Source organism: Vicugna pacos, chromosome 18 (genome assembly GCF_048564905.1).
Source record: "Vicugna pacos chromosome 18, VicPac4, whole genome shotgun sequence".
Lineage (NCBI taxonomy): Eukaryota > Metazoa > Chordata > Mammalia > Artiodactyla > Camelidae > Vicugna > Vicugna pacos.
The window spans coordinates 43189207-43258696 of NC_133004.1; the positions used below are offsets into that span (position 1 = coordinate 43189207).

A 69490-nucleotide genomic window follows, 5' to 3' on the forward strand; every position below is an offset into this window, starting at 1 on the left:
TGACTGTACTAAATGCCACTGAACTGTACATTTTTAAAAAGAATACATCTAATATTTTACATGGAGGTCCTGGGGGTTGAACCCAGGACCTTGTGCATCCACCCCTGAATTGTACATTTTAAAATGGTTAATTGTATGTAGGGAGGGTATAGCTCAGTGGTAGAGTGCATGCTTAGCTTGCACAAGGTCCTGGGTTCAATCCCCATGCCTCCATTAGGTTAACTGTATGTGATGTGAATTTCACCTCAATACACATCCTGTTCACACTAAAGTTGAGGTGAGACAGGATACCCAGGGACCTAGAAGTAGGGTGTGCCAAAAGGTGACTCAGGGAGATGGATTCTCCACGCACCTGCCTCTCAGAGGCTGTGATTTCCCCTTCCTTCGGTGGCGCATCTAGAAAACTGATGACAGAACCACCCACCCACGTCGCTGAGCACCCTCCCCAGGGAGCACGATCAGGCAGCTGACTAATTGCAGGGTGGCCTCCGAAGGCTGTGACCCTCTGAGACATGTCACCTAGCAGGTTTTCCAAGCGATGCTGCAGGAGGCCCCAGCAGGACCAACCTGGCCACGGGTGGGGAAGGACAGCCTTCTTGACAAGGCGAGAAAGAAGTGGAGAGCCACAAGCAGCTAAACCATCCCAGCCGAGGTGCCCAAGCAAATCCTGGTCCACCCATGTGCACAGCAGCGCGATTCACAAGAGCCAAAGGTGGGAACATCTCGAGTGTCTGTCATCCATCAGTGGGGGATGGATGAACAGATGGTGGGAGATCTGTGCGATGAAACACTGCTCAGCCACAGGAAGGAATGAAGCAGTGACATGCTGCAATATCGATGAAGCCTTAAAACATGACCCTCTGTGAAAGACGCCAAACATGGAAGACCACATAATTCGCAATTCCGTTTGTACAAGGTATCGAGGATAAATAAATTCACAGAAGCAGAAAGCAAAGTGGTGGTTGCCAGGGACAGGTGGGGGACACGTAGTGGATGAGAAGGGGCTGCTACGGGTATGTGCTTTCCTTTGGGGACGAAAATGTTCGGAAACTAGCTAGAGGTGGTGCTTGCACAACACTGCAGACGTACTGACTGCCACTGAACTTACACTTCAACGTTGTTAATCTAAAAAACTTACAGACTTTTTTTGGTAAAATCTACATCACGTAAAATGTACCAGTTTAGCCATCTTTAAGTGTGCAGTTCAGTGGCATTAAGTACGTTTACACTGTTGTGCGGCCATCACCACCACCGTCCATATCCAAAACTCTTTCATCTTCCCAGACTGAAACTCTTTCCCCATTAAACACTAACTCCCTGTTCCTCCTCCCTGAGCCTTTGTCAGACACCCTTCCATTTTCTGTCTCGAGGAATCTGACTCCTCTGGGGACCTCAACTAAGTGGAATCATACGGTATTTGCCCTTTTGTGATTAAAATGGTTAATTTTATGCTATGTGAATTTCACATCAATTGAAATAAAAAAAGAAAGAAGGAAGGGAGGAAGGAAAAAGAGAGACAGAAAGAAAGAAATAAAAAAAGAAAGAAGGAAAGATGGGAAGAAAGGAAGAAAGAAGGAAGGGAGGAAAGGAGGAAGGGAGGAAGGGAGGGAGGAAGAAAGGCAATCAACCCATCTTAAGCCACCTCTTCAACATGACTGTTTCAGCCAAGAACTGGATCTGGGTCAAACTGACCCAGCCTGTTCTGAATCTACTTTCTACCCTCCACCGTCATCCCCAGGGATGAGACTGACTTGGCAGGAGGTCAAAATAAAATGTGTACAAGGCAGTTGCAGCCTTAGGGGGCCTGGAGATGCTGGTAGGAGAAAATGCTGTCCTGAGTCTCAGACGACGGCTTCGTGAACAACTCTCAAGTTTAAGTGCGGGAGAAAAGCAGTTCACTAAGTGTTCCAGAGCCGACAGCCCATTCCTGCTAATGGAAAGACCTGCATCCGCTTCCTGGATTTCGCGAAGCGGGTAAAAACCCAGGAGGGAAAGAGGCCACGCCATCGCCAGTTGCACCCCGTCCATTTGTGTGCTGAGCGTAACTTCGGGTTAATTATTGATGACCGGGCTTGAAATGAAGTGCTAAAAAGACTGGCTGCCTCTTCTAATTGCCGGGTTTCTGAGCAGAAGCTTCAGCCCGGAGGGATGTTGTGATTAGAATAAAAGGAAATTAAAAAAAAAAAAAGCAAAGTGTGCTTTAGCCTAGTCCAAAAGAACAGCCAGAGAGGCTTAAAAGGAAAAATTAATTATTAATAATCAGAATCTGGAAAGAGAAGGGGAAGACAGAGGAAGGTGGCTTCTCTGAAAGTCCTCCCGCTGTCTGGTCCTCACTTGAATCTCCCAGAACCAGAAACCATGGGGAGCTGCCCACGGATTCATCTGCCAGACGTGGAGCTGATGTGGTTGTGGATTCTGAAGCTGAAACAGTATAAGCCTGTCTTCTGGTGGGACATCCCAGGTCGGGAGTCTAACGTAGAGGGGGCTTGGCCATGCAATCAAACTGAACTTTGGCTTTGGTTTTCCAAAAACAGCGCGTGGGATCCCATCTGTTTGATTTCTAGCCGTTTCTCTCCTACAAGCACATCATCTAACATTTCCACGCCTGCTTCTTACTTGGGCGAGGAGTACCCAGCCCTTGGATCATTCACACCCCACAAGGTCAGGAAGGAAGAAAAAAAACAGAAAGGGAAAAGGAACCACCTTCCAAAGTAGCCCCATTCTGCTCCTTATGGAAAGTTTGATAGGAGGAGACATTACAATGATAGCAGTTGGAATGCAATTTGAATGTTACCTGTTTATTTATGTCTCACCCTCATCCCCAGCCATCACTGACAACTAACAGTTGACTTATTTATCAGTTTCAATCCTAGGAATTCTTCCTTGGGAGCAAGAAATGGTGTGTGAGGACGCGGTGACAAGTTCCGTGGCGAGGACACAGCTTGTAGCTCAAAGGCTGGAGGAGCTTTTTCATTTGGGTCCCACCAGGCGGGTCTGAGCTCCTATGACTTCTGAGGCACGTGTTACTCCCTCACGTTGCATTCCATGCACCTCAGCAAGAATTATCCACGAAGGTGTGGAATTTAATAACAGACACGGTTAATTATAGATATTGCATTTGTCTGTCCTGGAGGATTGAAAACAAAGTGTCTCCCAGAAAACACAAGACAAGGAGTAATGAAGAGACTCAAATTATGACTTTTCCTCTGCCAGGAACGTACCTCCCTATTTCCTTCCCTGGTCAGCTTGACACCCTGAGGACAGTTGTCCAATGATGTAATTGTCTACCCCGTGGTGTAGTGAGCACCCCATCACATGAAGCATTCAAGCAGAAATAAGAGAAACCACATCTGACCTCTGTGGGTTCCAAAGTCCCTTCCAGCTCTTCAGACTGTGTGGGTTTTCCAGTTAACAGAACTGAGGGTCATTCCCGGATCACAAAGGCTACTCATCAGCCAACATGCCACCAGGTGAATCGTGGAGGGAAATAGTGGAGGACTCACTATGGAAACTCACCACTGTGTCCGAGGATCAGAGAGGACCCCTCCACTACCTCCCTCTAGAGAATCGATGTATAAGGGAGCGTGACAAACGTTACCACCTCATCACATTCTGCTGATGCTGCCATCGGAAATGGAATCACCTAGGTGGGAAATAGCATTTACTGTGTTCCTACTGGGTGCCACACACTTTCCTTGTCAGAGCTCAAGTGAGCCTGAGGACTTTAAATGTGTGTTATTATTCCCGTGGATTTTTTTTTTTTTTTGGCAGCGGGGAGTAGTTAGATTTATTTACTTTTAGAGGAGGTACTGGGGATTGAACCCAGGACCTTGTGTAAGCTAAGCATGTGCTTTACCACTTGCGCTAAACCCTCCCCTTCCCGTGGGTTTTAGAGCTAGGCAAGCCCTTGGAGTGGATGGGGCGGCTCAGAGAGGTGATTCGTTGCCCCCGTCACACAGCTTAGGATCCACGTCCTGGCCCCTTCAGGAGGCCCCTTTCCTGCAAAAGAGAGCAGCTCAGGAATTTGCTAGAAAGCAGGAAAAGCCTGGATGAGATCTGAAATCTGACATGACTGATTTGCAGTGTGCCCCACTGAACTCAGCAGTACACCCCAAAAGTCAGTGTTCCTGTGGAATTATTCAGAAAAGTAGCTTCATCCCAGCAAACTTAGGTTTCCCTGCCGTTTTAACCCCTGAGTAATAAGCTGAATACAACAGGTCATTCACGCATGATGATAAATGATTCTTAAAATTAATAAATAAATTCAAACTTACCAGCAATGCAATTAGCAAAAAGGAAGAAAAAAGAGAGACAGAGAGAGAGAGAGATTTACCTGTGCTGGAGAAGGCTCATAAAACCCTATAGGAAGAGTAAATTGACCATATCTTTAAAAAGCTTTTCAAACGTACACACACTGTCACCCCATAATTCTCCTTCTAGGAATTTATCCTATAAAGTACAATTGCTGATCAAAGCATCATCTATAATGGAAAAATTTAAAAACAAAAAGCCTAGGAGACCAATCAACAGTAGGGCTACAGTTCGGTAAACCGTTTCACAAATCCATACAGCAGAATACTGATCAGTCATAAAGAGACCCTAATAATATAGAAAAATGCTTGTGATAGAATGTTGTTTAAAAGGCAGGCTAACGTAGAGACAGATTCATAGCGACAAAAAGTAGAATGACGTTTGTCTGGGGCCGGAAGGAAGGGAGAATGATGAGTTACTATTTAATGGGTACAAGTTTCAGTTTGGGAAGATGAAAAAGATCTGGAGATGGATGGTGGTGATGGTGATGCAAAAATGAGAATGTCCTTAATGCCACTCAACTGAACACTCAAAAATGGTTAAAACGGGGGTGGGTATACCTCAGTGGTAGAGCGTGTGCTTAGCATGCGTGAGGTCCTGGGTTCAATCCCCAGCACCTCTGTTTAAAAAAAAAACAAAAACCTAATTACCTCCCACAAAAACCAACAACAAAAATAGTTAAAATAGTAGATTTCAGGTTATGTGTATTTTACCACCGTAAAAAAGCAGGATAAAAATTGCATGTATGGTATGATCTTACCCTCATAAACAGAAAAAAGTATAAAATATTACCAACAAAAGAGACCAAAATACTAATATTGGTTGCCTTTTGATAAGAGATGGATGAATTTAATTTTTATGTCTGTGTTTTTCTGTATTTTCTTTGTATTCTGTTATGTGGATGTATATTGTAACATTCAGGAAAAGAGAAACTTGAATTTTTCAATGCAGCCTAATTGAACAAAAGAAGAATTCGTTTCTAATGAAGCTTTTCTCCATAATTTGCTCACAAACATAGCAACCTAGCCTCTGCATTCTTTTTCAGAGACGAGAAATTGTTCTATAAAATAGTTTTGGGGAGGGTATAGCTCAGTGGTAGAGTGCATGCCTAGCATGCATGAGGTCTGGGGTTCAATCCCCAGTCCCTCCATTAAAGTAATATAAACAAACCTAATTACTTCCCCCCAAAATATTTTTAATTTAAAAAAAAGTTAAAAAAATTTTAAAGCATTTCAGAAGAAAAAAATTACTGAAAGTAGAGTCCACGTGTGTTCATAGCGTCTTGACTGGCACTGTGTTTTGACTTGGCCTGTTCTGACTCACTTTAATTCCCCATGAACCAGAAGACACAGCCACAGCGCAGCTACAATTTTGCCTTTGCTAATAACTTAGTTTATGAGTGTTATAAATATAACTGATTTGTAAGGGAGAGAGCACATTCTTGGCAAAAACCAAATGTCTCTTAAGATGGGCTTAATTAAAACAAAATACTCTCTAAATAGAATACCTCATCAGAATGCATGAAAATTTTAGAAGTCGAACATGACAAAGTAGGTTTAAAGACATAAGATTATTTAAAGAAAACATTGTTCTTTGTAAGAGTCCCAAAATATGTCTAAGGGTGCACGAAAAGTCAAGGCTGCGGAACAAAGACTCTGCGTTTGAAATTTTAATATGCACATTAAACCCCCAAGAAATATGACCGTAATCTGGATGAGATTAGACAAAACCAGGAAGGTGATAAAATAGCAGAAGGAAGTGCCTTTCAACAGAAGAATTTGAGGCTTTGGAGAACGTAGCTCTAAATATGACAGGGGCAAGCTGCCGTTTTCAAGGCAAAACTTCATGGTTCAAAGACAAAGGGCATTTTTAAAAGATATTTCCATTTTCCCACTTTGAAAAGGCTTTTTTCATTTGCTCCGTTGACTCTGAAATTTTACTACAGTTCCCAAAGTGATCTTGGCCACATACCGTGTAAGCAACAAGGAAGGAGGTCCTCTCAATTTGCATTTCGGAAACAGCTACAACCTGAAATTATGCCTCATGGAGTCTCATATTCCAAAGGATCAGTTAAAAACAACCTCTGAAGGTTTGAAAAACACAGCCTTTAAAATACACTTGCCAGAAAGCAAGCATCCTATTTTAAGTTCCAAGTTTTATCTGTTCTGTCTGCCGATGCTTAAAAGGTGAATTTGGGGGAGATGCTGGGTTGACGAGTCCAGTGGAGTAGATGTTTGTTTATCAAGAAGGATCCCAAATGCCTGTGTCTGCTCCCCTGGGCGTCATGCACCCAGCATCCCCGGCCACGTCTTCTTTCTCACTGTTGACGCACCTAAGAGCCATTGCATGGTTGAAAATCACACAGGACTAAATTATATTTAATTTTTCCATGCTGAATTCAATGACTAACTCAAGAATATATCATTTTTTACCTTTCGATCTGGAATTTTCAGAGCCTGAAGGGTTTTAAAGTAATTTTTCATGAATGCATGGACTCAGAGTACTTACATGTTTCCCAAGTAAAGAACCTACTTTCTGTTTCCAAAAATATCAAATGCTCTGAACACTATCACATTCTTTGTCTTTTTTTTTTTTTTCGAGGCAGGATTGGAGTGGGCTGGGATAAAATAAGGTGAAGTACCTCCTTATAGTGAGTTACATTTCTCTACACTATGAATCTTTTAATGTTGTGATTAACCTCTCCAGACTTTAATTAGAAATGACTGGGAGTCATTACGTGGGTAAGGATTAGGTAAGGTGATTGGGCCATGTTTGCAATTTAAAAAGATGTGTGTGGGAGAAAGGAGGCTGGGAGGGTCAAGGCATGAGGCAGAAAGACAAGTTTACAATTTGATTCAAGTCAAAAACAAGGGCCCAAACTAAGATGGTGGCCACGGAGATGGACAGGGAGAAGTGGCCAGATTCAGATATATAAGAAGATAGAATTGGCAAGACAGCATCTTTATCCTTGTTCTAGTTACCACTGCTGTGTAACAACACAGCCCACAACCTAGAGGCAGAGAACAACCCTTCTATGATGTTGATGGATTCTGTGGGTGGAAGTCATTTAGTGTCATTTATGTCACACTAGTTATGAGTCATCACTTTGCCCAGATTCGGGGGGGGGCTTACACTCCATCTCTTGATATCATGACAAGGTCCTAGAACATTAGGGACAGGGGCTATTGGTGTGGCCACTTTGTTAAATACAATCTGCCAATCGCCAACCTTCTTCTCTGCAATGACCGAGGGCCACCCCATGTGATCCCCGCGATGACCAAGAGACAGGTGCTATCCCTCATCACAGAGGAGGAAACTAAGGCGTAGGGAGGCTGAGTGGCTTGTCCAAGTGTTTTAGGCCAGTGAATGAACGCTCTGAAGTCCATTTTCCTACCCATTTTCTGCTTGTAAGTGACCACCGGGGGTTGATGATGGGAAAGAAGAAATCCGGGAGAGCAGGCTGGATGATGAAGGACAGGGCGGTGGTAGGAGACCTCGAGATGAGACCAGGGCTGGAACTCCACTGGGATGCCCAGGACAGAGCCAAATGTCTGGACCAGACGTGCACAGAGAACCAGAATGGGGCTCTCAGCTGGGAGAGGGTGTGGAGGGGGAGGGAGAGGGGGAGGAAGCAGCTGAGGACTGATTTTCCTGGAGGGGCTGGAGAACAAGGCACTGGGTAGGGACAGGCAATTGGGTTGGAAGTGAGGAAGGGGCCAGGAAGCCCGGAGTTGATGGAAGTTAGGCTGGTGAAGGACCCACCCAGAATGAAGGCTGTCATCGTACAGCCACAGTCTGACCCCCAAAAATCTATCATCTGAAAATATCGTGCTGCATGAAAGAAGCCAGGCACATAAGGCCACATGTGATACGGCTCCATCTGTCTGTGAAATGTCCAGAGTGGGCAGATCCACGGGGACAGGAAGCAGGGGCTCCGAGGAGGAGGGCATGAGCAGGGGTTTCCTTCTGGGGTGATGGAAATGTCTGCAGCGGGGGGCAGGGGATAGCTTAGTGGTAGAGCATGTGCTTGGTATGTGCAAGGTCCTGGGTTCAATCCCCTGTACTTCTATTTAAAAATAAACAAACAAATAAACCTAGTTACCTCCCTGCTCCCCTAAAAAGATGTCTGTAAGTGGATAGTAGTGATGATTGTACAAACATTCTGAACGTACTAACGGGCCACTAATGGTAATTTTTACGTCACATTTTACAACAATTAAAAAAAAAACTATCCTCACATATCCCTAAAGGGAAAAATGGATAAACTGGACCTCATTAAAATGAAAAGCATTTGCTCTGCAAAAGACTCTGATAAGTGAAAGAAAAGGCAAATCACAGACTTGGAGAAATTATTTACAAATCACTTGGCCAACAAAAGACTTGAATCAAGGATACATAAGGAGAAATACATGTCGTTTACTGCACAGGAACCATACCACAATAAAGGTGCCTTTGAAAACGAAAACATCAAGAGAATCTTTCCATGCCGATAAATATTCATTTAAAAGAAAAAAAAAGAATATACAAAGAACTTTCAAAACTCAACGATTGAAAAATAAGAAGCGCCACAGGACCACTTGTATGTAGTGGGAAGAGAGGGGAGGAGACGTGCTGTCCCACAGCTCCTTAGTCTGAGATCTGTGCGATTACCTGACTGATGTCTGTGTGGGCCCCCACCAGAGCCCAGAAAATCAGGGACAGAGCCTGGCTTTGCTCACCCTGGGCCATATGTCTGGCCCGCGACCCAGCACACAGTAGAAGCAAAATAAATATGAATGAATGAATGAGTGGGAGCAGGCCTGGACCAGCACCAGCTGAGAGCAGGCGCCTGCTCAGTGATGACCAAATGGACCTACAACCTCCGAAGCACGACAACAGGAGAGCTTGACACAGCCAACAACAGCGACAGGCAAAGAGCGCATGCACGTATCCATCCATCCATCCATTCAGAATATTTGCTGAGCACCTACTAGGCACTAGGCTCTGTTTTCAAGCATGTGAAATACATCGACAGTCAAAGCAGACAACAATCTCTGCCCTCATGGAATGTAACTTTACGCAATATGAAAAGACAAGGTATTATTCTCAATACCCAACAAGCGGAAGCAGCCCAGGTATCCACACACGGATGAATGGATAAACAGAACGTGGTCCAGCCATACAACAGAATGCTATTCGGCCTTAGAGAGGGGGGAAGGTCTGACACTTGCGACCACGGGGAGGAAATTTGAGGACCCGATGCTAAGTGAAATAAGCCAGACACAAAAGGACAAATACAATATGACTCTACTTATATAAGGTACCTGGAGGGGTCAGATTCATAGAAACAGGAAGTGGAAGGGTGGGGGCCGGAGGCTGGGGGCGGGAGAGGGGGACTGAGTGTTTCAGTTTGGGAAGATGAAGTGAGTTCTGGAGGTGGACGGTGTGACGGCTGCACAACAATGTGAGTGAACTTAATGCCACTGAACTGTGTGCTTACAACTGGTCAAAATGGCCAGTTTTATGTGAGGTACATTTTAACCATAATATAAAACATTATAGTAATAAGGGCTGTGGAAAGGGAATGTGTGAAGGAGATTACCATTTTAACGAGGGCAGTCGGGGTCCCATTCATACCACTGGTTATACTCAGTTGACAAGAGGATTTTTCCCTGCTCTTTAGAGACAGAATGATGGTACAGGTTACTGAGGAAGAGGATATTTGTGCCAAGAAGATCACTTAATTTCCATCCTTCTGTTATCTGGAATAAAGGGAGATGAGGATTCTGGATATTCCAGAGCTGGGTCTTCTATTGCTGAAACATTTTTCCAAACCTTTCTGTTGGAAATAAGTATAAATTGGGAAATCATACCGCTGACCTGCCTTGATAAATACATTAGACTGAGATAAGGTCTTTAGTCTTTTTTTCAAAGGAGCAAAGACTTGAAGGGGGTGAGGGAGTGGGCCATGTGAGGGGAGGAGGGGAGAAGCAGCTCAAAGAAGGAGGCTTTGGGGAAGGGCAGCCATGGCTGGAGTCCAGGAGACAGGAGGCAGGAGAGGAGGTCGAGAAAGAACAGGGCACAGATGACACAGGGCCTGGAGGCACCGTTGGGACCTTGACTTTTAATCTAAATCAGAAGGAGAGGAAGAAGCTTTTGTGCAAAACATCAGATCAATTTCCACAAAGCCGCCAAGAAAAGATCCCAAAAATTCTGTTTCCGGGGCTGGTTTGTAGCTTGACACCCGGAGCTGTTTTTCCCAGCTGCTTAATTCACACCAGAATCAGAGGCTCCTGGAAGAAAACTGGGGGAGAGGAGGGTCACAGGCTGTTAAGAAAACTTGATTAAAACATAACAGACCAAAAAAAAAAAAAAGTAACAGGCCGTGAGTCCACATGACTAATACCTCAGTTTAAAGCATGAGCTCAGGTAAACCTGAGAGTTGTCTTGGCGTCTAAGGTGCTGAACAGCTATAGGCTTCAGGACAGTTAATCTCAAACATAAACGGAACATAAGACACAACAGGAACTCTCCTGGCTTCCAAGTGAACGCTTTCTTTGCCGTTCTAAAGGCTCCCACGTGCAACTGAATTGTTACGCAGATGTTAAAAACTGCAAGGGAGGTCTCTACCAACCACTGTGAAAAGCTGTCCAGGATAAATTATGGAATGGAAAAAAAAGAGCAGTTTTAAAACAGTTTGCATTCATCTCATTTTGGTTTAAAAAAAGTATTTACATGTACAAGTTTATAGTACACACAAAAGAAAAAACATCCTCAAATGTCAGTTAATATGGTTGCACCTGGACTAGCATGACAGAGAGCTTTCATATTCTGTGTTATATATTTCTTTCTGACAGAGGGTAATTACGCTTATTTTATTTTTTAAATTTTTATTCATTTATTTATTTAATGGAGGGACTGGGGATTGAAGCCAGGACTCTGTGCATGCTGAGCATGCACTCTACCACTAGGCTATATCCTCGCCCCCTGTAGTCGATATTTCTGATGTGCTGGAATTTTAAAATAATGAACATGCATTACCTCTGTAATCAGAAAAGGCAATAAAGATTTTTTAATGGGATATCTAGAATACATAAATGCCTCTTAAAATTCAACAGTAAAACAACAAGTTTCTACTGTAGAGCACAGGGAACTATATTCAATACCTTGTAGTAAACTATAAAGGAAAAGAATATGAAAAGGAATATATGTATGTATATGCATGACTGAAACATTATACTGCACAGCAGAAACTGACACAACATTGTAAACTGAGTATACTTCAATTAAAAAAAGAAAAAAATCAACAGTAAAAAAAATTCTATGCAATAAAAATAAATAAAAAATCTAATTTAAAAATGGGCAAAAGACATGCACAGATATTTTGCCAAAGAGAATGTACAGATGACAAATAAGCACATGAAAAGATGTTCAACATCATTAACCACAGGGAAGTGCAAATTAAGACCACAATGAGCTATCACTATGCATATATCAGAATGTCTAAAATTAAAAATAGTGACAACACCAAATGCTGGTGATGATGTGGAGAAACTGGATCACACACACATACTGCTGGTGGGAATGGAAATGATTTAGCCACTCTGCAAAACAGTCTGGTGGTTTCTTACAGAACTAAATATGCACTTGCCATATGATAGAGCAATTGCGCTCTTGGGCATTTATCCCAGAGGAATGGAAATCTATGTTTATACAAAACCTGTGCATGAATGTTCTTAGCAGCTCTGTTTGTAGTAGCTCAACGTAGAAACAACAAAAGTGTCCTAGAACAGGTGAATGGTTACACGAACTGTGATGTATCTGTACCATGGAATACCACGCATCAATACAGGAATGAATGATTAATAAAATGCTACAACTTGAATGAATCTCTAGGGAATTACGCTGAGTTTAAAAAGCCAGTTTCAAAAAGACACATACTCTATGATTTCATTATAGAGACAGAAAACAGATTAGGACTACTGGGAGCCAGAGTTAGGGAGAGGGGCAGGAAGAAGGGTAAGCGTGTCTAAAAAGAGGTAACGCGAGGAACACTTGTGGTGATGGAACAGTTCTGTGTCTTAGTTGTGATGGTGTTTACATGAATCTACATATGTGATAAGATTGCATACAGGCACACACACATATAGGTGCACACACACAAATCAGTGAAACTAGTGAAATCTGAATATATATATATATACTATCTATATGTTACTATAGTTATGCAAGAAGTTACCACTGGGCAAAACTGAATGAAGGGTATAGCAGACCTCCCTACATATTTTTGGTAACTTCCTGTAAATCTATAACTATTATTATTATTTTTTGAGTTTCATGGCTTTATTAACACAAGTACAATGTGCACGAGCTGTCTGTTCATTCTCTTCGCTGCGGAGCCTGGCATTGGGACTGGTGATTCCGATGGCCAGCTGGGCTGCTCTCTCCACAATGGCTTTGCGGTTCTTGGAGGAGACGTTGTGAGCGATCTCAGCACAGGAAGATTTGTTGCACATCAGCAGCACTTCGAGCTCCTTGACGTTGTGGACCAGGAACTTGCGGAAGCCACTGGGCAGCATGTGCTCTGTTTTTTTGTTGCTCCCGTAGCCGATGCCGGGCGTCAGAATCTGGCCCTTGAACCTCCTGCGCACCCTGTTGTCAATGCTTCTGGGTTTCCGCCAGTTCCGCTTAATTTTGACATATCGGTCTGACTGGTGCTGGATGAACTTCTTGGTCCTCTTTTTGACGATCTTGGGCTTCACGAGGGGTCTGAGGGCGGCCATGATGCTGACTAGGAGATGGCTGCCACCTCCGTATGTAGCACCGAGGAAGAGAGGGGGACCACAACTATTATATTTTATAGTTAAAAATTATATGGGGGCTGATATAAAGTTGCTCTGAATTAACAAAATCTACTTTAATCAAAAAATTTAAAACATTTCTAAGGGAGTGTATAGCTCAGTGGTAGAGCGCAAGCTTAGCATGCCCAAGGTCCTGGGTTCAATCCCCAGTACCTCCATTAAAATAAATAGAAAATTTTAAACATTTCTTCTGTTTTCATTTAACATCTATTTTATTGGGATGGATTCTTTGGGACTTTAATAAATTAAACATATCTTTTAACTTGTTATGCCAAAAAAATTTCCATCCTCCAATCTGACAGATTTTTATTAGATAACTCAGGGCATCTGTATTTACCACCATCTCATAAAGAACAGTCTACAAACCACCTGTAATGCATGAAAAGATGCAGACTCCCGGAGCCCGTCCAGCCTCCTGAAGCAGGCTATGCTGGGACAGGATCTAGCCATCTGCACTTACATTAAGTTTTTCCAGTGATTCTTCTGACCAGTTGACCTCAGGCGCCACTGGTACAGTTTATGCAACTGAAGTCAGAGAAAGCTCCGGATAAAACAAATATCCTGCATGGTTTAGAGTAAACTACGAGGAGAGGACCAAAGTGGCAATGGCCTTTTATAATTTTCTGACATCGAAAAGAGCACAACGTCTTCCAAGTGTTAAATACAAAAATGAATCCTTGGAGAACGAAATTCTCCAAAGGGTAATAATTTTCAAACTCCATATCTAGGAATGCCACTGAAATTCATTTTCATTCATTGAACTTCATGTCTGACAACTGGTCTACCAAGTAAAGAAGAAAATGCTGCAAGACGGCTGCAGGGGTGGGCACTGGGGCTGTTATCTGCTACTGCAGCATGGTCCCAAAGGCCAACATGGGCCACCAGGCTGGCTAAAAACAACCCAAAAGTGCATCAGCTAATGAATGGGAAGACAAATTGTAGTATGTCCATGCAATAGAATATTATTCAGCCATAAAAAAGAATGAAATACTGATAAGTACTACAATGTGTATAAACCTTGAAAACATTATGGTAAGTGAAAAAAGCCAATCACAATAGGTCACGTATTACATGATTCCATTTATAGGAAATATCCAGTGTAAGTAAATCCATGGAAAAAGAATGCAGATTGGTGGCTGCCAGTGGGGAGCGGGGAATGGGAACTACTGCCTAATGTGTATAACCTTCCTTCTGGGAAGATAAAAATGTTTTGGAACTAGGTAGAGGTGGTGTTTGCACAACACGGTTGATGTTCTAAATGCCACTGACTTGTTTACTTTAAAATGGTTAATTTATGTTATGTAAAATTTCACCTCAATAAAAACAAATTTTAACAGCAAGGTGAGGGAAGACAATTTGGTAAGCAAATTAATCTGAGTATCATGATCAACTGAAAAGATGCCTTGTAGGCAGGGGAGAAAAATTTGTTTCAGGAAGGCATATGCTTATGCCTCAGTCCTCCCAAGCCAAAACTAAACACATGCCTTTAGCCCTAAATAATTCTATCAGGCATTAAAGCTCTGCTTAAGTTAATTTTTTTCAACTTTTTCTAGTTTTATTTGAAACACAAAATGGAAATAGTGACTGACCAGACAGTTTATTAAAAGTTGAGTTCTGTTAGCTAAGGGAGCTGGTCAAATCAAGAAAGCTGAGGAACTCAAACTCTAGCAAGCAGAAAGCAAGGACACTAAAAACTTGGCCAAAAACACAAATGCCATTTTAAGTAGTTTTGGGGTCTCCCAGCAGGACTCAAAGTTACTGTCCAAATAAATTCAGTAGACTTTCTTCAAGACCATTTACAAGTTGTGTGTGACCTTCAGCACCACAGTTGGCCACGACTGGGAAGGGGTGGGGCTGGGCCACTCGCACAGGTAGCCCACCATGAAAACCCACACACTTAGGCTGGTAAGCACCCAGACCTTGTTGGTTGACTGACTACATAACCTTTTTATTTTTTTACTTTTTACATATTTCTAACAGAATTTACTTACTTCATATACTTCTGATTCTCACCCTTAAACCTTCCCCTCATAGTATTTTTTTCTTTCTTTCTGTCTTTCTTTCTTTCTTTTTTTTTTTTTTTTTTTTGCTTTTTCGGGGGGGAGGTTTGCATGTGTGTGTTTATTTTATTTTTTTAAATTGAAGTATAGTCAATTTATGTTGTGTTAATTTCTGGTGTACAGCATATGATTCATTAACACATATATCTTCCTTTTCATTTTTTTTTCATTATAGGCCATTCCAAGGTATTGAATATAGTTCCCTGTGCTGTAGAGTAGGACCTTATTGTTTATCTACTTTAAATACAGTAGCATGTATCTGCAAATCCTGAACTCCTAATTTATCCTCCACCCTCCCCTGGTTACCATGAGTTGGTTTTCTTTGTCTGTAAGTCTGTCTCCATTTTGTAAATAAGTTCGTTTATGTCCCCTCATAGTATTTTCTCTTTAACCACCAATGATCTTGCCAGTAGTAACCAGATCTGAACATTAACCATAAAACAACAATTCCAGGTGCCCCCAATGTATACGCATACTTTTTAGGACACATCTACACATGGGATTAGCAACTGTGAGACTGAAAATTAGTTTTTAATCTAATTTTAACCTGTCTGCTAGTAGAAAGTTTAAAAAGTCTTAACACTATTAGAACAAGCTATTCTTGGGGGGCAGGTATAGCTCAGTGGTAGAGCACATGCTTAGTGTGCACAAGGTCCTGGGTTCAGTCCCCAGCACCTCCATTAAATAGGTAACTAAATAAATTTAATTACCTCCCCCAGGAAAAAAAAAGAACTAGCTATTCCTTTAAAATTATGATTTCCTAGTATTTACATGAATTTGAGCTCTCAAGGAGACAGTGACTCTGCTCCCAATTGTACCTGCTGTTTGTTGGGTGTCTGCCATGTGCTAAGCACGGAACACAAGTGCTTTGCATGCTTTAGTCCCAAGATCGTCCACCATAGCCCTAATGACATGGACATTATTAACATTACCTTATGATGAAGGCAGATGAGGGTCAGAGGTTATGTGCCCTCTGCCGGGGTCATGCAAGAGTAAGTGGTGGAGGCAGGATTCAAATCCCGGTCTTAATGACCCCCGTAGTCTTCCTGCAGAAGCCCCTGCCCATAGACGGTTCTGCAGGGCTAATGATACCCACTGGCTAATAATGTGTGTGTGAACTTTTCTTTTCTAATTGTGACAAAATATATAAAACATAAAATTTACCATTTTAACCAGTTTTAAATGTACAGTTTAGGGGCATGAAGTACACTCACCTTATTGTGCAGCCAACACACCGTTCATCTCCAGAACGTTTTCGTCTTCCCAAACTGAAATTCTGCTATTAAACAACAACCCCCCCATCCCACATCCCCAGCCCTGGCCCCCACCCTTCCGCCTTCTCCCTCTATGAATCTGACCACAGTCGGTACCACATCTCAGTGGAATCCAGCCATAAGTGTTCTTTTGTGTCTGGCTTATTTCACTCAGCATAATTATTTTTAAGGGTGTGTTCGTGTTTTAAGTTAGAAGACAACTTCAGGCATTTCCTAAAAGGAAAATACACTGTTTATCTGTAACCTTTGAAGACAAAGCCTGCCTCTGGGCTTGTTGTCACTGGGGTGAGGGAGCCTGGCACCTGTACCCCTAAAATATGGGGAGAGCCCCAAGACTAGGTGATTCTCAAAGATGGAGAAATGGATCAGATTCACTGGGCTAAGCCAGCAGATGTACAGGGTTGACCCCCAAAAGGTTAGTGGACTCTTTCTTTAACTTAAATTTTTGGGGATCCCTTGCTGGGTCAGGTATGTGCTGTTTATCATTGACAAAGGTAAGCTTTCCAGTTTTAAAAAAGAAAAGAAGGGACTCCTGGTTCTAGAAAGAGATTCACTATTCATTGACATCCATAGCGATTCTCGGTTTTTCTTCTTTCCTTCTCACCCCAGAGAGGATCCTTGAACAGAAGCAGCGCCTGCCTTCCCCAAATTCAAGCCATTTAACAAGCAGCTATTTTTACTAATCTTTTGGATTAGTCTTTCTAACTGCCAGAGAAACGGCGCCTTAAAAAGGAAATGTTTCTGCCTTCGAGCTCATACCCAGTTGAAAATAGTCATGATCAGCTCAAAAAATAATGCTGCATCAGTCCCCAAAAGATTTACCTCAAAACTGGTCCAGCCACCTAAAAATAACCTCTAAACAAATAGCAAAACCTGGACAAGGCCCCGGGGAAGAAGTAGAGCCAACAGATCCGTCAGAAGTGAGGCTGAAGGACTGGCGAGCTCTTGGCTTAGTTTGATCTGGTGCAAAGATCAAAGGCTGACCCAGGACACTAAGGACAATGGCACCAAAAGCAAAAACAGGCACGTGGGCCACGTCCAACCCAAGAGCTTCTGCACATCAAGGGGAGCCACCCACCAAATGAAAAGGCAGCCGACGAAATGGGAGAAAATATCATTTGCAAATCATCCACCTAATAAGGAGTTAATATTCAAAAGATATAAAGATCTCACAGGGGGAGGGTACAGCTCAGGGGTAGGGCGGGTGCTTAGCATGCATGAGGTCCTGGGTTCAATCCCCAGCACCTTCATTAAGAAAAGAACTCACGCAACTCAGCAAAATAAAAAACAGTCTGATGTAAAACTGGGCAGAAGAACTGAATACACATTTTCCCAAAGAAGACATACAAATGACCAACAAGTACATAAAAGGTGACAAGCATCACTAATTACTGGGGAAATGCAAATCAAAACCACAATGTGATATCACCTCACATCTGTTAGAATGGCTGTTATAAAAAAGACAAGAGAGAGCAAGTGTTGGCCAGGACGTGGAGAAAAGGGAACCCTGGTACACTGTTGGTGGGAATGTAAATTGGTGCAGCCGCTGCAGAAAACAGTACAGAGATTTCTCCAAAGGATTTAAAATAGAACTGCTCTATGACCCAGCGATCCCACTTCTGGGTATATATCCAAAGGACATGTAAACAGGATATTTAAAAAGAGATATTTTCACTCCCATGTTTATGGGAGCATTATTCATACTGGGCAAGATATGGAAACAACCTAAGTGTCCATCAACAGAAGAATGGATAAAGAAAAGATGGTATATATACAATGGAATATTACTCAGCCATAAAAAAAGAATGAAATAATGCCATTTGCAGCAACATGGATGGACCTAAAGGTTATCACACTAAGTGAAGTAGGTCAGAAAGAGAAAGACAAATATCATATGATATCATTAATACGTGGAATCTAAAACACAGTCAAACTCATAGAAACAGAAAGTAGAAGTGGTTGCCAGGGGCTGGGGGGTGAGGAAGACAGGGAGAGGCTGGTGAAAGGGTATAGACTTTCAGCTGAAAGATGAATAAGGTCTGAGGATCTAATGTAAACACGGTGACCATAGTTGATAACACTGGCTTGTATAAATGAAATTTTCTAAGAGAGTAGAACTTAAATGTTCTCATTTTTATAACATATGTATTTGACACACGTATACATGGTGAAAGGATTGTTAATTAACTAGATGGGAGTAATTCTTTCACAGTATATCCATATATCAAATCATCACCATGTACGCTTTAATTATCTTACAATTTTATCTATCAAACATACCTCAATAAATCTGAAAAAAAAGGCTGATACAGAGATTTATTTCTATGATTGTGAAAGTGCAAGAATGTTTTAAAGGTTTGTGTAGAAAAGCACTAAAATACATGAGTGTTAGTGTGCAGAAATCTCCCCTCGACAGAATTTTTCAGTGGGAGGGGCTGGGAAATGCATGTCATTAGGCGGGACAGTTCTTACTGGGCAGGACCTACCTAGTTGTTGCAGGACATTTAGCTTCTCCAGCTCTCAACCCATAAATGCCGGCCGCACTTCCCAGTTGTTGAGTCAATCAACAAACACCCACATTTTAAAATGGCCCTTGGGGGTCAGCGTGGCCCCTCCCGACCCCTCGCTAAGAACCACTGAGTACACTGAGTATGGCATGTCCATCTGGAACTCAGCCTTCCCTGACTCCCATCTCATTCAGCCTCTTCATTTCTCCCCTTTACCTGGCTCTAGCATAGAATGAGTGGTTATACTTCAGTAGCTTTATTGAGACATAATTTACATACGATACAATTCATCCATTTAAGGTATACAATTCGATGGCTTTTGGTGTATTCACAGAATTGTGCAACCATCACCAGAATCAACTTTAGAAATTTCATGACCCCAAAAAGAGATTCCACACCCCTCTGCCGTCATCCTCTTAGTCCTCCCATCCCCCTCAGCCCTTGGCAATCATCAGTCTACTCTGTCTCTATAGATTTGCTTGTTCTGGACACAATCTATAAGTGGAATCCTACAATATGGGGCTTTATGTGGTTGGCTTCCTTCACCGAGCATAATTTTCAAGGTTCATGTAGGTTATAGCATGTATCAATTCTTCATTCCTTTTTTATGAGCGGAGGTAATTAGGTTTACTTATTTATTTCAGTGGAGGTGCTGGGGGTTGAACCCAGGACCTTGTGCAGGCTAAGCACATGCTCTACCACTGAGCTACACCCTCCCCACAATACTTCGTTCTTTCTTACTGCCAAATAATACTCTATTGCATAGATAGCCCATGATTTCTTTATCCATTCATCAGCTGACGAACACTGGAGCTGTTTCCGCTTTTTGGCTGTTCTGAATAATGATACTGTGAACATTCATTACTGAGCAAGAAGGGAAGCCTGGAGCCACTGGGTGCTTCATCTAGTGGATCTCTCAAGACCCCAGAAACTTTGTGATTTCTCCTTTAAAAATTTTAAAGTTCTTATGGTGGTAAAATACAGAACATAAAATGAACCACGATTAAGTGGACAGTTCAGGGCGTTAAGTACAGTCACCTGGGTGTGCAACCATCACCCCACTACCTCCAGAGCTTGTTCATCCCTCAGACTGAAACTCTGCTCCCATTAAATAACAACGCCCACTCCCTCGGCCCCGTCTTCTTGTTCCTGCTCCCTCGAGTTCTTCTCTGTCTTCACAGTAACTACAGTGAAATCTTTCATGTGATGAGCACTCTGGGTTAGGGGGATTACCAGGAAGTAGGGGAATCTCCAGAAATCAGAGTCAGAGCCGGCAGCTCAGAAGGGAAAGGAGAGCAGGCTGGGTCCCAAGAAGCCTGGAAGGAAGTGGGGAAAGGAGCCAGGCTGCAATCAGCGGGGCTGGGTGCTCCCGGGGGCGAGGCGGGCTGCAGGGGCCGGGGCGCGGGAGTCACCGCCGTCCGAGACACTATCATCCTCACTCCAGGTGTTCCCAGGAAACTTCCGTCCAGTTTGGTAGCAATATACCCACTTCACAGCAAGTTCAATTAGGGCGGCTTTTCCTCATTTGTCATCTTAAGTCACTGGGGTTTTGCTTACATTAGAACTTATAATAAATTATTTCAAGCAGCAAAGCAAAATCTGACTCTAGTTTCTTGTTCTCAGTTGGTTTTTACAGTTTGTTTGTTTTAAACAATTGGGTCACAGTGATAAGGGTCTTTCTTGGACAAAGAACTGAGGAGGGCAAGACCGTCAGCCACAAAGGGGAGAGCATAGGAGCCACTGGACAAGGAGATGGGTACTGGCCAGGGCACCAGACTTTCAGCCTGGCTGCCTTTACAGGGCAGAAATAATGAATGGTTGGAGGCATCTGCAACTGGAGGCCTTCGGATCTTACAAGCTGGAAGGACAAGCGGTTAAAGGGATGCTCAGGTCTCTGCCCACGACAGGGGGCAGGACCAGCAGGCAGAATCCGGCTCCTCCAGCGCAGAAACTGCATCTCAAACTGGAATGTTGCAGACTACAATTCCAGGTGCAGGCCTGGCCGGCATGCGGCAGGGGCTTAGCGAACCTTCATGAACCAGTTAGCCGGGACTGAGAGGGGCTCCTGGGATGGGGCATCCATCCAAGGAGATGGCAGTGCAGTAAGCAGGGGTCTGAGAGCCTTTCAGCAGCTTCCAGGATCCCTCCCGGCCCCCGGGAGACTTCTCAGCAGCCACAGGCAGTCTGGCTTGAGCATCACTTCTCTCCAAGCCCTGATGCACCAGAGCAACTCCTGTCTCACTTACCTGTTCACCCCTAGAGCCTGACACACAGTTGCAATGAAATGAACACATTCGATTCTTACAGTAAATCCTGGAAAATCAAAATTACTATCATCAAAGAGTTCAAGCCCTGGCCTGCTGGTTTCGGTCTGCTGTATGAAATTCTCAGTCACCCGTTGGGCCAATAAGCCAAATTCTGTTGTCTCCTCCAGTCATTGGAAGGATGTGAGTGTGTTTCCCTAATGAGATGCCCTCGCCGCTCTCACGAGCCCCACGGAGCCCAGCATGTAATTCAAGCAGACTGAGGGCATGATTACTAACACTTGACCTTTCATTGTTCACCCAAATCCAGCCAATCGGACTCCTTTTGCTGCGTAATTTCGAAGAGCACACCATGTTATCAGAATGAAGAGCCTTACGGTAAGTATTCTGACGTTCTGTTGTGAAACAGGAGAAGGAATGTCCTCGCAGTCCATCCCCTGGGACGCCGCCAGCCTGGTGAGACACATTACATCACGGAAGGGATAATTTCCAAACCCTAGTTTTAGAGGTGATGAGAGGGAGGCCAAGTCTGGTCTGGAGCTGGAAGGAGCCCCAGGGTTCCTCTGTGAGCCCGAAGGTCATGGGCAACGTCTTCCAAGCCCCGCCTCAATGCCTCACGCTGTCCTCTCTCATGTTTTGGGTCCCCACATGGTTCTACAGGAGGAGGTACAGGATGTTCTCAGGAACCATCTCAAGTCCAGTGAACTGCCCCGTTACCAGAGCCAAGGGCGAGCTTGAAGCCTGAGGTTGCACTTCCTTTGGCATGCACTGAACACTCCCCTCCCACAGTCACAGGCAGGGTGACAGCTTGCCAGGAGATGATATTTTCCCAAGGGGACAAGATTGAAAGAGACTTTAAATTCAATGGCTGTTGGACAATAAAATGCTTAGAATTCAACAAAGAGAGGATAAGGGGTCTTCGTTTTAAAATAGTTTCACTCTAATTCAAAAAGATATGTGCACCCCAATGTTCACAATGGCATTATTTACAATAGCCAAGACATGGAAGCAACCCAGGTATCCACTGACAGATGACTGGATAAAGAAGATGTGGTTTACATATGTGATGAAATACTACTCAGCCATAAAAAAGAGTAAATTAATGCCACTTGTAGCAACATGGATGCACCTAGAGACAATCATACTAAGTGAAGTAAGTCAGATAGAGAAAGATAAACATCATATGTGGAATCTAAAAAAATGATACAAATGAACTTATTTACAAAACAGAAATGGACTCACCGACATAGAAAACAAACTTATGGTTACCAAAGGGGAAAGGAGGTGAGGGAAGGATAAATTAGGAATCTGGGATTAGCAGATACACACTACTATTTATAAAACAGATAGAAACAAGGACCTACTGTATAGCACAGGGAACTATATTCAATACCTTGTAATAACCTATAATGGAAAAGAATCTGAAAGATGTTTTTATATATAATATATATACAACTGAATCACTTTGCTGTACACTTGAAACTAACACAACATTGTAAATCAACTATACTTCAATTAAAAATTTTTAAATTAAAATAAAAGTAAATAAATTAAAATAAAACATAGTTTTAAATATCCAAAATCATGTAAAATAAAGACAAAAAGAGGATGCCACTCTCTCTGACAGAAGGCCTTCCATGCACATGGCCCTTGTTCAACTTTCCCGTCTTTCATTCAGAGAGAACCATGACAGGCCTCTCGGCAAAGGTGTATCTTCTGTGTCAACTTGATGGGGCCCAGGGACTCCCAGAAAGCTGGAAAGACATTATTTCTGGGTGTGTCTGTGAGGACATTTCCAGAAGGGATTAGCATTGGAATCTGTGGACTGAGTAGAGATGGACCCAAACCAACGTGGGCTGGCATGGTCCAATCTTTTGAGGGTCTGTCTGGATAGAACAAGAGGAGAGGAAGGACAAATTCTCTCCCCTCTTGAGCTGGGCCATCCATCTTGTCCTGACCTCGGACATCAGAGCTCCTGCTTCTGGTCTTGGGATGTTACACCACCCGCTTCCCCGGTCCTGCAGCTTACGGACGGCGTGCTGTGGTACATCTCAGTCTCCATAATTGTGTGAGCAGGTTCCCGTAATAAATCTCTTCTGTATCCCTGTGTATCCTACTGGCTCTGTTCCCCTGGAGAACCCTGACTGATACACTCGTGAATAAGATAAAAAGTAAGAGACTAAGACAATCCCTTTTTGTAGAGCAAACGCTGACAGGAAACCATGTGCAAACTTGTGATCTTTCTTCCCCTCACTTCCAGAGAATGGGGTTTTTGTCTCACATTGATGGGTGTTCAAAGTGAAAAATACCTCACACCCTACTATATTAAAGATCTTCGTATCTCGAAGAAGCCAAATTGTCACATGTCTGTCTGTAACGGGCTGTCCCACAGAACCTTCTGTGATGATGGAAAGGTGGCCAGTGGGAACTGAATTTCAGAGTCTATTTATTTTACTTAAAATTTAAGAAGTCACATGTGGTCGTAGTTACTCTTTTGGCTAGTACAGGTATAATGTCCATAACTTTAGATTAATTAAAGATCTTTTTTTTTGGCCTTGGACCACAGGTGGAAAAGTCTGAGGCTGACATGGCCAGTGCAGCCTGAGATTTGGAAAAATTCAAGTATGAAGCGGAAAGTACGACTTTCATCCTTGAAGACCCCCATCCACACCGAAAAGTTAACGGCGTCATCCTCTCCAGACAAAACTTTGATTATTTGATGTAACACTTCTTATTTTCATGAGCAGAAGGTCAACTGTCAAATACCAGTACTTTTATAACAGCTGAGACTTCCCATTTCCCACTCATGCGCCTTGTACCTCCAGCCTTTGGCTTCATAACTTAAAGGAGGAACCAATCTGGATGGCTGGGCCCTGCAGGACAGGGGGCTTGGTTTGACTCACCTGCTGCCTCCAGCACCTGCTGGATGTCTGGTATACAGTAGGCACCCAATCAGCTTGCTGGATGTTGAATGACTATCTCAAAAGGAAGTGACAAGGAAAAGGACAAAACAGTATGAGGAACCAACCGTGTTCATCAACCATTTAAATCATGGCTCTGTGAGTTACTAGCTATGCCTGTCTGGCCTCCGTGTCTTGGGCAGTCAGATAAGAACCGTTCTCCTGGAGATCAAGAGAACCTCCCTGCCTCTTCGCGGTGCAGGCGGGGGTGGGAGGTCCAAGAATGGATGTTATGAGCTGTCAAAAAGGCCTGTTGTCTTATGGGGGACATAATGTTTCTAGCAGTCTGCACATTATTGTTAGTTTCTCTTTAATAGAACCTCCTTAAAATACCTTAAAAGAACAGTAAATTGGGGGGCAAACCATGTGCCTAAAGTTATGAGCTTTATACAATAAAGACATGTATATGAGAAACTCATGCCAGGTTTTGGAATCTTGCAAAATATATTGGAGGAGCTTTGAATATTACGTGTCTGAATCAAGCAGGAGAGAGGGAGCAACATCCTAGGAATTTTTCCCTCAAGAGACCAAAACGGAAATATCTCACAAAGAGGAAGCCTGGAGTTTATTCAAACAAACTGCTTTCATTTTAGTCAGTTCTGAGTGGGACTCAGAACATTTCCAAGAAATTAAATCACTTGTAAGCTATTTATATATATTCTATTATCACAATTTATCATCTTTTAAAATTCCAATACATCTTTTACCAAAATGCACCTGAAAGAGCAATCATTCACTGACATCACAGAACAACAGGAGTTCCTAGTATTTTAACAGGTTCTGATGTTTTAAAAATCATTCCACTACGAGCCACCAACGAAATCTAAAGTTGTGATGTCTGGAGTGAGAAAACGACTCGTTCACATGGCAAATTTCCCTTTAAGGGATCCCAAGAGGCTCTCCCACAAGGAACGGGCTCAGGCTGGACCAGCACAGACCCAGATCCTTCTGAAGGGGCCCGTCAGGGCTCCGCCGCTCTGGGCAGAAGCGAACCCTCCAACAAAACCACCGTTCTCATGGACACTGTGTGAAAATGTGGTTTCACACAGGAAGTGGCTCTCCCAGATAAAAACAGAACCACCAAACCCGTTTTTCCTAGCACGTGCATCCTTTTGTTCCCAAACATCAGCTACGGGTATGAGTTAAAGAGTCACAGTCGCATTGCTCTCCCCGAGCTGAGCCAACCACAGTGAACTGAACCAACGCCAGCATTTTTACGTTCCTTTTTGCTTAAGAATTTGGATAAACAAAATAGCTGGGAAAAAACCAAGACCTTTCCTGACAAGACACACCCTAAGTGAACACGTGGCTCCCTCTCCTGGCAAAAGCAGGCCTCACATGCCTGCTTCACTCCCCATCCGTCCATTTCCCCCCAGGTTAGGCGGCCACATTAAGTTACCCTGAATTACTAAAATTACTAAACACACACAGGCCGGCAGTAGCGTCCCATCCACTCATTCTCAGAGGGAGGTGAGAATGTTCCCTTGAAATTTGCCCAGAGTAATAAAGACCACTTAATAAAGTAGCTACTTGACCTTCTCACTCTACATTTGATCATCTGCCAACTTAAAACAGTGTGCATCTGTCCCCATAGCTTCAAAAATAAGCATTGCCGATGGACCTAGAGATCATCGTTTTTAAGTGAAGTTAGACAGAGAAAGACAAGTTATTGTATGATATCACTTATATGTGGACGCTAAAAAAAGATAGATACAAATTCTATTCACAAACCAAAAACAGACTCACAGACATAGAGAACAAACTATGGTAAGTTACCAAAGGGGAAAGGGTGAGGAGGGAGGGATAAACCAGGGGTTAGGGATTAACAGACACACGTTACTATATATAAAATAAATAAACAACAAGGACCTGCTGTACAGCACAGGGGAACTATATCCAATTTCTTGTAATAACCTATAATGGAAAAGAATCTGAAAAGAAAAAATATATATACTTATGTATATGTATAACTGAATCACTTTGCTGTACACCTGAAACTAATACTGTAAATCAACTACACTTCAATAAAAAATCTAAAAAATAGTAATAAAGCATTGCCTTCAAAAAAATGCCTTGTACTGATGGACAGATTTTGTAAAAGAAAAAGCAGGTTTCTTCAGTCATGCCAAGACCCCTATCAAACTGTTTCAACTCAGAAAAAGTTTTTTCCCCACTGGAAGAAAAGAGGGCTCTGCAGAGGCAAGCCCCACCACCTCCTCCTCACCTGGGAGGCCCCTTGGCCTGAACGATTCTCATCCAGGAGGAACTAGGCGCTTTCATGCCTTGTTCTGGGTCCCGCTTCCTCCTCCCACCAAACTCAATCGAGAATCACCACCGGTCATGGATGTGAATCAGGAAGGGCAGGGCTCACACAGCATCAAGCTCACCTCTGAAAGCTGAGTCCGAGTATTTTACCACTTTTGTGTCAAAGGACAAATGTGTTGCTCCCTGGAGGAAGCTGACAGAAAAATTAAGTCATTTTTGACTTAATTTTGTAATATGCACCATATTAAATGATATCAACATTAAAAAGCAAAATGAGGGGTGGGTAGAGCGTAAGCTTAGCATGCATGAAATCTTGGGTTCAATTCTCAGTACCTTCATTAAAAAACAAACAAACAAGGCTGAATCTGACCTTCCAGGATCCTTTCGAGAGACAGTGGGGCAGACAGAGGCAATAAAGAGGAGAATGTTACACGTCCAACCCAAATCACAGGATTTACACAGAACCAAATTGTCTGGTTAAAATATTCTCGTTGAGAATCCCCAGTAGAGGAAAGAAAGGAGAAGCTGATTTTAACTGGAACTCCAAATGTTCAAATGCTTTTAAATTCACGTATTTGCCAAACCTTGACTTGATACATTGGAGGACGACACGTGAACATTAACGATGAGCCCTGCCGGCCACTCATCTGGATGCAGGGACACAGAATCGGGCCCCACCTACTCTCCCAGAGGCATCTCACAGCTGGAAAAAGCGTTTCCCTTACTGCTGCAGCCTCAGTTTCTAAGTGAATTCAAACGTGTGTATACTCGAACTTGCCCCAAAGAGAACAAAGTACCTGCACTGAAATAAAGCGACTGCCCTCTTTTCTTGGGTCACCCTCGCACAACAGCAGGTCTGAGTCCTTATCTAGCCTTGGGAGGGAGGCGGAAGTGACAAGGAACAGTGCTAAGTCCTAGCCAGGATATTCCCTGAGATTTCCTACAAAAGAACTAGACTTTTTGAGGCATCTGAGAACTCAGTTAAAGAGGCAGCTATGCAATGGTGATGGTGTTAACTTGATGTGACCTTGACTGGGCTAAGGGATGCCCAGATAGCCGGCAAAACATGAATTCTGGGTGTGTGAGAGTATTTCCAGAAGAGATTATTAGCACTTGAATTGGTAGACTGAGTCAAGATCACCCTCATCAACGCAGGTGGGCTTTATCCAAAACGTGGGGGGCCGGGACCAAACGAAAAGGACAAAGGGAGATTTTTTTCTCTTTGCTTGAGCTGAAAAATCCGTCTTCTCCCCTTGGACATTGGTGCTGCTGGTTCTCAGGCCTTTGGGCTAAGTTGGACTAAATTAAACTCTAGGCTTTCCTGAGTCTCCAGCTTGCAGATGGCAGATGGTGGGACTTCTCGACTCCACAGTTGCGGGAGCCAGTTCCCATAATAAACCTCCTCATGGATCTGGATCTCTACATACTACTGGTTCTCTTTCTCTGGAGAACTAACCCAGCAACTTCAGTCAAAGGAGTACAGACATGCAGCTTTCTCCAAGTCATCTCAGGTAAGCGGCAGAGGCAGGCGGCTTGTAATCTTAAATGTAACAGAAGACAGGCTTTAAGAGTTAGGAAACAGAGCCGAATTCCAACCCTGAAACAAATTACTTATTTGTTTCTGATAGAATCAGAACGCTTAGTAGGTAGACAGAGAAGGGAAAACAGGTTAAGTCTGCTCCCTTGAAAAAAAACTAAAAGCATTGAAAAACTAAAAGCATTGAGTTAATCGGAGAATTCCACTCTGTAATATTGTGGTGGCACACAGCTATCCTAGGAAAATGCCTTATATTGTGATGTACCTAAACAATTTTAAAAATTAACTGTAACAAATCTACTCAAACTATAGCCTACACCAGACACTAATGCAACATTATAAATTTTAAAATGTTATATGACAATAATACCTCAATAAAATTTTTTAATGAAAAAAATAAACGTAACCAGAGCAAAACTGCAGCAACACCTGCTCCTGCTCCTTCAACAGCCTGCTGACCAGAGGAAAACAGCGCTCAAGGATGCCTCAGACCCAGTAGAACACGCTAGAAAGATGAGGTCCGCATCTGACCTAGTGGGGCTGCCACACACCCTCCCAACTCAATCCATTTTCCTTAAAACGTCTCGATTCGCCTTGACAAAGGAAGAGCATTTGTTTCAGGAAAAAGAAAACTTTATCCAGGGAAGATGACCTTTCCCAAGCAGGCAGCCCCTTTGCAAACAATCTCTTCTGATCAGCTTTCAGCCATGCAAATATACAGCTCAATGGATAATTTGCAGTTTGAAGTGCAAATGGAAGTAAACAGATGCTTTTTTGATCCAATTCATCCAACTTTCCATAATATTGGAAAAAAAGATGTAACATTTTGGAAGCAAGGGAGAGCCCAGTAGAAGCAACCATCCTGTTACGTCTTACATAGGCCTCTAATTTCAAATGGTTATCCTGAATGTAGGTGTCATCACTCGCATGGATGGAGTGTGTTTCGAAGCTTCTGGCACTGGCTGGTGTTGAGAGCAGTTTCCAGCTTTGAGTTCATATACATGCTTCAGGAGATCCCTTAACTCTAATTCTTCTCCTTGGAAGGTTTTAAAAGAACTTTTAAATTATCCATGGGAGAGCGTAGAGAGAATCTTACAGCACATTGCTCGTTCTGTGTGAAATCAGTCAATGGTCTCTACATGCATTTTAGAATACACACACCAAGTTCCAAAATATGTCTTGCTTCCTAGTTATAAAATCAATAGTCATGTAAGAATGATCGATTGAAATGCAAGGTTTTCTTAATTTCTTACTCTCTATAGGCTTGCAACTTCATAACCACTTCAAGGTCTCAACATTCATTCCAATGTTATAAAAAAAAATTATGACTTCCAAATGTGAATAACCAAGTCCAAGATTTTGTGCTATACACTGTTCCTAAATTTAAAGTGATCGTGCTGTTCAATCCTTAAGAGCAGAAACCATAAAGGCAAAAAAGAAAATGCATATAAATGTAAGAACTTTTAAAACAAGCTTCCCTTAGTTTTCACTGCCAAAGGGATACAGCTTAAAATATCTCAAATGAGTGATCCCTTTTATAATTCAATCATGGAAATGTAATTTATTCAAAAGAATATTTATACAAAAGAATATCTAAATGCTTCAAAATACTAAATGCTTCAAAAATTAACATGTTTATAGAAGGCCTTCTTTGGCAGTCATGAAACCTGATATGGTAGGCACATTCACCATCACCTCTTTACCCCAGAACTTTCCACAGGAGACGCCATTTTCAGACAGAACTGGAACTAATATAGCAAAAAAGGGAAAAAATTCAGCATAGTATTTGTGTTAAAAATTAATGTAAAGAAGCCAGAAAGAGAAAGAAAAATACCACATGATGTCATTTATATGCGGAACCTAAAAAAAGAAAAGAAAAAGACGAACTTATTTACAAAACAGAAACAGACTCATATAGAAAACAAACTTCTGGTTACCAGGGGGAAAAGGGGGTAGGAAGGGATAAATTGGGAATTCAAGGTGTGCAGATACTAATGTATATAAGGTGAACAAGTTCATACTGTATAGCACAGGGAAATACATTCAACATCTTGTAGTAACTTTTGGTGAAAAAGAACATGAAAATGAATGTATGTGTGTTTATGTATGACTGAAGCATTATGCTGTACACCAGAAAATTGACACAACATTGTAAACTGTATTTCAATTAAAAAATACAAATGTACCCCAAAATTGTATAAACCATTTAAGAATCTGTAGTAAAAAATTAATGTAAAGAAAACTTGCTATGATCTTTTCCACAAAACTTTTAGAAAAAACCCACGTTATTCTGATACAACTATATGAAAACACTTCAAATTAGTTTAGCATTTGATGTTAAATAGGAATTCTGTATTCTTTGCAATTGGTTGAAAATTTACATACTTGCAATTTACAAAACAAAGGAAACAGAACAGTTGATGAGTCATGGGAAGTTCCATCCCAAAGAAGCAGACTGAGTTTAAAACAAAAAAAGGTGGTGGTGGGGAGCAGAGAAGGTGTTGACAAAACTGTTCCCATTCTAAAACAGCGAGATGTGTCATCTCACTTCTCAACCCATCAGTGACCCCCAAACTGAACGTCCACTAACCAGGGCTTTAATCGGTCAATCAAGATGGTGTCCTTTCAGACCGGCTGGAGATGGTTTTTTCACAAGGCCTCTTGCGTTGGGGCCTCTGTGAGCACCCTGCAAGGATCACAGTACAGCATCTCATTACAGCCCGGGAAGAGAGTGCGTTGACTTCCAACCTAACTTTACGTTCTGCTTCCACTCTTCTGAGTCAGTTACAGGAAGTCAGCATCAGTAATAAAGACAAGGTGAACCCAGACTACACACATAAAATAAGACATTTATTATGCTAAAGAACAGGTTTTATTTTTCATTTCCCCAAAACACTAAAATAATACACGGCATAGTGATTTAGCACACAATAGAAACTGATAGATGCAATCAATCATTCCGAAAATGGTTAGGTCTTCCTTTGGGACTCCTTAAAAACTTATGCCCTTAAGTACCTTTTATCAAAGTTATGAACACACAACAAAAGGACTTATCTCAGAAAAATCCTAGGGTAAGAGATACCTCAACTCCTAGAAATGGGAGACTTCCTGTATGGGAAATACTTGATTTGCCTGTAACTGAGCACAGCAGGTAGTCTCAAGCTCATTTTTACTTTGTGTAACAGTCCCAGGGTTCCTAACTTGAGAAAAGGTGATCTAAAGGTCAGGTTAATATTGCAACTTTCACCGTAGGGCCTCCATTTAAATTGCATTTCAAGTGGAAGGAAAGAGATGTGAGAAAAGAAATCAAATTTTGCCGACCAAAATTATTCTACAAAATGCAGAAGTGGTAACAGCTTACCATCAACTCAGCCTGGCTTAGAGCAAGTACACAGGGGTTGATTTTACAAGCATCTGCTTCCATGAGCTGGTCAAAGACAGTCTGGAGAGGCAGGATCTGGGACAGTAGCCCTTTAGAATGGGTGCTGAAGGTATATTCAAAACTTTCCATTAAATCTTTAGGTTCTAGTCTGATATTTATATAGGATCTAGTAATATTCTCCTTGAAACAGTTTCCCAATCTTGAATGCCTTCCAAGCACAATTTAAAACTCAAAACTCAAAAATTTACTTCTGTTATCAACCAGCTTTCCATGAGTTTAAATTCCACTTACTTTTAAGTCTGTCTGGTCCTACAAACCAAAGCAGGAGCTTCATGCCTGCACCATTTGCATCCAGACTTAATGCAAAAGAAATCATTCTAGGACAACTTTTAAAATTAGTCTATTTTTGTTGTTCTGCCTGTACCTTAACTATGGCACAACATGTCTGCTAATTCAAAAGCTTGTCAAGCCAGTGATGCCAGTGTTACCTGCAGATCATCAGAGGTACTTTTCATACGTGAAAGCACTTTCTTGTATTCTACTGTTTGCTCTGAAAACACAGGCTTTGAATGGCCAGGGAAAACACATTTTGTCTCATCATTCAAGACTATTTGGGGATGGGCGTGCAGCAGCATAGACAGGACGGAACGCAGGCAAGATGGTTCCAATTCAGAGTCTAGCCTCTCCAGAAAAGCGCCTGGCAGTTCATTCTCAGAAATCCCCATTTCTGACTGCTTCTGATAGCACGCTGGTCCTGAATCCCAAGGTGCTCCTTTGTGGTCCCGCCCTCTGTGGCTGTCGGTGGCCCTGGGCCCTCCTCCCAGCCAGTCCCTCCCCTGAACTTCCCTGCCACCACAGAGCACCCCAGCAAAATGCTCTTCTGCAGAAGCAAAGGGCAGATCCACAGTCTTGCTCTGAGCAGCTGCTGCAGCTGAATTTCTTCGTACTGATTCTTGCAAAAGTGGAAGTGTGCTGTTACCATTGTGAAGCAAGAGGCTGACCTCACTCAGATCATTTTTCATTTCCGATGATAACTCCTCATTGTGTGAATTTCCACTTACATCAACTGCAGGCTTATTCATCCAGGAAGTTACATCCGATGGGCAAGGGCTCTCCTTCCACTTTCTCTTCAGTCCATACAACAGCTGGTCTGCGTTGTCGCCCGCTCCCTTCTCTTGTGCGAGGCGGGCGGTCAGAGTCCCTCTTCTGTCCCTCATGCTGTGTGTTCTCTGATGCCCTGAGCCCGAGGACACGCCTGTCAGTCCACAGGAAGCCTTCAATGGATCTCAATATGCACCTGGAAAAGATTGTCAAGTTAAAGTGTTATAATGAAGATAGGGTCTTAAGAGAGTCCACGCACACCAGGTACTTCCCAACAAATACGAAGACCTCTTTAACAGTTTCCAGCACCAAGGAGTCCTACGTTTTGATAGAAAACAGGTTACCAACCTTCCAATCAGAAATCATAACAAAAAGAAAAATACTTTATTAATGCAGTGTTTCCTAAAAATGCTTTAAAATTATAAAGACATGCATTCTGAGGCTCTGCACTTTTCATGGCAACACAGTTATTTGTGCAGGTTCAAGAAAAATCGGTCTTCCCTTTAACCAGGATAAATTGGATGACTCAACTAGGCACCCAAGGCCTTGCTGGAAGTGTCCCACTTGAGAATGATTCTCAGTGACTCAGGCAGGAGGAATCACTTTAAAGGTTGAATCAAGGGCGACTTTCCTCATGGATCTGATGCCCACAAAGCCCTCCCAGGAAAACCAGCCTGGAGGGCTCCTGGCATCCAAGGTTCCAGCCTCAGAGTGGGACAGAAGATCAGGGCTCATTAGGGATCTCAGCAAATTCTGGAGCCTCCATAAGGGAACAACTCACCCAAATTTCTTTGTACTGGATGTAAAAACGTGGCCGAGAAAGCTGCTTGGGCTTAGCTCCCCACTCTCAGACTAGCAAATAGAGGCTCTGAAAAGCTCGATCTGAGAGTCCACAAGAAAACTTCTGGACAGACGCTGATCTGCAACCTCACCAGCTGTTCAAGAGTAAACTGGTCCATCCGGTCAGCACCTGCAAACCTACTGAGCTCAGCCTTTTTTCTGTGACTGAGAATAATCTTTCTGTGACATTATGCTCCAAATGGGAAGATGGCAGGATAAACTGTGAAAGGCTTTGAGATAGACAAAAACCCAACATTCTTGGGTGAGCTGTCCAGCACATCCTTTGTGTTTCCCAATTCTGCAGGCTCCACACCTTTGTCTTTGCTGTTTTACAAGTCTAGGTTGTAGAAAACTTAAGAGGAAGGCAAGTGATTTCCTGTTCAAAGATACGGAAATTAATTTTGTCCAGAGGAATACAACTGATAACTGCCCTGTGGATACTGACCAGTTTTTTATCTGTACGTAAATTCACTTTAGCCTTCCTAATCACATGTGTTTTGTCTAAATTCTTCTTCAAACTGATGACTTTAAAAAGTCTCTGACACCTGTTCCTTTAAAAAAAAAAAAGCACACCCCAGAACATCGATGAACGGAAATTTTAAAAATACGTAAATTGTACTCAGCAACTTTTCTAAGAGGCTAGCCTAAGGAACAATACTCTAACTAATATGCAGTAACTCTTTTTGTAGGAGGAGGATGGAAATAAGAATATGGGCAAAAGACAGCTGACAGCTCATCTCCCACTGTAAGACAAACACAAAGCCAAAAACTGAAAAGTCAAGAAGCAACGATCCAAGTGCGCAATTTCGAAACTGAGAAGTAAACACAAGTGGACCAGCCGTAGCTGCAAGCGGTTGGCTAGATGGAGAAACGGGAGGCAGGAAACTGCTGTTTTTCTTAACGAATTTTGTGGAACCAGGAAGACTCATCAGGTTCTATGACTGTATAAGCCTAAGTTTTTTAAAATTTAAAGAGAGTACACTGGGAAGAAAATAAAGCAAATAAGTATTATTGGAGGCTGAAGAGAAAGCAAAGAGGGCTAAGGGATGGGGCCGTGGAGCCAACCAGGAGCCGACAGTGCGAGGTAAGGAGCTTGGTCTTCACTCGGCAGGTGATGGAGAGCCACTGAGCAATTTTTAGCCTGGAAATGATGGCTAGATTTGCATTTTAGACTAATTCCTCTGGCTGCAGTATGGTGGCTCGACTGGAAAGGAATCACACTAAACACACCAATCGGAAGGCTATTCCGATAGCGCAGGGAGAACAAGAAGTCAGCCTGTGAGAGTGAAGAGCAGGGAGAAACTGAAGTATCTTCTTAAAGCTGGTGACTGACTAGATGGAGAAAAGGCTGAGATGCCCCGTAGGTTTCCTGCCTTTCAATTCTCGGTAACTTGAAGGCATTATTAACTGAAGCCAGGGAGGAGCAGCAGGTCTGGAGGGAGGTTAAGGCACTCGGATTGGACATGGAGAGTCTGCCAGCAGGGCTCTGGCAAGCAAATGGATTAGTAGTCTTTAGCTCAAGAGAGATGTCAGAGCTGGTCACCTGGATTCAGAAGTCACCAGCTTTTGGGAGGCAGATGAAACGGTGGCCCTGGTATAACACGTCAAGAAAGAAGACAAAGATGGCAAGGTACAGAAGGCCAGGTTCCCCAAGATCTAAAGATTAGACGGGCGAGGAGCTCCCCAGAGCCATCAAGGAGGAAGATTCAAAGCACCTCGGGAAAATTCAGGGTCGTAGATGCCAACTGCATTGAGTGCTTCAAAAGGAGGGTGGTTAGATATGTTTCTTGCACAACTAAGTTAGCTACAAGTAAACTCTGAAGAACTCTTCACACAGTCAGTGGTCATTAAAATGGGGTGACCCCACCCCAAGGAGCATGGGAAAAAATACCAGAACATCTTTGCCTAGTTCATTTTTATCTTGTCCCACTTTTAATTTTTCTGTTTTGTAATATATGCCATATTTTGGTAGAGCAAAATCCAGTTTATAAACAAGTGTATATATATACATGTATATATCTGTGGAGCATGCGTGAAACTTTTTATCTGTACAAGTGTGACCATTACTCTATATAAACCACTGACACAAATATATTTGAGCAGTATAAAGCAATATGCAAACATAAGGTGTAATTTTTTTAAATTGAGGTATAACTGACATATTTTAGAGTTTCAGGTATACAACACAGTGATTCAATTTTTGTACCTGTTGCAAAATGATCACCACAGTTACATCAGCATCCATTATCCAGAAATCGAAATAAACGCTTTCAAAGTTCACCAAGTCAAATCTAATTAACATCTCTTGACAATTCTCTCAAACTAACTTTCCAAAGCATATTATTTTAAACCTTACACCTATTTTACTGATCTGAAATGTACTAGGAATGAACATTTTCCTAAAATGGAAGTATTTGTAAATATATTTTACATACATACCAGAACAGGTTTTCTTAAAAATAATTCTTAAGAAAAACAGGTCACTTAATATGGGCCAATTCTCAGGAAAATTAGTTTCTAACCACTTTTATTATATCCTTGTACAAGGACTTAGCACCATTCAGAAACATAAAGTATTGCCAGAATTGTGTTAAAATATTTTAAATAAGGTATCATTAATGTAACCACACGTTCAATAATAATAATCATGTATTTAATAATGAGAGAATAAATTATATACTAAAGATCTTCTAGTTCTTTGGTAAATTCAGTAATAAACTATGTATTTAATTCTCTTGACAAACATATTTCAGGAGGCTGGTGAAATATTTTGGCTACGAGCCCTCAACTAAGTTGACTCTTCTGATATTAGACTGTTACACACATAACTTATATTTTGAGAGCCAGAAATAACCTTCAAATAATTTCTAAACATGCAGTCATTTGGGAACTATGTTTTGTGGTTTATTCTCATTACAGAGTAGCAAATGAAGTATGCATAATTATGTAATTAACTGGCCTTGGCCCTAGCTCTCTCATCATCTCCCACCCCTCAGCCCCCATATTAAGTCTACAAAGTAATAAGCATAAATTATGGCAAATCAACTTATCCACCAAAAATGAGATCCCCCCCCCCAACCCCAACCTAAGGAGGGAAGTCTATTTTGCAGTTCAAGAGAGTATGACTTAGGAAAAATCAAGTGCAGGACTGGGCGTAAATTCCTGAACTTAATCCCTACTGCCAGAGCGGGTGATGTGTGCAGGGAAATGAGGTTGTCTGGGCAAGTCCCCGATCCTGGGCAGACAGGAGTCCTCGCCAGCTGGGGGTGGCTGACCCGCCTGCTGCATGACAATAGCCTGACCCAGTTAGGCAGCTGCTGCCCTCTTGGACTGCAGTCACCTTACCTTCCCCAACCTGAGCTATTCATGGCCTCAGGGACGTGATGGTCTGGATACCACTGCTCTGGAAACTAAAAATATCCTGGCCTCTATGCTGCTGAAAGCCAGCTGGCAAGGCTATATTCCCAAAGGGGGCCGGGGTAGGGGTGACACAGCTGAACGAGCAGAGGCTGCCCAGCCAGGGTGGATGATGATGGGCTTGGAGTGGGGTCCTGCCTGTGATGACCCACAAACGTGCTCCAAGGACACCTGGCTTCCCCGCTTTTTTTTTTTTGAAGTATAGTTGATTTATACTATCATATTAACTTCAGGTGTACAGCATAGTGATTCGGTACCTTTACGGATTACAATGCATTAAAAGCTACTACAAGACAACGGCTCTAATTCCCTGTGCTGTACAATATATCCTTGTTGCTTATCTACTTTATACATTGCATCTGGCAATCCCATAGCCCTAATTTGCACCCTCTTTGGGACTGCTAGTCTGTTTTCTCTCTCTCTGAGTCTGTTTCTGTTCTGCACATACACTCATCTGTATTATTTCTTAGCTTCCACACAGAAGTGACAGCACACATTCACAGGTTTCAGATGTGAACATCACTGGACCTTACCATCGCTGAGCTCACAGCTAAAACAATGAGACTGAGGAGGTGGCTGAAAAAAATTCCTCAGGTTGCTACACAGCTTAGAGGGTGAGAAATAGGCAAGACTCAGTCACCTCTGCATTGAACTGAGTCATAACCACAGGAAACACACCAAACGTACTAAGTTCCCGTTGCCAACCACTCAGTGCGCCCGCATCACACCCGCGCTCTAAGCCAGCTGTGCACTTCTGGCAGGCCACCACCCTGACCCCTCCCTCAGCTCACTGACAGGTGAGGAGGGCGGGCCTAGCTAGGCTGTATCCTCTTTCCTTGGGAGGCTGTGAGGACTCAGTGTGTGGCCGCACCTGCTGTGTTCTCTGACCAGCGTCCCAGGGCATCCAACAAACAGCTTATTATCATGATCATCAAGAGTGTTTTAGGGAACCAGTGACAAAACGCTGCTGAGGGGTTTGTAACAAAGAGGACAGAGAAGTGACCACTGGATGGCAACACGGAAGTGGCCTAAAGACAGACCAGCACCTCTTGGGGATGAGGGACAGAGGCTGAGGCCTGGAAGTGGATGGGAGCACCCAGGGGCACCATGGCACTGCCAGAAGAAGCGCACAGGCCAACAAGCTCAGTGGAGGGCATGTTGGCGATAACTCTAAAACCACTACAAATGAGTATAACCTTTCCTCTGGGACTCTACACCTATGATTTTTGGCTGCAGATTCAGTCAGCATGTGTTCACTGAGCCCCCATCCTAAGCCAGGCACTGATCTAGGCGCTGGTATCAGGACCAAGCAGACAAAAAGGGCTCTGTCTTCTTGAAGCTCACTTTCCAGTGAACATCCGTACAAGAATAGAGATCTCATATACACAAGAGTTTCCAGGGCAGTTCTGGTTTGAAGAGAGGTCGGTTTAGATCAATATCATACACCCTTACACCAGGATAAACTGACGCTTTACACTTAAAAGTAAAACATGACGTAATAGCACCAGAATAAATTACAGGTGAATTCCTTATACGCTTAGTTAGAGTTGGGAAGGCCTTTCTAACCATGACAAAACCCAGAAGTCAGAAAAGACTGTTAAATCTGATTACATAAAAGTAAACTTCAGTATGGCCAAAAACAAACAAAAAAAAAGCTCACCATAAGTAAAGTAAAAATTACACTAACTGGAAAAAAGTTTCAACTCTCAGCACAGACTCTTACCTAACAGATACAAAGCTCCAAGAAACCTACCAACAACCCATGTGAAAAATGGGTGAAGAACATGGATAGTTCACCAAAAAAGAGATGCAAATAGCCTCTCTCTCACACTACCTCGCCCTTTAAGGCAGGCAAGCCTGTTGGCTCAAACAGCACCCACAAAGCAACCACCTCCCATGGCCTCCCCCGCTGCCACTGGACCACCAGCGCTTCTCTCCTGTTGCTCTAAGGGTGTCCCTGCTCCCTCACCACTCTTACAGTCAAGTAAGAGTGACCTTGTTGAAATGGCTAAATGCAGAGTTACCATATGACACAGCAATTTCACCCCTAGGTATACAACCAAGAGAAATGAAAGCATATGTCCACACAAAACCTATACAGGCACACGTCGCTTTACTGTGTTTCACAGATAATTATGCCTTTTACAGACTGAAGGTTTATGGCAACCCTGAGTTGAGCAAGTATATTAGTGCCATTTTTCCAACAGCATTTGCTCACTTCTTGCTTCTGTGTCACATTTTGGTAATTCTTGCAATATTCACTTTTTCATTATTATTATACTTAGTATGGTGACCTGTGATCAGTGATCTTTGATGTTACTATTCCAAAAATAATTATGACTCACTGGAGGCTCAGATAATGATTAGTATTTCTTAGGAATAAGGCATTTTTAAATTAAGGCACATACATTTCTTAGACATAATGCTATTGCACACTTAGGAGACTACAGTGCAACATAAATGTAACTTTCATATGCATTGGGAAACGAAAAATTTGTTGACTCCCTTCACTGCGACACCCGCCTTATTGCTGTGGTCTGGAACCAAACCCGCAGAACCTTAGGTGTGCCTGTCTGTGGATGTGCGTAGCATTACTCAGAACGGCCAAAAAGTAAGAACAACCCAAATGTCCGAATGATGGACATAAAAGAAAAGACTAAGGAAATTACAAATGGGAAGAGACTAAGGCACGGCAACTAAATGCATTCTGGGGTCCCAGGACAGAAAAAATACACTGGTGGAAAAAAACTGGTGAAATCCAAATTGTATTGTACCAATGTTAATTTCTTAGCTTTGATAATTACAACCTGGTCAGGTAAGATGTTAACACTAGAGGAAGCTGGGTGGAGGGTCTATGGGAACTCTCTGCACTATTTTTGCAACCTTCCTGTAAGTCAAATTACTTCAAAGTAAAAACTGAGCAACAAACCAAAAAGTGATCCATTCTCGCTGGGATTTATTTAAAATACTCCAGTGTTGGGTGGTTAGATGGACGCTGAGCAGGAGTTGGGGGGGTGGATAAAACAAGATTAGCAAAGAGTTAATTCTTATGAAAAAGGGGTGATGGATACATGGGGTTCATCATACTACAGTTGGCCCTCCACATCCAAGAGTTCCCCATCTGAGGATTCAACTAAGAGGGAATCGAAATATTTGGGAAAAAAATTTCCAGAAAGTTCCAAAAAGCAAAACTTGAATTTGCTGCATACTGGCAACTATTTACATAGCACTTACATTGTATTTACATAGCATTTACGTGTGCTGGGTATTTAAAGTAACCTAGTGATGATTTAAAGTACAAGGAAGTGCGCAAGTTACATGCAAACATGACACAATTTTATATAAGGGGCTTGAGCATCCATGGATTTTGATATCCGTGGGGGTCCTGGAACCAACCCCTTGTGGATACCAAGGGACAACTGTACTCTATTTTTGTATATATTTGAATACTCAAATAATAAAAGTTTTTTAAAAAATGATCCTTTATAAAAGCAAATCAGATGAGGGCACATCTCACTGAAATATTTCCCATTTCACTCAGAGTAAGCCAAAGTCTTTAAAAATGTACAAACCTCTAGCCCCTGTCCTCTCCCCTCCCCCAATTTGTTATTGTGATCATATAAAAACAAAATTAAGACTAGGCACTTAGTGTATGTATGTGTCTATGTGACTGAAGTATTTGCTGTACACCAAGAATTGACACAACATTATAAACTGACTGTACTTCAATAAAAATACATTAAAAAAAAAAGAAAGACTAGGCACTTAGAAACTTTTATGGCAACTTAACATTGCCACGACATTCAAGAACACGATCACTTTTCTAGTACTTTTTAAAAAACTACAGTAAAATATACATAAAATTTACCATCCATCACCACCACCCATCTCCAGAACTTTTTCATCATCCCAAATTGAAACTGTATCTCCATTAAACAGTCCCTGGCAAACACCTTCTACGTTCTGTCTCAATGAATAATGTCCTCAAAATATATCTGAGTTGTAGGAGGTATCAGAACTTTATTCCTTTCCAAAGCTGAATATTCCACTGTATGTGTATTCTGTTTACCCTGGTCTGTTGATGGACATTTGGGTTGTGTCTACCTTTTGGCTATTGTCAATATCAGTATGGACATTGGAATATGAGTGCCCGAGTCCCTGTTTTCACATCTCTGGGATAGATACCAAATTGGAATTGCTAAATCATATCATGATTCTACGATTCTATGCTTAATTTTTTGCAGATCTGTCAAATGGGTTTCTATAGCAGCTGCACCATTTAACATTCTCACCAACAGTGCACAAGGGTTCAAGTTTTTCCATATCCATGCCATTTCCCTGCCTCCCCATAACAGGAATCCTAATGGGTGTGAAGTGGTAACTCACTGTGGTTTTGATTTGCAGTTCCCTAACTTTCCCCCCAGCACTGTATTTTACTGCCTCCCTGGCAGAGAAGGGTGTCCTGGGGCAGTGAGGGCTGGGTAAGGGGAATGCTTCTCAACCTGTGTAGCTGGGCTCAGATTTGGAGCTGGAGTGGTTACTGGAGGATCTTGGAGACTGAGCCTGGCTTGAGGGTCCCTGGGTCTGGTTGGGGATTCTATGAGAAATAAGTGGTCACTCATCCTTCAGGCCTGAGTGTCCCTGGAGTGGGACAGAGAGAGTTGGGAGGGGCTGTGAGAGTCTCAGGGAGAGATGACCAGGTGGGTATGAAAGCCCAGAGGCAGGGGGAAACTCTGTCTGCATCCTGCAGGACTGGTATGGCGTGGGCATGGAGCCTGGTCACCAGGGCCCCTCCTCCTCTGGTCATCCCATGGGGCCAGGAGGCTCTTATGTGTCTCAGGTCCTCACCATAGTTGGTGGCTTAGCTGCCCACAAACATGTTTCAAATGCCCATCCTTTCAGGGTTTACTGGTCATTTCTGTATCTTCTTTGGAGAAATGTCTATTCAAGTCCTTTGCCAATTTTTGGACTGGATTTTTTGTTGTCGTTGAGCTGTAAGAGTTCTTTATATATTTTGGGTATTAATCCTTGTCAGATAATATGGTTTGCAAATACAGTTGGCCCTTGAACAACTCAGGTTAGGGGCATCAACCTTCTGAGCAGCTGAAAATCTGAGTATAACTTTACAGTTAGCCCTCCCTAGACATGGTTCCTCCATCTCTGTGGTTTCACACCTGAGGATTCAACCAACCACAGATATGTAATATTAGTATTAACACTGAGGAAAAAAATCTGCGCACTTCAAACCCCTGTTCTTCAAGGGTCAACCATACTTCCTCTCATTCTGTGAGTTGCCTTTTTTACTCTTGATAGTGTCCTCTAATGCACAGAAGTCTAATATTCACAAAGTCCAACTGATCTTTTTCTTTTGTTGCCCGTTCTTTTGGCAAGAAATCACTGACAAATCCAGTATCATGAAGATGTCCCCCTATGTTCTATTGTAAAAGTTTCATAGTTTTGGTTCTTACATTTAAAAGCAATTCATTTTCACTGGATCTTACAAACCTATCGGGAGGTACTCTGGTCTGAATGTCTGTAACCCCCTGAAAATTCATATGCTGAAACCCTAGCCTCCAAAGATGATGGTTTTAGGAAGCGAATGAAACTAATATTCTTAAGAAAGAGATCCCCAGCCCCTTCTGCCACGTGAGGACACAGCAAGAAGACACCAGCTGTGAACCAGGAGGGCCCTCATTAGAGCCTGACCATGCTACTGCCTTGATCTTGGACTTCTCAGCCCACAGAACTGTGAGAAATAAATGTCTGTTGTTTGTAAGCCATCTAGTCTGTCTCCACAGATCATTTAAGGAGTGATGCCCAGGGTGTCTCGTGAGTTGGCGCTGTTCCTTGGTCCTAGAATGCTTCTCCCCCATCTAGGTATTGACAAGCATACTTATGAAAAAAAATTTTTAATGGGATAATACCACTTAGATGGTTTTTAAGCTTTTTTTTTCACTTTACACACGTTGGATATCTTTTAACATTAGTACATTGAGACCTAACTCATACACTTTAGTATCTACTCGAACCATTATATTGAAAATTATTTGTAAGACTTTAAAAACTTGAGTCAAAGATACAGGTGTTCACTGTACTATTTTTTCAAATTTTATATAGGTTTAAAAATTTTCAAAACCGATTTCAACCTACTTATAAAGTTTGAAATGTTTTAAAGTTTATGAAAACCCATGATTAATGCATTCCCCTGAAAAACAGAGATTCCATTGTATTTTTTCCCCCTACATGTTTAGAATTTCCCATCTCAAAGTATATAGCTGTTCAATATCCCAGAAGCCAGACATTTTTTTCTTTTTTCAGAATAAACTCCAAAGTTTAACTGAGCTCATGCTTTTGACTTTGCCTCTTAAGTTTTTTCAAAGCTTATAAGCTTTTATGAATAGTGTATAAACTCCTCCAACTTTCTTCCAGGAGTTTGATGTAGATCAAGCAACAAAATAAAACTCACTTCAAACAACAGTCAACCCTGGGAACAGGGTCTTGTGATCTTTACTACTTTTTGAAATTGTCTGGACAAAAGATCATTTCAATTGGTCAAAGCCAATATCCTTTCAAAGTCTATACGACAGCACGTGAGCCTCTCAGGCCCAATCTCCTGCTGCCTCCTTCCTCACTGACCAGCCTCCCACTGTTCTGGGACACACTGGGCTGGTACCAGCTGTAAGGCTTCTCTACGTGAAACCACTCTTCTAACCCAGACATCTCCTTGGCTAAAGGCCTCATCTCCTCCAAGTTTTTCCAATCAATGACGCCCACTCTGACTGCTCTTTTCAGAATAGCACCCAGCTTTCTGAGCCCTCCCTGCATTGCCGAACTTTTTACCTGATTGGATGAAGTGAATATAAATTTTCAAGTGATGAGTGAACATTAAGACATACGGAGCTATGGATTTACAAAGTCATTCAGAGATAGGAGACTAGGAAAGAACAGTTAGAAACAAAACAGGGAGAGGGGCCGCAGTGGGGAAGTCAAGAAAGGTTCTTGGCCTGGTCAGCACAGGGTGGTGTGGCTGGTGGCACAGAAAGCCAAGGACACAGCCTGGTTTGACAACTATCCTCCATCTTCACGATGCCATCTTCTCTAACTGTTCTTTTTTAGGCCCTCTCTTTTAATAGTTACAAGAATCTAGGTGACCTAGGGCTAAGACACTTGATTCTTTGTTGTTGTAGGCATAACTTGATCAATTACAGCAGGTACTCAGTACAAGTTTTTATTTTCCTTTTACTACACATAGTATTTGGTATTCTTTTTTTTTAACTGCCCTGTATTTCAGATTATATAAAAATAAGATGCTAATGGCTCTAGGAGATTAAGGCTTGACTGCAAACAGTATTTTAAAATCGTAACCCTTCTCAGTTTACAAAGCCCTTTTGCATCTATTTTCTCATTTAGTCACCTTTCAAACTGAGGAGGAGGTATCAACCTCCTAAAATGCCTGGCTATCCTAAGGACAAATGATTTGGGGGTCTTGAGTAAACATCTGGAAAGCAGAATCCTTTATTCCTTATTACTCACAAAACAGACTCCAAGAGAGGATGGAACAGAGTGTTCGGAGTAAGCAGGTGCCAATGGGTCGGGCTGTCCCCTCACTCTGATTCTACTCCCTGCTGCACATCCCTTTACCAGAGGCCAGAATAATTACACCTTCAAATCAGGTACATTAGTGATTTTCCACCAATGAACAGAAACTCTCAACCTGCAGGGGCATATAAAGTGGCAGATGTAAATATCACAGTAAAGAGACACCCTTCCTCCCGCTCCATCCCTCTCAGCATGTGACATGGCTGCTGCTGCTGCCCTTGATCCAAGCCCAAGATCAAACCTAAAATCCTTACGCAGTTCTTTGACAGCCCTCCCTGCAAGATGCTTGACAACCACCTTGTCTGTGTCCCCTCACCCCCCCAATCACCCCTGAACTGATCAAAGAAGCCCGTACTCTACCGCCAGAGCCTTTAGCTCCTACGATTCTCTCAAGTTGTGCTGTACCTGGACAATTACTTGACATCAAGTCCACCAAGTCACCGGTTACAGGCTTGAGACTCGTGTATCCAGTGCTCACACCATTCTTATCATAGAGTCAATTTCCTGTCTCCAAAATGCCCTTACCCTCAATCATTACAGAGCAAATTCCTTGTTATGAAATTTGTATTTGAATAACCTTTGCAGAGATAACCTTACTGCCTTACAAACAACTGAGAGATCTGGAAACCCTAATCATCACATAGGGAAGGAGCCCTTCACTCCTCACTGATATGAAGCAAACAAGTCTTCAGCACTCTTGCAGTGAAGTGAGCAGGTGATCGATCACAAAAGACCTTTCTGAAATGAGAACCCAGGTATGAGAACATACCAGCATTCAGAAGCCAAGAAACAGCACTCAAGGTGGCAAGAACAGCAAGTGCAAATGCCCAGGGGCAGGAAAGAGCTCAGTGCACACAAACAGTAGACAGGACAATGTGAGAAATAACAAGCCAGGAGCAAGCCAGGCAAGAGGTTAGAAAGGCGGACAGAAGTCAGATGTGCAGGATAAAAACATGTGAACTGCACTCCATACACAACGGGAAGCAGTTTGGTTTTTGGCTTTTGTGAGAAACAACATGATCTGATTTCTATTTTTAAAAGACTTCTCTAACAGCCCTGTGGAGAATAGGTGGAAACTACTCCAACAGTCCAGGTAAGTGATTATAACAGCTTGGATTAGAGAAGTGGTCTCAATTAGGTTAAGTGGACACATGAGAAAGGTGATTTTTTTTTTAGTAGTATAAAACTGAGTATTTTCAACATCATGTACTAGATTTTTCTCTTATAGTCATTCTTATGATTTTATAGATGACTGCAAATTATAAATTTTAACTCTGTAACAAACATTTTCAAAGTAGAAACTGGGGGTCAAATATGGCCTGCAGACATATTTTGTTTTGCCCGCAAAGTTTACTTTTGTTGATTTGACATTTAAAAATGAGGATTTCCAATTTCTCATGGAAATCACTAGATATGGCAAACAATAGTCAGGCAGCAGTAAGTGGTTAGAGCACAGGCCTAACCACTGGTCTACCCCAGTCCCCACTCCCAGCACCCTTTACTCATTGATACCACCTACTGGAAAAGACATCACCGTTTTCTACTCCTTTAGTCTGGTACCACTTAAGGATGCTACAGCCCTTGTTCACAGAACAGTATCTCAATTTGGACCTTGAAATAGAGGGGCATTTTATCATAACTCACCTTAACACAATGTTGTTCAACAGCTGGTTAAGTTTTATGTGGCCTGCCATCACCAGTGAGAGGCACCCAAAACCTGACGGTCCAGGCATCTGAACAATTATATTCTAATACAACCAAATCGGGGGAAAAAAGGAAAACACCTGCTGGGTCTCAATACTGCATGATTCAATCGCTCAGGTTTCCTCATTTTGCACACCAGGGAAGCAACACAAGTACTGTCAGACTGTAAGCTCTCGGAGGGCAGGAACTCGTCCATTCATCATAGAGCCTGCGCCCAGCACATAACAAGCACTCTGTAATGTGTAAGAAGAATCCAAGGGGCACTTAGCCATCTATGACACACTCGGAAAGTAATAATTCTCAATCTGACGACTATCCATTCCAGTAGAAAAAGGCGTCTGGAATTTGAGGTATGTAGAAATGTCAGTAATTTACAGCCAAGTTGTTCTCCAAGGTGCTTGGCGGGTGGGGTACTATTTCACACCTGAATTGTTTCGGACCTCTGGACCTTTGCCTCTCTACTTCTTCCACCTCGTTTTCCCTCATCTTCACCCCCACTCCTTTCATCCCCCGGCCAGGATAAATAAGAAACATCTATTAGAACACTGGTTAATGTTAATTAATCTAAGTTTCAAGGGAAATTTTCTTCAAAGCTTCGTAAAGTTTGGGGACTAGAAAAGTCAACCACAAACCCTACTTACACCCAACCAGGCTCAACAATTTTTAATTTTCTGGGCAAAATTTCCTCTTCAGGGCGAGGGCCTTTCGAGCAGGTGGCAGCACCCACCAGCCTCGCCCCGGAACCCACGCCCCAGCTGTAGGCCCTCACCCGAGGCAAGCCCCTTCACTCCTCCTACCCCGCCTCGTCTGCGGAACAGGGTAACAATAGCCTCAGAGGGTTTTTCTCCCGTGGGGTTGCGGGAGAAACGCAGGGCGTTTGGCATACATTCAGCATCCAGCTTGGCAGCAAATTCACCGTCCTGGGCGAGGTGGGCCGGGCGTTCAGGGAGGGTCAGAGGAGAGGGGCCGGGCGGGCGCGGCTCACCCACCTGCAGGCGGACGTTTAGCATCATGGAAGCCACGATGTAGAGGTAGGGGAAGTTGATGCGCAACCGCCAGGCCAGGTCGAAGAAGATAAGCAGCGTGCGGGTCAGCCCCTTGCAGAAGACCCCATAGGAGCGGGCGGCGGCCGAGCGCGAGAGCCGGACAGCCAGGCCCGACAGAGCCGCCGCCATATAGACCGGCGCCCGCCGCGCACCGACCGGCTGCGGACTCCGGCCGCCCGGCGCTCCGAAGCCCGCCCGCCCTCTCGGCGCCGCGTCGCCCCCGGGCCTCCGCCCCGGCCGCTGGCCCGCGCTGAGGGAGCGAAGGAGGCGGCGGCGAGGCCGGCGGGCGGGCGGGCCGCGGGGAGGGGAGTCCGCGCGTCACGCTAGAGGAAGCGCCTCCGCTAGCCGCCGCCTAGCCCCAAGCCCGGCCGCACGGCCTGACGTCACAATGCCCGCGCCGCGCTTGCGTGCCCGGGCCTCGCCCTCCGGCCCCGCCCAGGCCCCGCCCCCAGTCACCTTCCCAGGTGATATGCGCATGCGTGGACTAGGTGGCGCGGAGAGGCCTGCTGATGCGCTGTCTCCGTCTGCCCCCTAATGGTAAGCGAGAAGATTAAAAACAAAGGGAGGGGGTGAAAGGTGGGATTTCGTTGGAGGGTCCAGCAATAACGCAAAAGTACTTAATGCTGCTAAACTTTAAAATTATTAGAATAGCAAGTTTTGTGTTTTGTGTGACTTACCACAATTAAAAAAGAAACAAAGGGAAGCTCCTTGGGGCCAATAGGCAGAACTTTCTCCTCATGTGGATTACAGTGTCGACTTACATATAGTGTAATCTTTTAATAATTATATGAATTAAAGCCTCTGATATAAAAAGTAAAAATATTGCAACTTCCAAAACGTCTATTGTTCTGGGGTTTTGAGGGGATTTTTTAAACTTTATTTATTTATGTTTTTTACAATATCATTATTTGAATTAAAGTATAGTTGATGTACAATATTATGTTTGAGGGGATTTTTTTTGATAGTGATTTTTTACATTCTTACTTAAGCATATAGATTTTTATTAAAGGTTTGCGTGGCGTTAAGATAGACACCTCGTTTCTCGTTTCAAATAAAGTATTTCATGTTATTACTTCTGCCTCCCCAAGACAAAGTTTGGAAACGTGGTACAGGTGTAAAATTTTTTAATTGGTTAAATGAAAAGCAAGTCTTAAGTCCTTTAAAAGAGAGAAAGTAGAAAGGAACAGGGTAAGAATGGATTTAAATGTATTTAAACTTAAAAACCCTTTGCCTCAAAATGGATTTGTGATATTCATTTTAAAAATTCTCTATCCTGAAATGAATTCATAGTCACAATCTTTTTAAAAAAAATCTTCATTTTATCTGCCTATAATGCAAAGGGGAAGATTATAAACTACATAAAACATTTCTAGTATTGTTATTATGACTGATTTATTTAGTGTTATCATTTTTCTTTATATGTCTACTGTATAAAAAGAATTGTACTTTTTTTTTAAAGATTTTTATTAGTGAAGTAAAAAAAAAGTAGTGAAAGATTGTACACTGCTGAGAATTGGGAGCAGGCCAATCCGAGAGGAAAAATGGCCAAGAACTGTACTTTCTGATATTCTGTAACACTATATTTACTACCCACTGCGTTTCAGGCTTTGGGCCAAGAAATAGATATTTGAAGGTTTTTAGTTTTTGGCTGGTTTTATTATTGAAATATTTTTTCAAATAATGTGCACAACCTTTAACTTCCCCTACTTTTCCAGCATTACATTTTGCTGCATATATCATTGACGTTAAAAAAATCTCACTTTTTTGTGATCCACGTTTTCCTTTCAGTGCTTTCAGAGGATTCCTTTCAGATCCTCAAAGTGCTATCTTTGAGGCCTGGAGAACACATGCTGCTGAATTACCGCTGTTTTTCAAACCGTGCCCTCCCAAAGCAGAATGAACACTTCCTTACACAGTATTTAGGAAAATAGAATTTAAACACTAGGGGTCTTCAATGGAAAATTTGCCAAAAGACACAAAATCACTCTGACAATGTGAGAACAGGTTTGGAGATCAGCTAAATTTATTCTCAGGCCTTTGAAGATTTTCACGGGTGGGGAATTGGCAAGCCTGTTTATTAGAGCTATGTTGAAAGACCAGATGGGCTTTGGCTATGTGAGATATGTATGTATCTCCTCCCTGGTTACTCATTCTTTGTCTCTAAATGCCATTGAGGTGTGGAGGCATTTTTAACAAGCTCTTTGGTTGCCATAAACAATGGCAAACAAAATTACCATAAAGCTTAACTGAGCAAGGTAAGAAGCCTGTTGTAGTTAGACATAGTAAGAGGTCAAAGAGAACATACAGAAACACTGAAGAGATTTGAGGTTTACCGTGTATTGAGGTTAACCAGTTCTGCGCTACAGAGGAGGCTGGTAAATTAGTCTAGCCTCGTGACTTTGCATTTAACTCAGCCCCAATTTTCTGGCATCCCTGGGAAGACATTCTGCTAATTTTAATTTGAGAAACAGACAGAACTAATTATAAGTCAGTGTGAAAAATATTTTCATCGAGGTACAAAAAAATTATGAGAGGAGGAAAGAGAAAAGAGTTAGGGGCAAACAGGAAACTAATTTTATTTATTAACAACTGATCATCAGGATCCGGGTGGTTTGCCTATGATCTTCCCTCCTGCCGTCAGGGCAGCGTCTCGGGTGAGGGAAGAGTAAAGCCTCTTTTCTTCTCAGCACGACCTGGTGAGAAAAGCACCAGCAAGCCTGGTTCCGGGTCCAGCACCTTCTCGAGGCTCTGTGACCTGGTTCTGTAAAATGAGGGTAAGGACATCTATCCTACAGTATAGTTGTGAGAAATGGATGCGATCAGGGATGCACAGCACCTGGCACATCCTCACCAGGTAGAGGACACCCAAAAAGCAGTAGCTATTTGCATACTCAGAGCCTTTGAGTCCTTCAGATGCACGTTCGGTGGATCCATTAATAATCATTATAATTAATAATGTTCAACTCTGGTTCACAGGCACCCCGAGGAGAGGATGGACACAGATGATCCCAAATGGTGGTCAGAAGTCATTTCTAGTCCTTTGCTCACTCCCATGGAGACCTGGAAAGGTGGGATAGATTTCAACACGGGAGGGAGCTGAGCTGCCGTTTTGAGAAAATGTGTTTCCAGCTTCCTGCTAAAGCGTTCTTTCCAGGCACGTGACATTTATTTCAACAGATCGAGGGCAACATGAGTTGTTGAATCAGTACTAGCATGGAGCATTCTTAAGTGGAACAAGTAAGGGGGACAAAAGTATTCATAGAATGTCACTGTTTAGACATATTAAACAAACTTATGGTTACTGGGGGGGTAGAGGTGGGAAGGGATAAATTGGGAGTTTGAGACTTGCAAATATTAACTACTATATATAAAATAGATGAAAAATAAGTTTCTTCTGTATAGCACAGAGAACTATATTCAATATCTTGTAGTAACCTACAATGAAAAAGAATATGAAAAGGAGTATATGTATGTATATGTAGGACTGAAACATTATGCTGCACGCCAGAAATTGACATAACATTGTAAATTGAATATACTTCAACTAAAATAAAAGAATACCACTGCTTAGTAAAGAAAGAAGGAGGAGTACATACACCGGTACATGTAAATATACATATATTCTAAAATATATACCTATTTACGAGGAGAGGCCTCTTGTTTATTCTTTAGATAAAAGGACAAACCATAAATTTGTTTTAAAGTGGGTTAAAACACTTTAGTGAGAGGGAGGGACCAGGGCCAAGGACATGGAGATAAAAGCTATATTTCTCTGAATATGCTTTGTGTTGTAGAATGTGTGTTTGGAACCATGTGAGTATTTTACACAGTTATAACACAAAATTAAAAAGAAAAACTTTTAAACCTTCAAAACCAAAAGCAAAATGAAACAGATGAACCTGTGTATCCAGTTGGTGGCATCACACACAGAGAGAAGCTGTTCCCTGAAGCGTCATAACTGCAATTTGACTGTACACAAAAAATAAAAAAGTGAGATAAACTCCTAAACTGTTTTCAATAATCATGTTGTTAGTGGTGACTTTGCTATTGCTATTCTGAAATGTGTATGTATGTATTGTAATATGTTACTGTTATTGAGAACAGGGAGTTCTGGTGTGGGAGAAAGGATTTGCCCATGTAAGTTTGGTGAGTTTAAATAAAATACTATAATTATGAATTTAAGTTGAAGGTATGGTATGAATTCCTATGTATTTATCTTAAAAATGTGAGTGTGTATGTAACCAAGCAGGATCCTATGGGGCCTTCCCAGCACAGACCCCTCACATATCCACTACCTGCCTCCTGTTTGTGGAAAAGCTTTAGCCTCCAAGACCTTCCCCAAGTTCCAAAGAGCAAATTGAATCAGAGAAGTGAGGAAATGCAGAAGCAAAGAAAAATAGTCAAGCAAGATAAAAGAGTCAAGGACCTTTAATTCCTCTTCAAGGGCAGTAGATAATATCTTGAACCATATCTTTGAGCCGTTTTGCAGATACTGAAATCCCCACCAGGTGGAAGAAGTTAACTGCATGCTGACCACAAGCACATAGACCCAAGACTGGTTGAAACCCGAGGTTGGTAATGTTGACTCCCGATTACCTCTCCTTCAACCAGTCTGGGGCACGCAGTGTACAAAATGAGCCTGAAATTTCCTGTCACACCAGACAGCAAGGGAATTCTCAGAGATGCTAGGGTTGTGCCAGAAAGACTCGGGAGCCAACTTAAAGAGGTTCTCACTGGTCAAAAATGGGACCATTTGAGCGCCATATGGGATAATAACGACAATGGAATGAAACATACCAAATATGGGCAAATCCGTGAGTTCATCATGGTATCTGTATTCGCCTCCTAGCGCTGCTGTATTCAGTTAATACGAGGCAGCTTAAAACGAGAGAAATTTATTCTCACAGTTTGGAGGCTGTGAGTGTAAAATCAAGGTGTTGTCTGGGCCACATTCCCTCTAAGGCTCCAGGGGACAACCAATCCTTCCTTGCCTTCTCCAGCTTCTAGAGGTTGCCGGGAATCCTGGCCTCCCTGGGTTTGTAGCTGCATCACTCCGGTCTCTGCCTCTGTCGTCACACGGCCAGCTTTCCCGTGTGCGTCCTCTCCTGTTCTTATAAGGACACTCACCAGTCATGGGATGTAGGGCCCTCCCTGCTCTAATGAGGCCTCATCTTTCATTACATCTACCAAGACCCTGTTGCCAAACAGGTTCCCATACTTAGGTTCTGGGTGGATCTGGAGTTTGGGGAACATTATTCAACCCAGCCCAGGACTCAATGACAAAACAAAACAAAACAAAAACCAGTCTCACTGGTCACCTTAGGAAAATGCTTGGAGACAAACTTTTCTGTAAACCAGTAAATAAAAGGGAAGGGCTGAAGCATTCACCCTGCTTTACCTGTACTCACCGTACTTCAGGATGAGCGAGTAGTCCATAAGGGTAGTTGATAAGGTTACTCTTAATAGGGGGGTCCAGCTAACAAGGAAAGCAGGAATGCTAGAATTAGAACAGCACCATTTTGCAGCCTTTAGTGAGTGAATAATCTAAAGCAATGATCACTGGTGACTGCTAACATCACAAAAAGGAAAAACTAGACATGTGACTCCTGATGAAATATTGTTGGGAAAAAAAATGTGAACCTGAATCCAGATTCAGAGGAACATGTTAACCATCTACAACAACGTGGTCCAGATTGTGACATTAAAAAAAAGAGAAAAAGTAGTGGAGAACCAATAAATTAAAAGATACTTAACACAACATTGTAAATTGACTATACTTCAAAAAAAAAAGATACTTTAGAGATTTATGTATGGACTTGGTTTCAAAAATAGTCACCTCTAAGAGAAAGGAAGGAGAGGGAAGAGGGAAAATTTGATGATTTCCTTGAATAAGGAATTATTTTTTAAGGTGTAAAATGGTTAAGTTTGTAAAAAGTTTATCCATTAGAAATGCCTGTTCAAATATTTACAGATTCAATGTATGATATAAGGAATTTGCTTCCAAATAATGAGCATGGAGGAGAGTGGTTATCGATGGCTCAAAATTACCCGTAAATTGCTAACTGTTAAATCAAGTGATGCAGATGTGGAGATTTGCTCTGTGACTCTGCCTTGCTGTTGCATACATTAAAAAAATTCCATATTTTTGTTTTAAAAAATTATTTTTGAGATAGAGAAATTTGGCTGTGAATTAGGTATTTCTGATGATAAAAACTATTGTGTTAGGTGTGCTAATGTAATTAGAGCTACTTTATTGAGTTTTTATCTTGGAGAGTCACACTGAGGTAATTATAAACACAATTATATGCTGAAAGGAATTTGCTTTAAGGTCCTCACTGCACTGTCAGCAGTGGGGAGATAGAGGAAACAAGACTGGCTTATAGTGGTGATTGAAGCTGGGTATTAGGTACCTACGAGTTTGTTATGGTCTTCTATTTTTCTATATATTTGAAAATACCTTTAACAAAGAGTTTAAATAAAAATAAAACCCAAAGACAATAAATAAAACATTTCTCTTAAGCCACAAAGTATCAAAAGTTTTCCTTAGCTTAGTAATGTGGTTTTTGTTGTTAGCAATATCCATTAACATTAATGATGTTCATGACACGTAGCAGATGGACAATAGATATTTTTTGCCTGAATAATCATTCCAAGAATGTGTCAGAACGAAATGCATGACATTCCAAAAGTCAGGGTCACCTAAGTCAACTCAGGTTACTTTCCTTGATGTTAACCGTTGTGAAATAAATTACAAAATCTAATTGTTAGCGTCCATGAAATGCTGAAATTTTATACAGCTTCAGAAAAGCTAGGTATAATGTAAATGACAAATTAACTTCTAGGAATTGATATGGAGTCCTCTATAGTCTCATTTCAAATTTTTATTTTTGACAAAAGGAAGTGTCCCTGTGATGCCTTTTTTTAATGCAGGTTGCTTGAAGACAAAAAAAGGAGACATTGAATAACCTATTCGTGTTTCTCTCTGCTTGATAATTTAGTTCTCTCCCACTGTGGTACTGTGAATGTGTGCTCGTAGGGCCTCCCTAGCTCCACAGGGTGACGTGGAAGTGGTCACAGTCAGGCTACAAAACACTGCTTGCTGTTTATTGTTCTTTTAAGCCTTTAAGTTTGGGAGTCATTTATTACCCAGCAATAGATGATTAATAATGTCAAGGATACAGGTCTTAAAAGATGCCAGAATCCCTGCATGGGCTGGACCACTAAGGGCTCAGACCTTTTAGGAAAGAAGTTTTGAGCAAAGTAACTAAAAAAAAAAAATTTTTTTTTGATGCTAGCCAAAAGCAAGAGGATCTCAGAAAAGGTAGTGAAAAAGGGAAGTGATAAATGCCAGCTACAGGCTGGTGACTGTGGAATGGAGACTGGGGCTGGCATCTACCTGCATTTCCTTGCATTCTGTGTCATATTATTATTTTTAAATGTTTGTATCTCTTTCCTCTTCCTTTTTCTCATTGTTATATACAAAGTGAGTTGGTGCCAGTTAAACTTCCATTTGGTCCACAGGATGCAAAAAAATGAGATGGGATTGAAAGGAAGAGGACACTCCCCAAAGGTACTGGATTTGGAGTTCTTGCAGAACTCGGACCTGAGGACAGGGAGTGTGTTCAGGGTTGAGTGTGAGATTATGGTGGGTACATTGTTGGGGGTGAGAGTATTTAAAAATGTAAAATATGGGGGGAAGGTTATAGCTCAGTGGTAGAGTACCTGCTCAGCATGTACAAGGTCCTGGGTTTAATTCCCAGTACCTCCATTGAATGAATGAATGAATGAATGAGTAAACAAACAAACAAACAAACCTAATTACCTACCCCCCCCAAGAAAAAAACAACAAAAATTTTTAAATTTAAAAACAAAAATTTTTAAAAAGGTAACTTTAAACAAATGTTAAATATGTGGGAAGACATACAGATGAGTGCCAGATGGCACATGGTGGGTGTGGCAAAACCTGCTCATTGTCTTGGATCCAGTCTTTTTTTCCCTTAGGGGCAAAAGAATTTCTAGCAGGGCCAGCATTTCCCAGCCTGCACTGCAGTGTGGCGTGGTCATGTGTCTAAGCCCTAGCCAATGGGATGTAAGAAGAAGTGTGGCTTCCTCCCAGAATCATCCCAAGACACCCTGTGCACACACTCTGCTCCCTTTCTGCAGTATTGTCATCCATGCTGTTATTGTCACTTTAAGTCTCTGTCACTGGCAGTGAATCCAGTGAACAGTTCTTTGGGTTTTGCATGCTCAACCTCAACTTCCCATTCTTTTGGGGGACTTCCTCGATCTCATTCCTTATGGTTCTGGTGGGCTGTGAGTCACTAGGTTCCTCCTTGTTTCCCAGCAGGCAGCCAACCAGCCTCCCCCCTCCCCCTCCCCAGGAATGGAAACTTGGGCAGAGGGGCACAGAGTCCTCAGGCAGTGGGTCTAAGTTATTGTGACATCTGCCCCAAAGAGAAGATCTTGGAGGTCCCCAGACTGGCCCTGAATTGTGTCTTTTCTGAGTCCTGGTTACTCATATTTCCCTTTGATTCTCTGAGCTCCCTAGTATTCTTCCCATTCATCTGTTTTGTTTCCTTGATTCAGAGCAGCGTTCTGTTGCCTGCAACCCAAGAACCAGAGCTGATGATGTTCCCACCCTTTGTTTCCCATCCTTTCACCTCTGATGGTGCCAGTGTCTCTCCCTGGAATCCTGATCCTCCTTAGTCACCAGTGTTCCACAACCAATACCCCCATGGCTTAAAACAGCAACAACTATTTTGCTACCATGTCTCACGTTTCCGGGGGTTGAGTGGGCTCTGCTGAGTGGTTCTCCCTTAGGGTCCCTCATGTTTTTGCAGTCAGATGGTAGCGAGAGTGGCTTGAAGGCTCTCTGCATTTTCCAACACAGCAGTTCCTGGACACCACCTGGGTGTCCAACAATTCAACTCAGTTCTGATACTAACGACCTGGCGTTAGTGTCAGACTCCACAGATGTAAAGGCTCAGTCCCCCAAGATGGCCCTCACTTCAGATGCCACCACCTGGGGGCCACTTGTAATTCTGATAGAGCAGCTATAAATCTGGGGGTTCCCACAGCCCCTGTTCAGGTTGGACAGATCACTAGGATGACTCATAGAACTCAGAAACCACTATATTTATGATGATTGGTTTATTAAAAGGGATACAAACAGCCAGATGAAGATTCCATTACGATACAATGGAATATAATTCAGCACTAAAAAGGAAGGAAATCCTGCCATTTGTGACAACAGGGATGATCCCGGAGGACATTCTGCTACGTGACATAAGCCGGGTACAGGAGGACAAATACTGCATGATGCCACTTCTACGAGGAACCTAGAAGTGTCAAACTCATAAAGCGGGGATTGGAATAGTGGTTGCCAAAGGGATGAGGGGAGATGGAAACGGGCAGGTGTTAGTCAAAGGGTACAAAGTTTCAGTTTTAGAAGGTGAGTAAGTCCTAGAGAGCTACACGTAGCATGGCACCCGGAATTAATCTCACTGTACTGTATGTGGAAAAATTTGCTAGGAGTGCAGGTCCTACATTAAGTGTTCTTTTTTGTTTGTTTCTGTTTTTCGGGGGGAGGTAATTAAGGGTTTTTTTTAATTTAACTGGAGGTACTGGGGATCAAATCCATGATCTTGTGCATGCTCTTGTGCACGCTAAGCATGCACTCTATCACTGAGCTATACCCTCCCCCTTATAACAAATAATAATAATAAGAAAAGGAGGCAGGAGAAACTGTGGAGCTGATGAATATATTTAGGGCAGAGATGGTGGGGAAAGTTTCACAGGTGTATGATTACCTCCAAGCTCATCAAGTTACATACACGAAATATGTCTAGCTTTTTGCACATCACTCATCTTTCAATAAAGTGTTTTTTTAAAAAAAAGAGTTGTTTAGGATGAGATCCAAGGTGGGAGGAAGCACAGAGCCCCCATGCCCTCTCCTCATGCAATCTGGACACCCCATCCTCCCAGCATGTAGGTGTGCTCCCAAACCCAGCAGCTCCTCCGGCCCCATGGTTGCAGGATTTTATCACACAGACACAGTTGGTTAAATCACTGGCCACAAGACTGAACTCAATCTCTAGTCCCAGTCCTATCTCTGGAAGTAGGGGCGGGTTCCAATCCTCTAATCTCATGGTTGGTTTTTCCAGTGCTCAGCCCTCACCCTGAAGCTATCTCAGGGCCCAGGCCTGAGCCAGTTTATTAGCATAAATTTAGGTATCCTGGAAAAGGTCTCCTTTTGAGTAACAAAAGACACTCCCATCACTCAGGAAATTCCAAAGGTGTTAGGAGCCCTGTGCCAGGAATTGGGGACAAAGATCACATAGGGTTGTTTTTTTTATACCGCAGTCCCTCACTCAAGAATCCAACAGCTGATGCTGGCTATTGGCTGGGCCCTCAGCTGGGGCTGTCATTCTGAGCACCTGTGTATGGGGCCTTTTCATGTGGCTTAGACCTTCTCACAGTTGGGCAACTGGGTTCCAAAAGCAGGCGTCCAAGGAGAGAGGGGATAGCTCAGTGATAGAGTGCACACTTAGTGGGCACAAGGTCCTGGGTTCAATTCCCAGTACCTCCATTTAAAAACTTAATAAATAAAATAAAATAAAAAGCAAGCTTCCAGGAGACCCCCGGTAGACCTCTGGCACCACTTCTGCCATAGACATGATCCAGCCCAGCCTCAGGGGGAGGGGCCGTAGATCTCATTTCTCACTGGGAGATGGGTCAATATCACTTTGTAGGAAAGTCATGTCGGATAGGAGATCTTTGGTGGCCAACTTGGAGAATATAGTCCTCCACAACTATGGAAGCCCAGTGGATACCTGTCCTTTTAGATCTAGGCCAAGTCCTCGTCTTCCTGTGGACATGGCGGACTCATCTCTCTGCCCTCACTTCTATCTTCCAAACCACAGATGGTATATGGAAGCTCCTTGAGGGCAGAACCAGATTTTTAAACGTTTTTAATGAAATAATAAATAAAGGAAGCAGCTTAGCGTAGTGACTAAGACAGCAGGCACTAGCATCACTAGTTCGGTTCAAAGTGCCATTTGCCAGAGACCTGATTTCGCACGAGTTACTAAATGTGGATATGCCTCAATTTCCTCATCTGTGAAATGGGTATAGTAGCACTATCTTACCCATGAGCTGCTTTGAGAATTACAAATAATACAATAAAAGTATATGCAGTGCTTGGTAAATAGTATGTGTTCAATGATTAGTTTTTTCTTGTTATTATCAATAATAATAATAATAATTATTATTATTATTAACTATGATAATAACACATCCCCCTCAATACCCATAATAGTAAATGTGATGGTTAATTTTTTATCAAAGTATAGTCGATTTACAATGTTGTGTTAATTATGTGATGGTTAATTTTATGTGTTAACTTGACTAGGCCATAGGGTGCCCAGAGATTTGGTTAAACATTACTCTGGATGTGTCTGTGAGAGTGTTCCAGGATGAGATTAACATTTGAATCAGTAGACTGAGTAAAGCGGAATCCACTGGAGACTTGAGCAGAACAGATGGGGTAAGGGAGAATTTGCTGATTGTCTTCAAGCTGAGACTGGAACTTACACCAACTATTCTCTTGGTCCTCAGGCCTTTGGACTTGGACTAGAAGGACCAGCTCTCCTGAGTCTCCAGTTTGCAGCAGACAGCAGGTCATGGGACTCCACAGCCTGTGTAACTGCATGAACCAATCCCTCATAATAAATCTCAGCTTTTTCCTGTAACTCTCTCTGTGTCTCTCTCTCTGTTTCTCTGTATTTCTCCTGTTGGTTCTCTTTCTCTGAAGAACCCTGACCAGTACAATAAGCCCTATTACATTTTTATTCATAGCATTTATCCATGTATCTGAAGTTATACATAAAAATAAGCACAGTACACAGTATACATTGCAGGAGAAGCACAGCTCCCACTCCTACTGGGACTGCGGGGCCCTCGTGAGGGCGACATCAGGGCAAGACGGCTCTGTTCCTGCAGCAGAAGCCACCGAACGGAAGGAAAGTTCATGTGGGCATTTGTGATTGTCCCGCCAAGGAGGGGCCTGTTGGCATCACCTGCTTCGTCCTCGGTCTAACCCATACCGTCCAATATGGCAGCCACACAGGGCTACTGAACTTATGAAATTTACTTCGCTTTAAATTTAAAAGCTGATACTCAAATTCAGTTACTGAAAAACTTAATTATGTGTAGAAGAATTTGGGTATAGAAATCTACATTTTCAATAATAAATTAAAAAATTTAAATGCAGATCAAGTATTTCTGATGAAAATTTAGCATCTAAATTGAAATGTGATACAAATGAAAATACACACCAGATTTCAAAGACCAAGTACCAAAAAAGAGTATAAAACATCTATCAAAATTCATCATCTCAAAATTGTACATCTCAAATAAGTGTAGTTTACTGTACAGGAATCATACTGTAATAAAGGTGTTAAAAAAAGTATAAAATATTTCTCAATTACAAGACAGAAAGAGACTCACAGACATAGAAAACAAATTTATGGTTAACAAGGAGGGTAGTGGGGAGGGAGGGATAAACTGAGAGTTTGCGATTGGCAGATACAGACTGCTATCTACAGAATAACTAAACAACAAGGACCTACTGTATAGCACAGAGAGCTATATGCAATAGCTTGTAATAACCTATAATGAAAAAGAATATGAAAAAAGTACATATGTGTAACTGAATCATGATGCTGTACACCAGAAACTAACATAACATTATAAATCAACTATACTTCAATTTTAAAAAACTCATAATTTTTTACATTGATTACATGTTGAAACAATATTTTCACTCTATTGAGTTAAATAAAACCTATGATTAAAATTAATTGCATGATTCCAAACTCACCAAGTTGTATACATTAAATGCATACAGCTTTTTGTGTCAATCATACCTCTATAAAGTGGTTTAAAAATATTAGTTGCATTTGCTTCCTTTTGCTCTTTTTAATGCGCTTTAAAAACATTTCCAGGGAGATAAGCTTGTGTGACACACCACACCTAGAAACCTTAGTAAAGGTTAGCAGCAGGCTTAGCAGCTGGCTTGGGCTTTGAAGGGGTGAGAGGTAATCCTAACAGCTCTCCCACCTGAATTCTTACCCTCAGGCCTCCACCTGTTCAGAGTTCAGGGACAAAATCGGTGAACCCAGAGGAGGATGGGGCCCAAGCAGACAGCATGCTCTTGGCTCACAGGCACAAGCCCATTGGCTGATGCTGCCTTTGTACCCAAGCCCAGCACCTGCTGGCCCCAGGTGAGCCTGGGGAATCATCCTCATCTTACCTGGGAGGATCCAGAGAGAGTGGGTAAAGGAAAGAAGAGATGAACAGTATGTTATTTAAAGTTTCAGTGGTAACCAAGGGAAGACCTGAAATAGTGTAAATACAGCAAAGAAAGGAACAGTGCTATCAGTGAACTTAATTTCCACTTATCACAGTAGAAAAGCCAAGAGATAATGCTGACAGTTCATCAAACAAGAAATGGTGGTATCAGCTTGTTCTTTGGAGAGAGAAGAAATCACTGCCAGAAAACTGATACAGCTAAAAATGTACATTTAAGTTTAATGCCCTTTTGTTTCATTTGTTATATTTCACAATATAAGTTTTAAAAAAGTGGTTGATGGCCATCATTAAAAAATCCACAAATGACAAATGCTGGAGAGGCTGTGGAGAAAAAGGGAATCATCCTACACTGTAGTTGGAATGTAGTTTGGTGCAGCCATTATGGAAAACAGTATGGAGATTCCTCAAAAAAATAAAAATAGACTTACCATGTCATCCAGCAATCCCACTCCTGGGCATGTATCCAGGGGGAATTCTAATTCTCGAAAAGATACATGCACCCCAATGTTCATAGCTGTACTATTTACAATAGCCAAGAGATAGAAACAAACTAAATGTCCATCGACAGATGACTGGATAAAGTTAAGGTGTATTTATACAATGGAATACTACTCAGCCATAAAAAATAAAATAATGCCATTTGCAGCAACACGGATGGACTTGGAAATTGTCATTCTAAGTAAGAAAGAGAAATAAAAATACCATATGATATCACTTATATATATGTGGAATCTAAAAAAAGACAGATGAACTTATTTACAAAATAAAAACAGATTCACAGACATGGAAAACAAACTTAGGGTTATGGGGAGCAGGTAGGAGGAAGTAGATGGGAAGGGATACATTGGGAGTTCGAGATTTGCAGATACTAACTACTGTATATAAAATATATAAACAATTAAGTTTTTTATTGTATAACAGGGAACTACATTCAATATCTCATAGTGACCTATAATGAAAAAGAATATGAAAATGAATATATGTGTGTTCATGTATGACTGAACTATTATGCTGTACACCTGAAATTGACACAACATTGTAAACAGACTATACTTCAATTGAAAAAAAGTGGTTAACTCTTGGGGACAGACCGGGGGATGTGGAGACCCGAGGAGCGGTGGGGCCGGGGACTGTGGTCCTCAGGATGAGCTCAGCTGCACTAACTGCGCTTTAACAATGTGCGTGTGTTTTTATTCACAAAAAAATTCCAGTAACAAAGTAACTAGTGTCTGGCTCCTTCCTTCTTCTTGTGTGTACAGCCCTTGCTGGAACTGGACTCACAGAATTGAGAGCACAAGGTTCATTCTCATCACGTGGACGAGCAAAAAGGCTTGATGATGGGCCACCGGGGCGCCTCTCATTGAAGGAATCTGGATCATATCCTGGGGTTGGGTTCTTTTCATCAAGATCAGAAAGTACATTCACACCCTTGAGATCTTTTTGACTTTCTTTTTGCAGTCTCTTAGTGCAAGTTTAATTTTTATTCCTATTTTGAGCCAGTATTACATGCCACAAATGGTGAAAAGTCTCCCTCACTCCCCTTCCCCCACGTAGAGACCCCTCACCAAAGCCAGCACTGTCACCAGCTGCACATCAATAAGCATGTCTCTGTAACAGAATTTTTCTTTTTTGAGGGGGGGAGGTCATTAGGGTTATTTATTTGTTTATTTACTTATTTATTTTAATGGAAGTACTGGGGATTAAACCCAGGACTTCGTGCTTGCTAAGCACATGCTCTACCACTGAGCTATACCTTCCCCCTACCAGAATTTTTCTTATTTGGGCAGATTCTTGAATTTTTTCTTTTCCTGCGTTCTGGTCCACACATTTCAGAAGATTCTTCACTAAGTTAGTAGTTAAAAGAGAGGCCTGGTGATAATTACACACACCAAAGTGTTCAACACCATCTGCATTTCCCCCAGGAAAAGGCAAATTAATGAGATACTGCTAGAAACCTACCAGAATTGACTAAAATTAAAAAGATTATTAAAAAAAAAAAAAGACTGAGAACACCGAGTGTACCGTGGGTACACTGTTGATGGGAACGTGAAATGGGATGATGCCTTTGGGGAAAAAGTCTTACCATTTCTTTTTGTTTTGAACACAGCTAATTTATTCCTTCCCTCTTGGCCACCCTGTTAGTATAGGTTTGGTTCAGCAACTCCCCACCACGGTGAGCAGGGGCTGGGGCGGTCCTTTACTTCCAGCTTGAGATGGTGCAAATTGTCCTCTTCTCTCTCTCTGTCACCTTCCCAAGCTGAACAGAGTGCAAAGCACTTTTCCATGAAGTCTATTTCAGTCCAGAAGCTGTCCCTGCTGTAAGCAGCTGGAAGCCACCCTCCTGGAGACGGGCTAGGGGAAGCACATGTGGTCCTCTTTCTAGGGTGTGGGTTACACATAATGCAGACCTGAGCATACTTTTCAGAACTTCCCCGTGTGGGGGTCAGTATTTTCATTATTTTTTTATGACTTGTTCAATGTCCATGTCTAGTCAACATTGTGAGGGTAAAGTCCAGTCTGCTGTGACAATTTGCAGGGACCAGGTATTTCCATCAGGACTCATGGGGCCAAGTGAAGCTTCTAGTCCCTCTATCAGGGAGATGGACAGGGAGCCACGTTCTTCTGACATCCATTGCCTTCTCCGCTTGGACCAGATCTGGTTTCAGCTTCATCTCAAGTATTCCGATTTTATTTTGTTTGAGTTCTGGAACTTCTGAGCCCACCCATTCAACCAGTTCAATCATCTTTTGCTGCTGAAACAGGAGGATAGAGTTTTCTCTCTCCCAGTCCTAGAAGAGGGTCAGACTGTGCCCAGTATCCAAAAGTCCCCAACCATTCTGGGAGAAGCTTTGAAGGTATTGATTAGAGCTCTTTCAGAGTGAAATGGGAGGGAAGACACGTTCCTCTTGTTTACCAGTTTTTTGTAAAAGGGTATGAATAAAGATACAGATAGAAGATAGGTGTAGGGCAAGGTGTGTGGGAAGGAGCTTGGACCTTCCTGGCTCTCCCAGCACCTCCATGTGTTCACCAACACAGATCTCACAGTTTCTTATAAAACAAAATATCCCTACCCTATGAGCTACTTATCCATGATAAGTGAAAATGCACTAAAAGATTTGTTCAGGGCAGGGGGGAGGATATAGCTTAGTGGTAGAGCATGTGCTTAGCATGCATGAGGTCCTGGGTTCAATCCCCAGTAGCTCCATTAAAAATAAGTAGATAAAAAAAAATAAACCTAATTACCTCCCCTCCTAAAACTTTTTTTTAATAAAAAAAAAGAGACAAAGAATCTGTTCATTAACAAGAAGAAAGATTTGTATAAAAATGTTCTTAGCAGCTTTATTCATATTGGCCCAAATTGGAAGCACCCTAGGCGTCCATCAATGGGAAATCCATAAACCATGAAATACCCCTCAATGGATTACTACTCAGTGGTAAAAAGGAACACATTTCTGATGAATCTCCAAAAGCATGATGCTGAGGGGAAGAATTCAGATGCCAAAGAGTACATATTGTATGATTCCTTTTAGATGAAGTTCTAAGTGAAGAAGATTTAAACAGAGAGAGATCAAATGGGAAGAGACATGAGGGATTCCCTGGGGTGATGGTATGCTTTATATATGGAGGATTTTTCCTTACACAGCTATGTATATTTGTCAAAACTCGGCGAATGGCAAACTTAAGATTTGCAAATTTCATCGTATGTAATTTTTACTTTAAAAAAAGCAAGTTATGGGGGGGGTATAGGTCAGTGGTAGAGCTCATGCTTAGCAGGCATGAAGTGCTGGGTTCAATCCCCAGTACCTCCATTTAAAAAAGAAAAGAAAAAAAAGCAAGCTATAAACATATGTAATTCATTATATGCATGCTGAATTAGTTAAGGGTGAAATGTACTAATTTCTGTGCTTCTTTTGAAATGCATAAAATCAGATGAATTGTGGAATGGATCAATAGCCCAATATGTGATAAAGAAAGAACAGTAAAATGTTGACTGTAGGATTTAGACAGATACATGGATGTATTCACTGTATATTCCTTTCAACTCTTCTGTGCGATTGAAAATTTTTACAATAAAATGTGGGAGAGGAGAGAAAAAGAGAAGTGTGGGCAAGAGTGTGCTTCATATCAAGAAGTAGATCCTTCTCAGGGGAGGGCAGAGCTCAGCGGCAGAGCATGTGCTTAGCACGCCCAAGATCCTCGGTTCAATCCCCAGTACTGTTGCTGAAAAACCTGCCCCTTTCCCCCAATAGCCAAATTGAGAGTTGGAGGCAGAGTTTGGGGACAATTAGAAAAGAATAGCTGTATTGTTTTGCCAGGCAAAGGCAGTCACAGCAGGCTCATGTCTTGAAGACTGTGAGCCCATCTTGGGGTAAGGGTCCTGAGGTTTTAGAGAAAAATAGGAACAGGAGGGTGATAACACTCTAGGTGTGGGCAGGGGCTACATTCCTTTCATCCTGATAAGAAATTGGTGAAGTCTGGAGGAATTGAGAAGGGTCTGCCCATTTTATTGAGGTTGTCAGTGCATGACCTTCTGTCAAGACCTCTAGGGTAAAAGGATAAGTTATTCTAAGAAAAGAATGCACGGTACAATGGAATACTATTCAGCCATAAAAACTGACAACATAGTGCCATTTGCAGCAACATGAATATTCCTGGAGAATGTCATTCTAAGTGAAATAAGCCAGAAAGAGAAAGAAAAATACCATATGAGATCACTTACATGAGGAATCTAAAAAAAAAAAACAACATAAATACAAAACAGAAGCAGACTCATAGATGTAGAATACAAACTTGTGGTTGCCAGGGGGACAGGGGGTGGGAAGGGACTGGGATTTCAAAATGTAGAATAGATAAACAAGATCATACTGTGTAGCACAGGGAAATACATACAGGATCTTGTGGTGGCTCCCAGCAAAAGAGAATGTGACAATGAATGTACGTATGCTCATGTATAACTGAAAAATTGTCCTCTACACTGGAATTTGATTTGACACAACATTGTAAAATAACTATAACTCAATACAAAAAGATTTAAAAAAAAAAGACTCCATCTCCAAATACAGTCACATTCTAAGGTACTGGGGTGCTAAGGCTTCAACGCATGAGTTTTGGAGATACAGCTAAGCGTATCACACCCACGGGAGAGTGGCTGAACAGACCATGAGATATCCGCACACGGGAGTACTATGCAGCTGTAAGAAGAAAGGACAGGGAAACTCTCTCTGAACCGATACGGGGCAACATCCAAGATGTGTTCTCAGCTCATAAACAGCAAGGTGCAGAACGCTCTGTGTGTTACCTAGGGAAAATACGTACATGCTTCTATATGTGTACATGCAGCAGAGTCTTCGAATATTCCCTGAAAATGGACTATTTTCATATTGGATTACTGACCACTTCTTATTTTTTCATTTTTAAATTTTCTAATTGAAGTATTGTTGATTTACAATGTTGTGTTAGTTTGGGGTACACAGCGTAGTGATTAAGTTATACTTTTATATACATATATATACACATATATTCTTTTTCATTATAGATTATTACAAGGTAATAAATATAGTTCCCTGCTCTATAGAGTAGGTCCGTATTGTTTATTTTATATATAGTAGTTTGTACCTGCAAATCCCAGACTCCTAATTTGTCCCTCCTCCCTCTTTACCCTTTGGAAACCATAAGTTTGTTTTCTGTCTGTGAATGTCTGTTTTGTAAATAAGTTCATTTTGTTATTTTTTGAAGATTCCACATGTAAGTGATATCACATTATTAAAAAAAATGCACGGTGGTGGGGGGGCCCACAGGGTCCTGCTGTTTCTGTACCTCTATTAAATAATAATAATAATAAATAAATAAACCCAATTACCTCCCCCACCAAAACCCAAGGATAAAATACTGAGTTTTTTTTTTTAAAGAAAGAAAAAAAAAGGAAAAAAAGAATAAGAAAAAAAAAGTGTGTATTTCTCTACTGCCTCCTTGTTACCTCATTGTTACCACCTGCTCACTGGTGTCACATCTTTGCTATGTCACCAGAAGTGAGCTGGTTAAGGAAAGTACTGTTTGTCTTTAACTATCTCCAGCTGCTCACCCCAGGGGACGTGGCCAGGAATAGGACTCTGCGGTTTTCTGGCCACAAAGTTTCCCTGCTCCAAAGTGGGCTAATCATTCAAGTCACCATGCTGCCCTGAGTGGGGGTGGGGGTGGGGGTGGCGACAGGAGTGGGGGCTGTCCTCCTCTAAAGTGCTGGATCTCTCAGAGCTTCTTTTGGCTTATTTCTTTCTACTGGAAGAACACATGTTCCTGTAGCTTCTTGGGATATGGTGTGTGGGAGGTAAAACTTTTCTACAACTAACTTGTCTGAAAATGTTCCTGTTTTACCTGTCCCCTGGATCAATAGTTTGGCTCTGAGTAGACTTCTTGGCTGAAGATGGTTTTCCTTTAGAATCCTGAAGGCGTTGCTCCCACCAGTGTAACTGTTGGGAAACATGAAACTGTGCTACTTCCGGTTTCCTTCTGACGTGTGTTTTCTCTTGGGAAGCTTCTGGGATATTATCTGTTCCCATTGTTCTGCAGTTTCACCAGATGTGCTCTGGGGCGGGGCTATTTTCGTCTGCTGGGCTGGCACTTTTCGTCTGTAAACGCCTGTCCTTCAGATCTGGGAAATGTTCTTGCGTATTTTCATGGATGTTTTCCTTCTTTGCCTTTCCTTTACTCTTTCTTTTCTATTTTAGGATATTATTAGGATGGTTGGACCTCCCGGACTGGTTCCCTAACGTTCTCATCATTTGCTGTTTTCTCTCTCTCCATGTCTTTTGAGTCTTCTGAGAGATTTCCTCATCTTGCTGTTCTAATTTTGCTATTGATTTTTTTTCTGCTAGCTTGCTTTTAATTTCTGCGGTTTTGTTGGTTTGTTTGCATCATTTGAATGTTTCTTTTTTTTTTTTTTTAAGCGCTTCCTTCTTATTCATGGTTGAACTGTATTCTCTGAACAATAATGATGGCTTTGGAAAAAAAAACTTTCCTTCTTCCTGCTGTGTTTTCTCCAGATGTATTTATTTTGATTATTTTGACTTCTACCTTCCATTCTGGACGCTTTCCCCATATATGTTAGTCCATAGTTGGTTAGTCTGTTGCTAATCAGGGGTGGAAACTAGGAGTTAATGAGATGCTTTAAAGGAGTGGGAGGCTTCCTGGAGACCCTTCCCCGTGTTGATACCTATTTGGTCTTTCCTCCTCAGCTAGAAAGGTTCTCCAGGGCAGGCTACTAAATCCTTACGTTTTTGTTTTGTTTTTCAGGCCCTATGCCTGGAGTTACCCCCCACCTCCCACCCTTGAAATACTCTCTGGTTTACCCTCTCTAGAGAGGAACCTCCAGTCCTCGTAGGGGAAGGGAAGGCAGCCACCCTGCCCAGCGCGTGAATGGAAGCCACACAGACTGCGTGCTCCTGCTTCTTACTTCTCACTCCATCATCCCCAGTTCCACAGGCGCCTGGTGCTACCAATTCCCAGCCCTTTGATGAATCTCCAGTGTTCACCTGCTGCTGATCAGCTCTTCCCACTGCTAGATTAGGTAGCTAAACCAGTCTGTCCCCTCATTCCAGCTTCCAGTATCTTTTATCTTCTCTATACTTTATCTTTCTGTTCTATTACGTGTCCTTTTTTTTTCCCCGTGAAACACCTTTTCTGAAATTCTGGTGGAATGTGGGGTAAAAGGGACATTAGATACTTGCATCTAATCCATGTCAGCCTGGAAATGAATCCTTTATGTTCACTTGCCTAGGAAGCATCTCCCTCACTGGGATGCAGGTTTCCCTGATGGCAGGGATCCACTTTATTAACTTCTCACTCCCAACACCTGGACAGTAACCAGAACAAAATAAACGACTGACCCCGAATGAAGGACCTAAGTACGATATATGATTGCCTACATAACAGGCACTCGAGAAATAACTATGCAGCACATTCAGGAACATGCATGGTCTGAAATTTACTTTTTTAGTTTTCATTTTAATTCTTTTGGACCATCGGTTGCCATACAGAACATTGCAAGTGAATACTCAAGGCCCAATTGGAGAAGTTTTAAATTAAGTTTTAAACGTACTCAGTTTTCAATGAAAGCTGATTTTCACTTGTGGGTTGTCCGTTAATTTTATTCTTTTATGTATTGTTATTATGTAGTTATCGTCTGACCTTTCGTATGGTGGATTTTCACTTCATCAATCTGGAGAAATAACCATCTCAATGTGGTTGTGTCACATGTTTGCTCAAAAAAACTTACCAGAATAAAGTCCACACTCAAGGCGGTCTGTAATCCATCCTGCAATTACCCCTCTGGATTCTAGACCTGGAGCAGCACAAATGACTGATTCTCTCTGGGTCATGACTGCGTCTTTAACTTCTCAGACTTTGTTCTCTCCCTAGATAACTCTTTTCTTCTTATTCCATCGAGACCCACCCCCAAATCCTCCACAGATCCATTTTTCAACTCTCATCTCTTTGAGGAAAGCCTTCTGATTAGCGGGAATGTAGCCTTCTGCCTCCTGAGAAGCACCGTGTTCGTACCCCACTTCCAGGACTGAGCACAGTGGGCCTAAAATCCTGGCAACTGTATTCATTTCCCATCAGCCTCTTACGCAAGAGCAGCACTGAAATGTTTGTTTAATTAAATGACTGAGCCCAGGCCCCACCTTTCACTTGCTCCTTGTCTGAAGATAGGAAGGTAATTATACTTTGTAGTGGAGGCTGGTCATAGATTCACTGGACATTTCTATCAGCAAAGGGGACACAGTTGCTCTAGGTCCTGGAAATTTCAACTCCTCTTCAAGGGAGATCTTTATGAACAAAGAAGAGATGTTTTTTGCTCTGGAAACATTTTATGTTGAAATAATTGCAAGACCAAAGCTTAAAAAAAAAACTTTATAGAAAAGGTCTGATTTCAGAGAAGTTGCTACAACACTTTTAACAGAATGAGTTAAAGGAAGAGAAGGCCAACAAGATGAAACTTACCACTGGAGCTAA

The 69490-nt window shown here is 42.1% G+C and overlaps 2 protein-coding genes, 2 long non-coding RNA genes and 1 pseudogene across 4 annotated transcripts in view; 2 read left to right on the forward strand and 3 right to left on the reverse strand.

Annotated features, from left to right (window-relative positions):
- LOC140687169 (uncharacterized) overlaps positions 1-5007 on the forward strand; it is a 6737-nt gene extending 1730 nt beyond the window's left edge. The window contains exon 2 of the long non-coding RNA XR_012061324.1: positions 2862-5007. This is a non-coding gene — a long non-coding RNA (uncharacterized lncRNA). The remainder of the gene's footprint in view (positions 1-2861) is intronic.
- Positions 5008-12394: 7387 nt separating this feature from the next.
- Positions 12395-13284, reverse strand: LOC102543241 (large ribosomal subunit protein eL32 pseudogene; annotated as a pseudogene).
- A 17563-nt stretch (positions 13285-30847) lies between these two features.
- On the reverse strand, positions 30848-32617 carry FAM220A (family with sequence similarity 220 member A). Its single transcript, XM_006220315.4, has one exon. It carries the CDS (start codon positions 32615-32617, stop codon positions 31865-31867), a length of 753 nt encoding a protein of 250 aa, XP_006220377.2. The 3' UTR covers positions 30848-31864.
- SMIM10L3 (small integral membrane protein 10 like 3) lies at positions 32560-47483 on the reverse strand. The gene is made up of 2 exons (XM_072943341.1): positions 47051-47483; positions 32560-32697 (listed from the first exon to the last, which is right to left on the reverse strand). The coding sequence occupies exons 1-2, from the start codon at positions 47234-47236 to the stop codon at positions 32677-32679; spliced, it is 207 nt and encodes a 68-aa protein (XP_072799442.1). The 5' UTR covers positions 47237-47483; the 3' UTR covers positions 32560-32676.
- A 95-nt stretch (positions 47484-47578) lies between these two features.
- Positions 47579-58857, forward strand: LOC140687171 (uncharacterized). Its single transcript, XR_012061325.1, has 3 exons — positions 47579-47644; positions 50084-50261; positions 58724-58857. It is a non-coding gene; the product is annotated as an uncharacterized lncRNA (long non-coding RNA).
- Positions 58858-69490: the final 10633 nt, after the last annotated feature.

Excerpts from the sequence above, each read along its gene's own strand:
- FAM220A (XM_006220315.4), bottom strand. The coding sequence starts at position 32,617 with ATGAGGGACAGAAGAGGGACTCTGACCGCCCGCCTCGCACAAGAGAAG.
- SMIM10L3 (XM_072943341.1), bottom strand. The coding sequence starts at position 47,236 with ATGGCGGCGGCTCTGTCGGGCCTGGCTGTCCGGCTCTCGCGCTCGGCC. Across the intron at positions 32,698-47,050 it reads TGCTAAACGTCCGCCTGCAG|GTGCATATTGAGATCCATTG; the intron begins GTGGGTGAGCCG and ends AATCTTTTCCAG.